The 72,089-nt window shown below is 38.8% G+C and overlaps 2 protein-coding genes across 2 annotated transcripts; both read right to left on the bottom strand.

The window, feature by feature from the left end:
* Nucleotides 1–51,608: 51,608 nt before the first annotated feature.
* Nucleotides 51,609–53,343, bottom strand: LOC127137026 (uncharacterized). Its single transcript, XM_051063522.1, has 2 exons — nt 51,799–53,343; nt 51,609–51,641 (listed from the first exon to the last, which is right to left on the bottom strand). The coding sequence occupies exons 1-2, from the start codon at nt 53,341–53,343 to the stop codon at nt 51,609–51,611; spliced, it is 1,578 nt and encodes a 525-aa protein (XP_050919479.1).
* Nucleotides 53,344–53,391: 48 nt separating this feature from the next.
* On the bottom strand, nt 53,392–54,567 carry LOC127137025 (uncharacterized). Its single transcript, XM_051063521.1, has one exon. It carries the CDS (start codon nt 54,565–54,567, stop codon nt 53,392–53,394), a length of 1,176 nt encoding a protein of 391 aa, XP_050919478.1.
* Nucleotides 54,568–72,089: the final 17,522 nt, after the last annotated feature.

Genomic DNA, 72,089 nt, shown 5'->3' with positions numbered 1-72,089 from the left:
ATTGCTTCTACGTCGGAGTTCATCTGTGCAACGGCTTTGCCCCCAGTTGGAATGACTGATGCTCATTCCCCGGCAGAGATCTTGGTGGTAATGGCTTTCTCTCTTGAGATATAGTACCGGATGTTTGATCCTCTATCGTTGGACTTGTTTGTGTTAAAAATGTCTGTTTGTCAGCATTCATCATACATAAACCACGCACGTGTGCATATAATTTTCAAACATTCAGATATTCATGTTGCATTCTTTGCCATATATCTTTGTTTGTTATCCCTTGCTAGTTGGTAATACATTCCCCCAAGCAGATGTCTGTGTATGATCTCCATATAGAGGCAACCCCTTAAGCAGATAAGGTTTATCCTTCCTTCCATATTCACCACTGAGTTATGTCCTCGTGGATAACGGTTGTTTCTGCTTCCTCCAAACATATATATTGGGATGGAATTCCCCATTGAGTTATATCCTCATAGGGACAAGTCTTGTTCCGTCGTGCTTATCTAGTTTGATCCTAGATTAGCCTCTTATGATTGTTTCTTGCACTCCTCTGTGGTATAGATGAATAGTGGCTCAGTAACCAGTAATTATCCATCTTTGCCCCGGCGGAGTCTGTGGTTTTCTCCCTTTATACCGGTAGTTGTAAACCCTATTTCATCCCCTGGTAGAGTTAACCTTTTGTTCATCCTAATCGATGACGGTCACTTTTCTGTGGTTTTTCTACCCAGTATCCTGTAGATGTAATCCCCTCCTTGGCGGTTATCTTTATCCAATATTCGGTTTTGATTTTCCTTCACCCCTTTCCTTTTTGAGCATATCTCTCAATAACCGGTGATATATCTCTTGGATAATTGCTCTGATAAAGCAATTTATCTCCATCGAGTCATCTCTCATTTACCCTTTGTTGATAATGATTGTTTCTCCCCTGGATTTGTCATCATTGTGTACCTAGTTCTCGGTATCGCGATGACCTCTTTGTTCGGTTGATTTATCCTTTATTAACCCAATAACCGGTTGTGGATAATCTTTCATGCGAGTATATTATCTATGTTCTGACGGTAATAGATAATGTATCTCATGCACTCTATGGTCGAAGTCCGTTTCTCTTCCCCAGTCGAGTAAGATTCGTATCCCTTTTATTGGAATCGAATGTCCATCCTATAATTGAGTTTTGCTTTTAGCCCTCTTTTGGATGATGAGTGTCTTGGGAATATTCCCCAATTCACACTTTGGTCGGTCACCTATTATATGCCAAGTAACCGGTATCCCTGGTGTTCCTTCCCCCCTGCTCCCTATTATGACTTTTGTCCTTTGTGGAGTCAGATTTTCCTGAGCTGAAGCGTACCTTTTTAGGTCTTCCTCAGATAATTTTGGATATTTTATATCTCTCACCCTTATGCCGGTCTTAGATATTCTTTCTCCCGAGCATGTTGTTCCCTCACCCTTATACCGGTGTTCGGATCACATGTCTCTTTGAGCTTATTACCCAGTAACCGGTAATACCTCATCCCGTTGCTTCCCTAGAGGAGTTTTGTTTGGGTGTTTTCCCAGTGAGGTCCCTTAGTGGATTCTCCCAGCCCGAGTCCGAATTTTTATCCGAAGTATCCGTTACGGATAAGTTTTTGTTGTATTGGCATATTCCAAAATACATGCATCTTTAAGTCAGCTCGAGTCTTTCCATTGATTTATTTCATGGATTCCCTTCGTCTCTCTCAGCAAGTTTCAAGTTGTGACCTGCTCACGCATTTTTATCCCTTTGCTCCCTAGTAAAGTCCCTAAAGTCTCTATCCCATTTATGAGTGTGTTACTCCAGTGGATTTTTCAATTGCTCCTGATTTCTTTCTTTCTTTGTGGACACATTCCCCCCATAGAGTATTACCGTTTGCATACATACATTCGCATCATGAGGTCTATTAGGGACCAAAATTCGTCTCTTTGTTATTATTTAAGCCCATTCTACCTCGTCGAGACGAAGATTTTAACCTTCACTTCTCCGACTAGAATGACCTTAAATAGGGGCATCTGTAAGACCCTAATTTTGGCCCTAAGATCTCTCATGGAATCATAACATTTCATTTGCAAAGCCTCAAGGATCATAAGCATCTTGGTTCCCCTTGCCTTTGGGTGGGACCTCTTGTGAGTGGTTTGAGATCACCAAGCATGCTTGAATTGTATTATTGCTTTTCTCATTTTGTTTACTAACCAAAAGCACAAAAATATGTCACTAATATCTTTTTTTTATAGCTTGAGCAATCACAAGATCTAAAAGCTTTTAGGTGATCTTTTGTGCAATGATATGGCCAAGAGAAGATGAAGGCAATCATGGCAATGGTTCCCAAAGCTCTCATCCATCAAATATGCCTCCTTAGCATCTCAATTCATCATTTTGACCAAAGCAAGTCAAAGGGTTTGAGGCTTGTGTCCCAAGGAACCCTAATTCATCTGATCATCCATAATGCCTTGCTCATGAAGCAACCTCAGCCCATGAAGCAACCTCAGCCCATTCCAAGACATTATAGGTCATGTTAACTGAAACCCTAATTTTGGGTCAACCTCCCAAGAACATAACTCATTCATTTTTTATGATTTTGAGGTGGGATAAAATGTATTGGAAATCTTAAGATGTCTACTTAAAATGTTATGTTGAACAAAATTTCAAAATCACAAAAGAAATACATGTGATAATGCAAAACATTATAGGTCACTTTGGACCAAATGCATTGAAAGGCAAAAATGTCCACCTTCAAGTGCCCATAACTTCTTCATCAAAAATCCAAATGATGCGAAATCTAAGTCCATTTTGATTGTCTTGAAATGATATACAACTTTGTTGTTGGAGGTTTTTCCATTTGAGGCCTGCATCATCAAAACAGAAGGGCTTGAAGTTAGTTCAATTTGACAAAATTCTCAAAGGCATGTTTTACACTATGAACTTCATGGCCTGTTTTCATAAATTTCCACACTTCAAATGAGTTTTTGCTCAACATAACATTTGTTCCTTATGTCAAGTCCTTTCCAACCATTACCCACATGCTTATGTTTGGATTTTCTAACTGGTATTTTCGAAGAGGTGAAGTTTTAGGCACAATTATGGAATTCGTGATGAAGCTTCATGCACAAGCAAGTACCATTCAAAATGCACGTCCATTTCACTTCAGAATGAGCTCAGCTTGCATTTTCATTTGATCTTGGGCCTCACATGCGTCGGTATAGGCCCATGCATGGAGGACCCAACTTCATGCACACGCATTTGATCACCCTTGCCTTGCCTTTCCATCTATAAATAGAAGCACCATCTCATTCAATTGGCATCCTGGAATCAATCTAAAATGCTGCAAAAATCATTCCAAACCATACTCTAAAGGAATTTTGCTTTTTCACTTGAAACTTTCAGATCCAATTCTCAACTTCCTTGGTTGATTATTGGACTCTAATTCCTTAGCCTTGCCTCATTTCCATCTCCAGAACAAGCTACAAGCAAGTGTGTTGAAGGATCGTGTTCCACCGATCTATATTTAGAAGGTTGATGTTCAAACTTATTTTCTTCGAAACTCTTCATTTATAGCTTGTTTCTTATGTCCTTTTGCTTGGCTGAACTCCTCTCAACAGAGGCAACTTGTTGGTGCTTTTAATTTTACAAATCCATGAAGTTCAGCATGAACACCGTATTTTTCTCCTTCTGATTTCTATTACTATGGGGATCTAGAAGAGAAACTAGTGGTATAAGGGTGATGTAAACCCTAAACCCTAAACCCTAAAATCATAACTCTTTCATTTTAATTCCAAAAAATATGGGACCAATTGCATTATTTCTCTTTTTAATTCTAGTTTCTAAAAATGATTTTTAATTTTTTTTAATTTTATCATTTGATATTTTTTGTGAATTTTCTCTTTTCTGGTTATTTTTAATATATTTTAAATAGGTTTTGATACTCAAAAAATACAAAAAATATTTTCTCAACCCATTTGAATGATGATGGATCAATGAAAAATATTCTCATAAATTTATTAATTGATTTGAGATTTATTTGAGATTTTAGTTCAATTAGGTTATTTTTTATTCATTTTTGATTGTTTAAAGATAGTTTCTGACTTTTAAAAATGCTGAAATTTTTTGTCAAACTTTGTGACCTTGTTGAACTTAGGATAAATCACTTGGACTTTTCAAAGTTGATTTGAAGTGATTTTGAAGTTTGACCTTTCTTTAATATTTTAATTCAAGTTTATTTTAAATATTAAAAATGCCCAAAAATATTTTGTTCATTTCTTGACTTCCAATCTTCATCTCACTTCTGTTTTTGATTGTTTGACCATGATTCTCAATGTCATTGGTCAACACTTGTTGATTGGTACATTCCTTTTCATTTAATGCACTTTATTCTTCTCATTTCCATTATCCATCTTCTTCTTCTTCTTCTTCTTTTCTTTTTGATCAATGAGTTAAAGGTTGATAAGTTAGCATTGATTAGGGAGGCTTAATCTTCCTTGATTCAAATCTAATTCATCTTGATCAAATGATCAAGTGAATGGTTTTGCATTAAGGATAGGTTGCTTCCTAAATCATGCAAAAGACTTAAACCAATACAAGATCAATTCTCCTTTTCTTTTGGCATGGCAAGTTGTTGGAACTTGGTTCACTAATCAAGACTTCTAACTTGTGTTGTTGCCTACATTATTATTGACCGGCCTCAGATAGTTGTGACTTCTACATAAGTCCAATTACGATTGCTTAACATAGCGCTAAATTTTCCTTATGGCACACTAACTACTAACACTAATCATTAACCATTAACATTTACTTTTTGCTCTTTATTTTTATGCAATTTACTATTCTTGCACATATTATCCATTTGCTTTTTCTTTTGCTCACTTGAGCACATGTTTATGTTAATGCAATTTACCTTTTTGCTCACTTGAGCACATAATTGTGTATATACTATTGTGCTTGTATTTTGTTTTGATTATTGTTAACCACAATACAAAGAATTGGACAAAAATGGACTTAGACTTTAGGACTTTCCCTATGCTAATTTGGAGTTTGAAGAGCAACTAGGCCTCATGCCTTTAGAGTGCTTAAAATGTCAAAGAGCAACTAGGCCTCATGCCTTTAGAATGCTTAAAGCTTGAAGATGACCTTGAAAGGACCAACTTCTAAACTCTTCTTGTCCATTCCTTGTTTGTTTTGCTAGAATCTTTTGATATGTGTGTTCTTGTGCTAGGGATTCCTCCTTGATTCAAATTGAGGAACCATTTCCATGAGATTCTAAGAGAGAGAGATCCAAGATACATTTGGGAGCTTTTCAAGAGGCCATTTGATTGATGTTTGCTTGAGTTTATGCTTATGTGATTGCTTATTCCAAAGGATGGGAGATACTTGGATCATCAATATGATCTCAAGAGAGGAACTCCATTTTTGGTCTTGTTCCTTATCCCTTCTCTCTTGTATGTTTAGGACTCTAGCCTTTCTTCTTCTTCCCTCCACTCTAACCCAAGCCAAAACTTTTGTGCAAACATTTAACACTTCTTTTCAAATGCTAGAAACCTAAGCCTTATGCTTTTGATTTTCAAACCTCCTTTTCATAGCACTTATTTTGAATTGAACTTCTAAGTCAACTTTGGCCATATTTTGTACATACTTTTCATTGGTAAATACCACTCATTCAAATACCTTTTTATGGTTTCAATGGCCGCTTTCTTAATCAAACTTTTTCATAACCTTTAGATATTAGGTTTGAGTTATCCTTGAGGTAGATGTAATACTCACCTATATCCTTAGTGATGGACAATGAGTCTTCCATGCTTATTATAGGGTTAACCCCTCACTAGCATGTTGAAGTTATCCTCACATGGTGGATTTGTGGTTTTAGGTTGAGTTTTCTCCCTTGGATAACAAAAGACCTTAAGGCTTTTGGACCAATCAATTCACCAACTTGTTTTGAGATTTTTAACCCGAACTACGGGGTTTTGATCCTAATCTTTTTTAAGATGGTACGTAGGCAATGGGTTTATCCATCCAAACACAAAATGTAAATAAACTTGTATATTCTCTTCTCATCTCTTCAATCATGTTTGCACAAATAAATTTTCACAAAGTATCAACCTTACAACAAATGTGAAAAGGGCTCCCTAGGAGTACCTAGGATGTTTTGGATGCTTAAAACCTTCCCATTGCATAACCAACCCCCTTACCCAGATCTCTGACATTTTTCCTAGTTTTTGATTCGATAAAAATTTTAGGTTTTTGTTCGCTTTCTAACCATTCCTTTGGATAAATAGAAGTGCGGTGGCGACTCGACTTGTATGGTTTACCTTGGATTTAGTCAATATCTCTAATGGTAACGAATACCCCGCTACACAAGTCACGAGCATGGAGTCTCAGTTAAGAACCACCCAAAGGGAGTGTACTAGGGTTAAACCTGCCAATCATGTTATACAAGAGGTTCCCATAGTCATCATCCCATCTTTCGGATATTTATCGGATAAACGACTACTCGTATTCCAAAAATATCCTCAAGAGAGACTCTTATGAGTGTAGTATCGTGTAACAATCGTATCAAATCTTACACTTGAACGACCTTCGCACTACGTCCTAAAAAATAGGCCAAGATGGGCTTGGTAAACTAAGGTCCTTGGCTTCTAAGGTCTATATTGGAAAGAGTAATGCCTAACCACGACTACTCGTGTGAAATTATTGATCCCAACATAATCTCCACCAAGTGAATGGTCTTGCAAGTCAACTTGCTAAAGAATAACTCGCACAAGTCAACAAGACTATGCCATTCTCCTATCCTAAGTGCACTCGAGTTCGGGTATAGAACTCATCTCACAAAGATCACCAAGCATACAAGCAATTAATATATCAAGCAATTCATACATTACATACAATACAGTAATCCCAAATTGCACAAAAAATATGTCACAAATAATATAAACATACAATACAACAAATATGAAAAGTAGGCAAAAACCCACTAGGAAAAGCTCCCCAGCAGAGTCGCCACTTTTCTGTAGCGGGGTATTCGTTACCTTTAGATTTATTGACTAAATCAAAAGTAAATCATACAATTCGAGTTGCCACCGCACTTCTATTTATCCAAAGGAAAGGTTAGAAAGCGAACAAAAACCGAGAAGTTTTATCAAATAAAAAACTAATAAAAATGTCAGAGATCGGGGTAAGGGGGTTGGTTATGCAATGGGAAGGTTTTAAGCACCCAAAACATCCTAGGTACTCCTAGGGAGCCCTTTTCACAATTGTTGTAAGGTAGGTTGGTATTTGTGAAAAATTGTTTGTGCAAACATGATTGGGGAGATGAGAGAAGAATGTACAAATTATTTACAATTTTTGTGTTTGAATGGATAAACCCATTGCCTACGTACCATCTTAAAAAAACATTAGGATCAAAACCACAAATCCACCATGTGAGGATAGCTTCAACATGCTAGTGAGGGGTTAACCCTATAATAAGCATGGAAGACTCATTGTCCATCACTAAGGATATAGGTGATAATTATATCAAACTCAAGGATAACTCAAACCTAATAGCTATGGTTTATAAAAAAACTTTGGTAAGGAGTGGCCATTGAAACCACAAAAAAACAATTTAGTGAGTTGTATTTACCAATGAAAAGTATTTATAAAATATGGTCAAAGTTGACTTAAGAATTCAATTCAAAATAAGTATTATGAAAAGAAGTTTGGAAAATCAAAAGCATAATGCTTAGGTTTCTATTGTTGAAAACAAATGTTAATGTTTGCACAAAAAGTTTTGGCTTGGGTTAGAGTGGAGGGAAGAAGAAGAATGGCTAAGTCCTAATCATACAAGAGATGAAGGAAGAGAAGTAAAACCACAAATGGAGTTCCTCTCTTGAGATCATAGTGATGATCCATGTAGCTCCCATCCCTTGGAATAAGCAAGCAAATAAGCAAGTAACTCAAGCAATCAATCACACAATCAAACAAGCTCCTAGAAATCTTCCAATGGCTTTTGTATCTCTTACTTTGGATGTTCATGACAATGGTTCTTCAATTAGGCTCAAGTTGGAATCCCTAGCACAAGAACACACACATCAAAATGTTCTATAATGCAAACAAAGAATGGACAAAAGTGAGTTTAGAGATTAGGTCCTTTCAAAAGTCTTCAACATTAAGCATTCTAAAGGCATGAGGCCTAGTTGCTCTTTGACATTTATAGAAATCTAAAGGCATGAGGCCTAGTTTCTCTTTGACTCCATTTTTGCATAGGGAATGTACTAAAGTCTAAGTCCTTTTGTCCATTTGCATTTGGTTCACAACCATTAACACAAAACACAAGCACAATAGTATATACACAATTATGTGCTCAAGTGAGCAAAAGGCAAATTGCATTAACATAAACATGAGCTCAAATGAGCAAAGGGGAAAAGCAAATGAATAATATGTACAAGAATATTAAATTGCATTAATGTAAAGTGCAAGAATTAAAAAGTTAATGGTCAATAGTTAGAGTTAGTGTGCCATAAGGCAATTTAGCGCTATGTTAAGCAATCGTAAGTGGACTAATGTAGTAGTCACGCCTATCTGAGACCGGTCAATAAAATATAGGCAACAAACACAAGGTAGAGATCTTGATTAGTGGATCAAGCTCCTACAACTTGCCATGCCAAAAAGAAAAATGAGAAATGATGTTGATTCTAAGTGTTGGCAGCAATTTTGGTAAAACAAAGAGTGTTCACAAGATGTCATGTGTGATGTCTTAACATAAGATATCCTTTGTACCTATTGGAGTTCAAGAACATGTGCATGCATGATTGTTTCTGAATGCCACATACAATGACAAGGCTTCTGATATTGGATGTACCTGCTGGAGCTTAAATGAAAGACATGTTCATGCAGGATTGTTTCAGATGACATATACAATGTCATGGCATCTGATATGGCTGTACCTGCTGGAAGTTGTAAAAGGAGTTATTGGATTATGCAGGATTTTTCCAGGATGTCAGACCCGATGTCATGACATCCTGTACACAGAACATTCAGTATGAATGTCTGGTGATTTGTGATTGCACAATTAATGGCAATCTTTGGATGATTGAAGATATGGCTAGCTGGCGCATTCAATCATGGATTACAACCAGATTTACTTATTTTCTAAGGAGATCTATACAGCTGTTATAAAAAGATTTGATTGGAAAATAGATTTAGGGTTTTCAAGATGTCCAAGCCCAGCTGAGTGCTTCTATAAAAAGGGACTTAGAAAACCTGTTTGAACACACAACCAATACTGAGCGAAATATAGAGAGAGAGCTAGGGTTTGTGTTTGTTTAGTCGTAAGACTTGTAGGTCATTCAAGTCATCCATTGATGATTGAATTGGACTGATTTGTTGTTGTAATTTGTCACTCTAAAGCTGTTAAGCAAGAGTTTGTGTGTCTTCTTGATCAAAGCTGTGAAGCAAGATCAAGAGTGTGTCTTCTTGATTTAAACTGTGAAGTAAAATCAAGAGTGTGTAATTGAAAAGTATTTTCTTTTCACAAGGGATTGTTGTTTAAAATCACTGGTGTGTGATTGTAAGGGAAGTGAGTGGGTTCTAATATCTAAGAGTGCTTAGGTAGAAGTTGCACGGGTAGAGATTAGGTGATAAAGACTGTAACTTGTTGAAGTGTACGGAGAGTCTTTGAACTAATTCTATTTTAGTCAATTTCCTTCCTGACTTGGTAGCCCCCAAACGTAGGTGAGTTGCACCGAACTGGGTTAACAATTGCTTGTGTTATTTGCTTTACCATTCTGTTTATCTTATCCATTGTGTGTTAGAAGATATCAGTGTCGTAACATTACCTTCGACATCTTATATCTGATACCAGAATTTCAATTGGTATCAGAGCAGGCATCCTGCTCTGGTTCTGGGTGAGATCTAGGGGCAATACTTTCTGGTATAATGGAGAGAGATGGAGGATCTGTTCATAGGCCACCAATTTTGGATGGTTCTAACTATGACTATTGGAAACCTAGAATGGTAGCGTTTTTGAAATCCCTTGATAACAAGGCTTGGAAAGATGTGTTAACAGGTTGGGTACATCCTGTCATTACTAAAGAAGGAGAAGCCACCACTAAGAAGCCTGAAGAACAATGGTCCAAGGAGGAGGATGATCTTGCTCTTGGAAACTCTAAAGCCTTGAATGCAATATTCAATGGGGTAGACAAAAATATTTTCAGGCTGGTAAACAACTGTGAAGTGGCCAAAGAAGCTTGGGACATTCTCAAGAACACTCATGAAGGCACCTCTAGGGTAAAGATGTCTAGACTCCAGCTGCTCACCTCCAAGTCTGAAAACTTAAGGATGAAAGAAGATGAAAATATTCATGAATTCTACATGAGTATCCTTGAAATTGCCAATGCCTCTGGAGCCTTGGGTGAGAAGATGTCAGATGAAAAGTTAGTAAGAAAAATACTCAGATCACTCCCCAAGAGATTTGCTATGAAAGTAACAGCCATAGAAGAATCTCAAGACATCTCAAATATGAGAGTTGATGAGCTAATTGGATCCCTCCAAACATTTGAGATGGGAATATGTGATGGAGCTGAAAAGAAAGCCAAGAGCATAACATTTATGTCAAACACTGAAGAGGAAGATGAGGAAGGTGGTCAAGATATTGATGAAGACCTGGAAAATGAGATAGCAATGTTGGGAAGACAGTTCAACAGACTGATAAAAAGGGTAGATGTGAGAGCAAAGGGAAATGTCAAGAACATCACATCTGATATCAGTAAATCCAATAGCTTTGGTAAGAAACCAAAGTCTGAAGGAAAGCCCAAAGAAGTTCAATGCTATGAGTGTAATGGGTATGGTCATATTAAAACTGAATGTGGGACCTACCTCAAGAAACAAAAGAGGAGTCTTGTGGCCTCTTGGTCTGATGGAAGTGAAACAGAAGAAGCCACAAACCATGTGACTGCATTGACAGGAAGATGGGGGTCTGAGGAAGAGTCAATTGATGATGAAAGAACCCTTAAAGAGTTGTGCCACAGAAAGGCAGGAGCGTGCGGACAAGTTAAAAGCCAGAAGAAAGTGATAGCTCAGCTGGAAAATGAAAAGGAAGAGCTTGTGGAAACCATCTCAAAATTAAAGGTGGAAGCTGTATTCTTGAATTCCAAACTAGATGAGATGACTAAGTATGTAAGAATGCTTAACAATGGATCTGCCATCTTAGACAAGGTTCTCCAGACTGGCCAAATAATAGGAAACAAATCTGATATTGGATTCAAGGCTAAGTACAGTTACACTGGTTGCAAACCTAAATCCAAACCTAATTGCAGCCATGTAAAAAGCAAACCTGAGATGTCACATCAGATGTCACAATAACTAAAAGGGAAGCATCAAAGATGGAAATGCCAATACTGTGGAAAAATTGGCCACCTGAAGCCCTTTTGCTATAAGCTATGTGGCTATCCTGCCCTGTTCAGTCTCAATACCAATCAGGGTCCAAGCATCACAAGACTGTCAACAAAAGGCAATGGACTCATAAGACAAAGGTCACAAGTCTCATAGCTCACACTTCCCTCAGAGTTTCTGCCAAAGAAGATTGGTACTTTGACAGTGGTTGCTCTAGACATATGACTGGGAACAAAAATCTGCTAACTGAACTTCATCCTCATGCCATGAGTTATGTTACCTTTGGTGATGGAGCAAAGGGGGAAATCAAGGGAATGGGTAGGCTGGATTGCCCTGGAGTTCCTGACCTTGATGATGTCCTACTTGTTAAGGGATTAACTGCTAACCTTATAAGCATCAGTCAACTATGTGATTAAGGTCTGAATGTAAACTTCACCAAAACTGAATGTCTGATTACTAACAAAGAAAACAAAGTAATCATGAGGGGAGTTAGGTCCAAAGACAACTGCTACATGTGGAGCTCTCAAGAAACTGGATACTCCTCAATGTGTACCTTAGCCAAAAAAGAAGAGGTGAAGATATGGCATCAAAGATTGGGCCATCTGCAACTTAAAGGTATGAAAAGGATCATATTTGTTGATGCAGTTAGAGGAATTCCCAACTTAAAGATTGATGAGGGAAAAATCTGTGGAGAATGTCTGATTGGAAAACAAACAAGGATGTCACACCAGAGGCTTAGACATGACACAACTACCAAAGTCCTGGAGTTACTTCATATGGACTTGATGGGTCCCATGCAAGTAGAAAGCCTTGGTGGGAAGAAATATGCATATGTAGTGGTAGATGACTTCTCCAGATACACCTGGATCAATTTCATAAGAGAAAAATCTGATGTATTTGAAGTCTTTAAGGAGCTTTGTTTGAAACTTCAAAGGGAAAAAGAAAGTCCTATTGTCAAAATTAGAAGTGATCATGGGAAGGAGTTTGAGAACAGCAAATTTGCTGAATTCTGCTCTTTAGAAGGAATTCATCATGAGTTCTCATCCCCCATCACTCCCCAGCAAAATGGTGTGGTGGAAAGAAAAAATAGGACTCTTCAAGAATCAGCCAGAGCTATGATTCATGCTAAGAAATTGCCCTATCATTTTTGGGCTGAAGCCATGAACACAGCCTGCTATGTTCACAACAGAGTGACACTGAAGAAAGGAACTCCCACAACCCTTTATGAAGTTTGGAAAGGAAGAAAACCCACAGTCAAATACTTCCATGTATTTGGTAGCAAATGTTATATCCTGGCTGATCGTGAGCAAAGAAGGAAGATGGATCCCAAAAGTGATGAAGGAATATTTCTGGGCTATTCATCAAACAGTAGAGCCTACAGGGTCTTTAATTCCAGAACTAATGTATTGATGGAATCCATTAATGTTGTGGTTGATGACCAACAGACGGATGTCACAGACGATGTTGAGACATCTCTGAATGAGTCTCCAATTGACCACTCAGACAGAAATAAGGAAGAAGAACCTCCTCAAGCTGAACCTGAAGATGACAAAATAAACAAGGGACCCTCTATCAGAATTCAGAAGGATAATCCCAAAGATCTTATAATAGGAGATCCAGATAAAGGAGTCACTACTAGATCAAGGGAAGTAATCTCACATGGCTGTTTTGTATCAAAAATTGAACCCAGAAATATCAAGGAAGCCTTGACAGATGAGTTCTAGATCAATGCAATGCAAGAGGAGCTAGGCCAATTCAAGAGGAATGAAGTATGGGAACTGGTTCCTAGACCTGAAGGGGTAAATGTCATAGGAACAAAGTGGGTTTATAAGAATAAATCTGATGAACAAGGGGTTGTTACTAAAAACAAAGCTAGATTAGTAGCTCAAGGATATACTCAAGTTGAAGGAGTGGACTTTGATGAAACATTTGCTCCTGTAGCTCGCCTTGAGTCCATTAGACTATTACTTGGAGTGGCATGTATTCTGAAATTCAAGCTGTTTCAAATGGATGTGAAAAGTGCCTTCCTGAATGGCTACTTAAATGAAGAAGTATATGTTGAACAAAAAGGATTCACAGATCCAAATCTTCCACAACATGTGTACAGATTAAAGAAAGCCCTCTATGGGTTGAAGCAAGCTCCCAGGGCTTGGTATGAGAGACTCACAGTGTTCCTCACTGACAATGGATACAAAAAGGGAGGTATTGACAAAACTCTGTTTGTGAAGAATGAAGGAGGAAAGCTCATGGTGGCACAAATATATGTAGATGACATTGTTTTTGGTGAGATGTCAGAACAGATGGTTGAACATTTTGTTAGACAAATGCAATCTGAGTTTGAGATGAGCCTTGTTGGAGAACTGACCTACTTTCTTGGGCTACAAGTCAAACAGATGGAAGACTCTATCTTTCTATCTCAGAGTAAGTATGCCAAGAACATTGTGAAGAAGTTTGGAATGGAAAATGCAAGCCATAAAAGGACACCTGCTCCTACTCATGTGAAAATCTCCAAAGACGAAAATGGTGTCAGTGTAGATGAGAGTCTATACAGAAGCATGATAGGAAGTCTCCTATATCTCACAGCAAGCAGACCTGACATTGCATTTGCTGTAGGCGTTTGTGCTAGGTATCAAGCTGAACCAAAAGTCACTCACATAAACCAAGTGAAGAGAATATTGAAATATGTCAATGGCACCAGTGACTATGGGATATTGTATACTCATGGATCTGGATCCATGTTGACTGGGTTCTGTGATGCTGACTGGGTTGGAAGTGCTGATAATAGGAAAAGCACATCGGGGGGATGGTTCTTTTTGGGGAACAATCTGATTTCATGGTTTAGCAAGAAACAAAATTGTGTATCTCTATCCACTGCTGAAGCTGAATACATAGCAGCTGGGAGTAGTTGTTCTCAACTGATATGGATGAAGCAGATGTTGTCTGAACACAATGTCACACAAGAAGTCATGACATTATACTGTGATAACCTGAGTGCCATAAATATTTCCAAAAATCCTATTCAACATAGCAGGACAAAGCACATTGACATTCGTCATCACTTTATCAGAGAACTAGTAGAAGATAAGATCATAACTCTGAAGCATGTTACTACTAAAACGCAATTAGTTGACAATTTCACTAAAGCTTTGGATGCCAATAAATTTGAATGTTTATGGGGGAAGTTGGGGATCTGTGTTCATGAGAACCTATAGTAAGCAAAGGAGTGTGTGGTTATCCTAGAGGATATTTCTGCCTAGGAAAACTGTGGTGTGGCAAGGAAGCTATTCGGATGCTGATGTTTGAAAGATTGAAGTTATAAGGTCACCTTTGGTCAATTTTGACTAAAAAGGGGGAGAAGTGCTTGATATGGAAGCTATTATGGAAGTTGGATGTGGCTGGACAGAAGGACAACTATTATTTAAAGAAGTGTGCAGGTGCTACAACAGAATGTTGTTCTGTTTACAGATGTCAAACAGGATGTCTGATACGGTGCACAGGTGTTGATGTTGAAGCAGATGTCAGTATGACATTCTGGCTGGTACAGGTGCTGGAGTTACAGTAGCTGTTATTTGATGAATGCACAGATTTAGGGGGAGAAGAAGTACCTTTTGCATTGTGCATTTTGTGTGTCTTACTAGTTGCATCCATAACTAGTAACTCTGTTGTTTGTTGCACAGATTTAGGGGGAGGAGAAGTACCCTTGTGCATGTGTGTATTACTAGTAGCCATAACTAGTAATTGTTTTGCTTCTGCTGCTGTTTAAACTTCTGATAAGTTGTTTAACTGCTGATAATTTGCCTTGTGAACAAAAAGGACATATATATGTTTTAGCCAAAATTTGCCAAAGGGGGAGTTTGTTGATTCTAAGTGTTGGCATCAATTTTGGTAAAATAAAGAGTGTTCACAAGATGTCATGTGTGATGTCTTAACATAAGATATCCTTTCTACCTCCTGGAGTTCAAGAACATGTGCATGCAGGATTGTTTCAGAATGCCACATACAATGACAAGGCTTCTGATATTGGATGTACCTGCTGGAGCTTAAATGAAAGACATGTTCATGCAGGATTGTTTCAGATGACATATACAATGTCATGGCATCTGATATGGTTGTACCTGCTGGAAGTTATAAAAGGAATTATTGGATTATGCAGGATTTTTCCAGGATGTCAGACCCGATGTCATGACATCCTGTACACAGAACATTCAGTATGAATGTCTAGTGTTTTGTGATTGCTTAATTAATGGAAATCTTTGGATGATTAAAGATATGGCTAGCTGGCGCATTCAATCATGGATTACAACCAGATTTACTTATTTTCCAAGGAGAACTATACAACTGTTATAAAAAGAATTGATTGGAAAATAGATTTAGGGTTTTCAAGATGTCCAAGCCCAACTGAGAGCTTCTATAAAAAGGGACTTAGAAAACCTGTTTGAACACACAACCAATACTGAGCGAAATATAGAGGGAGAGCTAGGGTTTGTGTCTGTTTAGTCGTAAGACTTGTAGGTCATTCAAGTCATCCATTGATGATTGAATTGGACTGGTTTGTGGTTGTAATTTGTCACTCTAAAGCTGTTAAGCAAGAGTGTGTGTCTTCTTGATCAAAGCTGTGAAGCAAGATCAAGAGTGTGTCTTCTTGATTTAAACTGTGAAGTAAAATCAAGAGTGTGTAATTGAAAAGTATTTTCTTTTCACAAGGGATTGTTGTTTTAAATCACTGGTGTGTGATTGTAAGGGAAGTGAGTGGGTTCTCATATCTAAGAGTGCTTAGGTACAAGTTGCACGGGTAGAGATTAGGTGATAAAGACTGTAACTTGTTGAAGTGTACGGGGAGTCTTTGAACTAATTCTATTTTAGTGAATTTCCTTCCTGGCTTGGTAGCCCCCAGACGTAGGTGAGTTGCACCGAACTTGGTTAACAATTGCTTGTGTTATTTGCTTTACCATTCTGTTTATCTTATCCATTGTGTGTTAGCAGATATCAGTGTCGTAACATTACCTTCGACATCTTATATCTGATACCAGAATTTCAAATGATCTTGTATTGATTTAGGTTTTTTGCTTGATTAAGAAGCAACATATCCTTAATGCAAAGCCATTCACTTGATCTATGATCAAGATGAATTAGATTTGAATCAAGGAAGGTTAAACCTCCCATACATCAAGGCTAACCACCAATCTTTAACTCATTGATCAAAAAGAAAAAGATGAAGAAGAAGATGGATAAGAATGTACATTAATGGAAACTCAAATGAAGTAATATACATACATTGACCAAAGGTAGATGGAATCAAGGTCAAACAAATAGTAAACAGAAGCAAATTGAAACTTAGAAGTCAAGAAACAAATAAAATATTTTTGGTATTTGTCAAAATTAAAATAATACTTGAAGTAAAATGAACAATTAAAGGTCAAACTTCAAATCCATTTCAAATCAACTTTGAAAAGTCCAAATGGATCATCCTAAGTTCAACAAGGTCAAACAAAGTTTGACAAAAAATTTCAGCATTTTTTTTTAAACCAGAAACTATTTTTAATCAATTAAAATGCATAAAAAATAACCTAATTGAATTAAAATCTCAAATAAATCTCAAATCAATTAATAAATTGATGAGAATATTTTTCATAGATCCATTATCATTCAAAGAGGTTAAGAAAATATTTTTGTATTTTTTGAATATTGAAAACTATTTAAAATGAATTAAAAGTAACCAGAAAAGAGAAAATTCATAAAAAATATCAAATGACAAAATAAAAAATATTAAAAATCATTTTTAGAAACTAGAAATTAAAAGAGAAATAATGCAATTGGTCCCATATTTTTTGGAATTAAAATGAGAGAGATATGATTTTTTGAAATTAGTTGGAATAAACAAAAATTAAAAGAAATTCAGAAAATAGCAAATAATCTGGCACGTTGGATCCAGTCTCATTAATTGAGCTGGAACATCCAAGGGATGTGACATGCGGGCGCACCAAACACCTTGGTCAACTGTGATACACAAGGCCATTAAAGAAGTCATGAAAATGGAAGGTGGAGATTAGATCTGGAGATCAGGTCCAAGGGCTCACGTTTGACCTGGAAAACGGACGGTGGTATACACCACCGTCTTCTCCGGCGAGACCAGGGATTCCATCGAGAGTTGTAGACAAAAAATCTTAACCAAACAAGGCGATCTATACATCAATGGAAAGCTGGGGTGATGTACATCACCCCTGTACCATTTATTTTCACTCTAGACCTCCATGGGAAGAGAAACCAGAGATGGAAAATGATGGTGTTCAACTCGAACTCAATGGATTTTCGAAATTAAAAGCATAGTTCAATTGCCTCTGATGAGAGGACTTCAGCCAAACCAATAAACGTAAGAAACAAGCTACAATTAGTGAGTTTTGAAGAAGAAAAGTTTGAACATCCACCTCTGAAATCTGGATCTATGGAGCACAATTCCTCTTAGCTATTGATTGCAGTGTGATCTAGAGATGAATATGAAGCAAGGCCAAGGAATTTTGAGTCTGATAATCAACCAATGAAGTTGAAAATCAGATCTGAAATTTTGAATTAAAAGAGTGAATTCCTTTAGGTATGGTTATGGAATGAGTTTTGCAGCATAACAGGCGCCTTCAGGTTGTCGAATAATGAAGCAAAGCACTCTTATTTATAGCAAATGGAAGCTGCAAGCATGCGAGTTGTGTGTGCATGAATGAAGAGGGCCTCCATGCATGGGTCTGTACAGGCGCATGGAGGGCCCAAATCCGATTGGTTTGGCAAGCTTAACATCAGCATATTGATTTTGGACGTGCATATATGATGTAATTGGCTTATGCATGAAGTTTGAATCAAGTTTCCATAAATGCACCAAAATATTCCCCTCTTCGAAAATGCCACTTCCAAAAATAAAACATGGCCTTGTGGGTAATGGTTGGAAAGAACTTGACATGAGGATTAATTGTTATGTTGAACAAAACTTCATTTGGAATTGGGAAATTAGTGAAAATTGGTCATAAAAATCAAGGTGCAAAACATGTGTATGTGAAAATTTCCATAAATAACTAACTTCAAGCTCTTCTGTTTCAATGGTGCAAGCTTCAAATGGAATAACCTCCAACATCAAAGTTGTATATCTTTTCAAGGAAATCAATTTGGACTCAAATTTTGCATCATTTGGATTTTTGATGAGAAAGTTATGGGAACTTGAAGTCGGACTTTTTCACATTTCAATGCTTTTGGTCCAAAGTGACCTATAATGTTTTTCATTATCACATGTATTTATCTTTGGATTATGAAAATTTATTCAACATAACAAATGAATTATACATCTTAAACTTTCAAATGCATTTGATCCCACCTCAAAATCATAAAAAATGAGTGAGGTATGTCCTTGGGAAGTTGACCCAAAATTAGGGTTTCAATCAAAATGACCTATAATGTTTTGAAATGTATGATGACCTTCCAAGCTTCAAATCAATTTTTGATGAACATGAAAGTTGTTTGTATGATTCTTAAGAACATTTTTTATCTTGGGGTCATCTTCATTTGATAAACACATTATACGTTAGGTCTCAGTGGATTTTGAAATAGTTAGATGAATTAACTGATCAACTTCTCAAGTCCATACCTCAAATCTTGATGAATTGATGATTGAGGACACTCAAATAGGCTAATATATGCATACAATGATGATTGAAAGGACTTCCCTTGATTGTATTTGAGCATGGGTTGAGGTTGCTTCAATAGTAAGGCACAGTTGATGCACAGATGAATTAGGGTTTCCTTGGGAAACAATCCTCAAGCCCTTTGGTTTGCTTTGATAAAATTGACAAATTGAGATACTTGGGAGGCATATATGATGATTGAGAGCTTTGTGAACCATTTTCATGCTTGCTTTTACCTTCACCTGGCCATTTTTTGAGTATAGGGTCTATCTAGGAGCCTTGGATCTTATGATTGCTCAAACTACAAAACGCAGATGTTAGTGACATATTTTTGTGCTTTTGGTTAGTAAACAAAATAAGAAAAGAAATAATATACAATTCAAGAATGCTTGGTGGTCTCAAACCAACTCACAAAAGTCCCACCCTAGGGTTAAGGAGCCAAAATGCTATGATCCTTGAGGCAAATGCAAAATGCAATGATATTATGCCATGACGGATCTTAGGGTCAAAATTAGGGTCTTACAGATACATCGGATAAAATAATCTGGACTCAGACGAGGATGTCCACAAAGGACTCAGCTGAGAAAGAAATAACGAGATATTACCGGTTATTGGGTAATAAACTCAAAAAGAGACATGTTATCAAAACACCGGTTACTGGGTTAGAGAACAACACGCTCGGGGGGAAAGAATATCTAAGACCGGTATAAGGGTGAAAGATATCAATCATCCGAAGCATCTGAGGAGGATCCAAAAGGCATATCTCAACTCAGGAAAATCTGACTCCATAGGGAACAAAAAGTCATAATAGGGAGCGGGAGGAAGTAACACCAACGATACCGGTTACTGGGTATATAATAGGTGACCAACCATGCGTGAATTGAAAACATATCCAAGACACTCATCATCCGAAAGGAGGGCTAAAAAAGTAAACTCGACTTACAGAATGGACATTCGATTCCACAAGGAAATACGAATCTTACTCGACTGGGAAAGAAAAAGACTTTGACTGAAGAGCGCATGAGATATATTATTTACTACCGTTATATGGGTAAAAACATAGATAACATACTCGCATGGAAGATTATCCGCAACCGGTTACTGGGTTAATAAAGGATAAATCGACCGAAAAGAAAGGACATCAGGGTCCGGTTACTGGGTACAAAATGATGACAATTCAGAAGGAGAAACAATCATCACCAAACGAGGGTAAATGAAAGATGACTTGCTAGGGATAAATTGCCTGACAAAAGTAATTATCTAAGAGATATATCACCGGTTACTGGGTGGTATACTCAAAAAAATGAAGGAATATCAATACCGATTACTGGGTAAAGATAACTAACAAAGAGGGGATTACATCTACCGGTTACTAGGTAGAAAACCACAAAAATAGGACTTATAACTACCGGTTACTGGGTAGAAGGCCACAAAATCTGCTGGGGAAAGGATGAACAATTACTGGTTATTGAGCAATTGAACAACTGAACCACAGGGAACTGTAGGGGATAAGAAGAAAGGAATCAGTCTAGGAACAAACTAGAAAAACACAATCAAACAAGACTCAACCCGATGAGGATATAACTCTGGGGAGTAATTCCATCCCGATACACAACTGGGGAGGAAACTGAAACAATAATCATCCACGAGGACACAACTCAGTGGGGAAGAAAGATGAAAGATAGACACTTTCTGCCTATGGGGCTGACTCTATATGGAGAGATCATACACAAACATCTGCTTGGGGAAGAACATTTCACCAATAGTAGGAGATAATAAGCAAAGATATATGGCAAAGAATGCATCATGGATATATAAATGCTATGATTATGCATGTATATGCATGATTTGTGTATAATTAATGCTAACAAACAGACATATATGACACAAACAAGTCCAAGAATCACGAACGGACACTCAGCAAACGTATCGACAAGAAAGGCGAAGCCTACTGGAGAACTTAGCTTGGGAATAACCCGAGAAGGATGAAAATAAATCATCGGGGATATCAAACCCTATCCCAAATCTATACTCGTTGAGGATACAAAGAAGGTGTATTCAGGAGCAGCGAAAGAAAATAATCAAACAGAGAACTCAACTTTGATGGGGGATTATCTCTTGCATAAGAGTAAACAAGGGAAAGAACTTTAACCATAGTTGGGCTTAGGCAAAGTCAAAGCTTCCAACTGCAGGAGATAACACTCTGCACAGGAGAATCTTTGAATGATCCTTTCTTTTCCAAATTTTTGCACAGGAAAAGAAGGCAAAAATTTGGAAAAGAAGGGATCATTCAATACATTCCCGGTAGTTTGTTTGTGTATACATACTTGAATGAGCGAGAATCTTTGACAGATGACAGTCATAGAACAAAGTCTTGTCAGGATGCAGTTACTTGCCAAATCCCTAATTTTTGCCTAGATTGCACCAGGGTGAGGTACTCAATCTAGCGGGATATGTATTCATTTTTTATGTCTCTAACTTTTGCCTGGATCGCCCTTTCGGGTTTTCGACCCACCGAGACGCTCATTTTTGCCTAAGCCGCCCTTTTGGGTTTTCAACTCAGCGAGCTATTCTGTTTTTTTTTGTTTTTTTTAGGCGAAGTATTTCTTGACTGCATCTGAATTCACAGGACGAGTGAGATCCTCCCCATCCATAGTTGTGAGCAACAAAGCACCTCCTGAAAAGGCTCTCTTAACAACGTATGGACCTTCATAGTTTAGAGTCTACTTGCCCCTGGAATTGGGCGCGAAAGACAAGACTCTCTTGAGTACGAGGTCACCTTCTCAGAACACACGAGGCTTGACCTTCTTATTAAAGGTTTTCTTCATCCTTTGTTGATATAACTGACCATGGCACATGGCAGTTAATCTCTTCTCTTCAATCAAATTCAGTTGGTCATAACGACTCTGAACCCATTCAGCCTCAGTCAACTTGGCTTCCATCAAGACTCTCATTGATGGGATCTCGACCTCTACGGGGAGCACAACCTCCATGCCATATACAAGGGAGAAAGGGGTTGCCCCTATTGAAGCGCGGACGGATGTACGATAGCCATGCAAAGCAAATGGAAACATCTCATGCCAATCTTTATACATAACAACCATCTTCTGAATAATCTTCTTGATGTTCTTGTTAGCAGCTTTAACATCCCCATTCATCTTGGGTCTATTGGGAGAAGAATTATGATGTGCAATCTTGAACTCGCTACACAACTCTTTCATCATCTTATTGTTCAAGTTAGATCCATTATCAGTAATGATCTTGTCTGGCACACCATATCGGCATATGAGTTGGTTCTTGATAAACCTCACAACCACCTGCCTGGTCACATTTGCATACGATTCCGCTTCAACCCATTGGTGAAGTAATCAATGGCTACGAGAATAAAACGATGATCGTTTGACGCTTTAGGCTCAATCATGCCAATCATGTCAATTCCCCACATGGAAAAAGGCCATGGTGAGGAAATAACATTCAGAAGTGTCGGGGGAACATGAATCTTGTCCTCATAAATCTGACACTTGTGGCATTTCTTTATGTATTTGTAGCAGTCAGACTCCATTGTCAGCCAATAGTATCCTGTTCTCAACATCTTTTTTGCCATGGGATGTCCATTGGAATGAGTACCAAATGAACCCTCATGGACTTCAGCCATCAACGGGTCTGCTTCGTGTCTATCCACACATCCGAGTATAACCATGTCAATATTTCTCTTGTAAAGCACATCACCATTAAGGTAGAAACTGCCAGATAATCTCCTCAAAGTCTTCTTATCTTTAACAGATGCCCCAGGCGGGTAAGTCTAACTTTGGAGAAAGCACTTGATATCATAATACCATGGCTTATCATCTTTCACCTCCTCAACTGCAAACACATGAGTTGGTCTATCCAAGCGCATCATGGTAATCTTTGGGACTTAATTCTAATAATTGACGGCAATCATTGAAGCAAGCGTAGCGAGAGCATCCGCCATCCGATTCTCATCTCGAGGAATATGATGGAAGTCAACTTTAGTAAAGAAAGTTGAAATCCTCCTCGCATAATCTCTATATGGGATGAGGCCAAGCTGATTCGTCTCCCATTCACCCTTAATCTGATTAACAACATGGGCCAAATTGCCATAAACATCAAGATGTTTGATCCTAAGATCAACACATTCTTCCAAACCCATAATACAGGCCTCATACTCCGTCATATTATTCGTGCATTTGAAAGTTACCCTTGCTATAAAAGGAAAATGTGTTCCTTGAGGAGTAATAATCACTACCCCAATACCATTTCCATACTAATTGACAGCGCGATCGAACATCATACCCCATCGAGAGCCAGACTCTGGCCCTTCGTCGAGCATAGGCTCATCATGATCTTTCATTTTCAAATATTGAATCTCCTCATCAGGGAAGTCGTATTGCACAGGCTGATAAATCTTCAATTGGTTGATGTGTCAAATGGTCAGCCAAGATACTACCTTTAATAGCTTTTTGAGCTCGATACTCAATATCATACTCAGATAACAACATCTGTGAATGGGCAATTCTCCCAGTTATAGCATGCTTCTCAAAGATATACTTGATCGGATCCATTTTGGATATCAACCAAGTTGTATGATTCAACATATACTAGCGTAAACGCTTAGCAGCCCAAGCCAAAGCACATCATATCTTCTCAACCATTGAGTACCGAGACTCACAGTCGGTGAACTTCTTACTCAAGTAGTATATTGCACATTCTTTCTTTCCTGATTCATCTTGCTGACCAAGGACACAACCCATGGAATCATCAAGCACGGTCAAGTACATAACCAATGGTCTCCCTTCAACATGCAGAGACAGAATCATAGGCTCGGACAAATACTCTTTGATACGGTCAAAGGCCTTTTGGCAATACTCTGACCAATCATGACGTTGATCTTTTCGGAGGAGCTTGACTATAGGCGCACATATGGGAGTCATGTGGGATATAAATCTTGAAATGTAATTCAAGTGGCAAAGAAAGCCTCGGACTTGCTTCTCAATTTTAGGCGTAGGCATCTCTTGTGTTGCTTTGACCTAGGCAGGATCAACTTCAATACCTCTCTCGCTGACAATAAAGCCCAATAACTTGCCGGAACGGACTCCAAATGTACACTTGTTTGGATTCAAGCGGAGTTTGTACTTCCTCAAACGCTGGAAAAGCTTCAACAAGTGTTCTACATGTTCAACTTCCGTTTTCGACTTTTCAATCATGTCGTCGACATACACCTCGATCTCCTTGTGCATCATGTCATAAAACAAGGTAGTCATAGCACGTTGATATGTGGCTCCGGCGTTCTTCAAATCGAAGGGCATCACTCGATAATAGAATGTTCCCCAAGGTGTGATGAATGTTGTCTTCTCCATATCCTCGGGGTGCCATTTTAATCTGATTATAACCGGAAAATCCGTCCATAAATGAAAATAAATTGAATTTAGTTGTATTATCTACCAACATATCAATTTGTGGTAGAGGAAAATCATCTTTTGGGCTAGCTTTATTCAAGTCACGGTAACCCACGCACATTCTGACTTTTCCGTCTTTTTTAGGTACAAGCATAATATTGGCCACCCATTGAGGATATGTAGATGTCACCAGAAACCCCGCATCAATTTGCTTCTGAACTTCTTCTTTAATCTTCACTGCCATGTCAGGATGAGTTCTTCTGAGCTTTTGCTTCACAGGCACACACTCAGGCTTCAACGACAAGAAATGCTGCACGATATCAGTATCTAGACCAGGCATGTCTTCATACGACCAGGCAAAGACGTCGACATATTCTCGTAGCAACTCAATCAACCCATTCTTAGTAGACTCTTCAAGGAGTGCCCCAATCTTCACTTCACGAATGTAGTCTTCAGACCCCACGTTGATTGTTTCCAGATTCTCAAGATGTGACTGAATGATCTTCTCCTCGTACTCAAGCAGATGGGTAATCTCATCAGGAATCTCTTCAACATCATCTTCTTCTGTCTCAAATACAGGGAACTCAAAGTTGGGAGATGGTGTTGGATCATTATGTTCAATGGGTTTGATCAACCTGCATAATGATTTTGAGTATAAAAGAGATTTCAGAATTCAAACAAGGCAAATCATTATGCAGATGAAAAAATTGATTTTATTCTCTTTTTTAGGGTTTTATGGTGATCGCCAATTTCATGCAAAAAAGCAAAAAATGAAAAATAATTTGGGAAGCAAACATTTAACATGTCATTTTTGAATGAATATCATTGTATTAACAAATTATGCCAACAATGTCTTCACTTCTCCCTTTGGCATGGGAGAAGGGTTTTTAAACAGGAATGAACATATTACGTTGACTTATGGATAACTGTTGGAACATCAATAGCGACCCAATTATTGCAGATCCCATCAGGTATGACAAAGTTGCCAAGATCTTCCTCTTCTTCTTCTTTAATGATGGAAGCAACTTTGTAATCTCCATCGGTGTGGATGAAACCTCCACTTTGAAATAGCCCAAGATCATTAGAAGCACCGGAAGAATAACCTATACCATCCTGGTATTTATTATCTTCCATCTTTATCATTTTCCCCAAACCATTAGTTGCGCCACACTCGACGGCCAACTTCGCATCATTGTAGGAGACAAATGAAGAAAGTCCTTTCCTATAAGGCTCAGTAATAGATAAGGCTTGGAATGGAGTTCCAACCTCATCCTCAGTGTCGATGTAGGAAAAGGAAGATAAATGGTTGACCAAGAGAGCCTTCTCTCCCCCTATCACCACCAACTTCTTGTTCTTGACGAACTTCAACTTTTGGTGTAGGGTGGATGTCACGGCACCTGCCTCGTGAATCCATGGTCTACCAAGTAAACAGCTTTACGACGGATGTATGTCCATAACTTGGAAAGTGATCTGGAAATCACTAGGTCCAATTTTGATCGGGAGGTTTAACTCACCGATCACGGTCTTGCGTGATCCATCAAAAGCTTTTACTGCCACTCCACTTTGCCTCATGGGAGGCCCTTGATACGAAAGTTTGGTGAGAGAGACTTCGGCAATACATTAAGTGATGACCTTGTGTCCACCAACACATTGGACAGGGCATCGTCTTTGCAGTTCATAGAGACACGTAAGGCCAAATTGTGGTCTTTTCCCTCCTCGGGATGATCATCATCGCAGAAGCTCAAATTGTTGCAGGCAGTTATATTTGCAACAATGCTATCAAATTGTTCAATTGTGACATCGTGATCCACATATGCCACGTCCGGCACCCTTTGCAACGCTTCACGGTGTGGCTCTGAATTCATCAACAAAGATAGGACAAATATCTTTGATGGAGTTTGAAGCAACTGCTCCACAACATTGTACTCGCTCCTCTTGATGAGCCTCGACATCTCATCACCATCCTCTCTCAATATGCCAGACTGGCTAACTAGGATAGGATCTTTATTAGTTTTGACAACAACAGGGTCAACACCCTTCACATCAGGAATGGAATGATTTGAAGAAGAGGTCCCCACGGGACCGGCAGAACTAAGAACATTCCTCTTCACAATGTTTTCATGGGATTTCGGCTGAGCCGAGAAAACACGACCACTACGGGTCACTCCACTAACATCGGGTATGCTTACAACAGAGGTTGAGGGCAACGACACCTCCTTCCCATCTTCAAGCATAACAACATTGTAATGGTACGGGACCGCTTTATCTGACACATAAGGGACAGGGCCCGGTGGCTTTATCACAAGAGTTGGCACCACCTTCCTTTTGCTGCCATCATACTTGATGACAACAGGATCAGGAATATTGAACACAGGGGGTAATAACATCAACTTCATCCTCATCACGATTTTGAAGTATCTCGATCATCCCTTGGTCTAGCATCTCCTGGATGTCCCTTCTTATCTTGTGGCATCCTCTTTCATTAACAGTGCACACATGGCACCTATCGTGATCGTGCTTATAGTAACTGTACTCACACAATAGTCTATGCATTTCCACCAGGGACTTTCTTATATCATTCACATAAAGGACCTTATACTTGCCAGGGCAACCCTGGACCATGTTGACAGTCGCCTTCCCATGCTCGGGCAATGGGTTCTTCTTAACATTAGGGTTTGTATCCTCAAAGGATAGTATCCCACTCCTCACAAGGTCTTGCACCTTCGTCTTCAATGGAAAGCAGTTATCCACATCATGTCCGGGCGCACCAGAATGATACACACAATGAAGTTCAGGCTTGTACCACCATTGAGGATTGGCTGGCACAACAGGAGGATCACGTGGAGTTACCAACTTCCTATCAATCAAGGAAGGATACAGTTCATCTTAAGTCATAGGAATCGGGTCAAAAGTCACTCTCTTCCTCTCATAATTGCTGGTGCTGTTATTATTATTGTTGCTACGAGGCTAGTAAGCCTGTTGTTGACGAGATTGTTGTTGTGGTTTTTGAGCTTCTCTAAAAACAGGTGCTATCTGAGCCACTTGGTGTTGGTTGACGAATGGTCGAACTTCCTTCCTCCTCACAGAGGGCCTTCTTTTACTATGGGAAGAGACAACATGAGTCTCCCCTTCATTCTTTCTGGAAAATCCTCCATATTTCTTTGCCGAAGAATTATCATCACGGGACAGACGTCCTTCACGGACTCCCTTTTCTAGTCTCATCCCCATATTTACCATTTAGGTAAATTCCGAGGGAGTACTAGCAATCATACGCTCATAATAGAAAGAGCTCAAAGTCTTCAAAAATATCTTTGTCATCTCCTTCTCCTCTAGTGGTGGCACTATCTGAGTTGCCAATTCCCTCCATCTCTGGGCATACTCCTTGAAGGTTTCCTTATCTTTTTGGGACATCGCCCTCAGTTGATCTCTGTCCGCAGCCCTATCCACGTTGTACTTGTACTGCCTTACGAAAGCCTCACCGAGCTCATTGAAAATGCGCACAAAGCCACAGTCAAGACCCATATACCATTTCAAGGCAGCGCCCGATAGGCTGTCTTGAAAATAATGGATGAGCAGTTGGTCATTGTCGGTATGCGTAGACATTTTTCTTGCATACATGACCAAATGGCTGAGCGGATAACTATTCCCATTGTATTATTCAAAGTCAGGGACCTTGAACTTCACCAGAATCTTTACATTTGGGACCAAACTGAGCTCAGAGGCGCTCTTCCCAAACAAGTCCTTCCCTCAAAGGGCCTTCATTTCGTTCCTCAAGTCAGAGAACTGGTCTCTCATCTCGTCTAATTTGTCATACACATCAGGGTTCTCAAAGGCCTTGGAATGGTAGATAGTCTCGTCAACACAGACTTGAGGAATGGGAGCTGGAACAAGAACAGAATTAACCACCGGGGGTGGCACCATAGGGACTGGGCTAGATGTCGGTTGAGCTTGCACTTGCGGATGATATCCTTTGGGCATGAAATTATGGGGCATTCCCCAAGGGTAACCGGAAGGCATAACATTGATTGATCCCATAGCAGGGGCTGGTATAGACGTATGAGCTACTTCAGGTGCTTGATAGGACGCAAATGCTTGCACATTTATAGCTTGCTTTTGAGCTTGGAGCAGAGACTCCACTAGAGCAGATAACCGGTTGACTTCTTCTTTGAGTTCTCTATTCTCGTTCTCTAGTTGTTCGGCCATTGCCTTGACGTTTGCGCGAGTGCGGTATGGATGTGTCAGCTTGTCTTCAAAATAAATGAAGAACAAAGAATTAGACCACTGTATCAAGAGCTCGGAACCAAAACCTGCTTATGCATATGATGCATGCAATGCTCGTGCATATGCTTTTGTTTTTTATCGGAGGAACTTTATAAGAATCTATTTGCAAATATTTTGAAAATATTGAACTTTTTGATACATGTGGAATACTCATAGCAATATAATATTTGGAACTTTTTACACCAAAGAAGTAGTACAGTCTCGGTAACCAAATACAATACAAGAGAAAAGGAGAATAAACATCCTATGGAGCCCTAGAAGCAGTCGTCTAAAGCCTTCGAGATCGGAAGATAATTCGCACGAAGCTTCATCACCTCTCTCTCATAAGTTGCTTCCATGTTGACCTTGTCCTTGGCGAGCTGATCATATCTCTTCTTCCAAAACCTAGACGAATGAGGCAGGAGAGAAGTAACCACATCAATGGGCTCATCAACAACCTGATGCTCTAGAAACTCGATCAATGCATCCTTCTCTTTGAGTTGCTGAAGAAGCTCCTCACACTCACGAACCCAAGCACACGAACGGTCTTTGTCTCTCAACTCCTCTACTCCTTTATTAGGGAGGGTTGAAGGCGCAACCATAACCATAGGGGTAGGTCTCGGATACTCATACGACATGCGGTACTCGAGGGCTCTCTTCCTTACCCAATAGGTGTAAGGCTCCAAAGCAACACAGTTCCTCGGACCAAGCTCATTCCTCCCTTTCCTATGAAATTTGCACCAGGCGTGGACCATCCTATCCTTCAGGTTTTGGGGATCTTTACCCTTTTAAAAGAATAAACCTTCCAACGAAATGTTGTTAGGTTTATCCTTTAAGGGGAACCCAAGCTGACGACGAGCAAAAGCAGGGTTGTAGTTAATTCCACCACATGTACCAAGAAGACGTACATTGGAGAACTCACCACAGGAATCAATAATCTTAATGCCATCATAAACATGATTATACCAAGAGATATCATCATTAGTGAGATACATAAGTCTCATGGACCATCGTAGACATCCCTTGTTCTTCTTGAAGGCAAGTGTCTGAGGCAAGTGCGAAATAAACCACTTGTACAACAGAGGCAAACAGCATACAATGGAACCACCACCCTTTACATTCCTCATATGCAAAGAGAAATAAGTGTCACCCAACAGAGTCGGAACGGGATTAAGAGAAGAGAAAATCCTAATAGTGTTCACATCCACGAAGTTGTCGATGTTGGGAAATAACACTAGCCCATAGATGAGGAGTGAAAATATGGCTTCAAAAGCTTCCTTACTCATGGCATTCCCAAACAAGGTAGCTTTGGAAATCAGAAAATCAGACGGGAGACCTTGAATCCCACCCTTGGTAGTCATATTGGCAACAATGTCGGATACCTCCACGTGAAGCATGTCAGCAATCTCTTGAGAAGACGGAATCTTCTCCAAACCACTGAACAACAATCGGTCAAGAATAGGTATACACACATGATAAGCGTACTCCTCCAATGTAGGCAAAAGCTGGAAATCCGGAAAAGTGAAGCACCGATACAGAGGATCGTAGAACTACACCAACACACTCATCAGACCCTCATCCACCTTGGTAGAGAGAATAGCTAGAAGCTTCCCATGGCGAGCTTTGAACTCCAAGGGCTCTAATACATAAGATGTTAGACGCCTTAACTCTCTCATGTCGGGTTATTTGAAACTGTACTTCTTCGTATTCCTTCTTTACTTATCCATGTCTAAAAATTTGCAAATAGACCTTTTAAGTTCCTTGCAAAAATCTTGTTGTCGATGACATGAATGTGGATGAGTGCATGGGTGCAACAAACACACTCAAGGATCAAGCAAGTCACACCACATAAAGGTCACGGGATGGCTCAAGTCATCATCAATATCAATCATCTATCTTGGTGGATTAGATTTTACACCATATCAACACCCAAGATCCATTGATTTTGAGGATACACGAGAACGGATCGACCGCGAATCACGAGTTTGTTATGAGTCACGAGCATGGAGTCTCAGTTAAGAACCACCCAATGGGTGTGTACTACGGTTAAACCTGACAATTATGTTCTAAAAAGGTTCCCATAGTCATCATCCCATCTTTCAGATATTATCCAATAAAACGACTACTCGTCCTCCAAAAATATTCTCAAGAGGGACTCTTATGAGTGTAGTATCGCCTAACAATCGTATCAAGTCTTACACTTGAACGACCTTCGCACTACGTCCTAAAATAGGCCAAGATGGGCTAGGTATCTAAGGTCCTTGGTTTCTAGTGTTCATATTGGAAAGAGTAATGTCTAACCACGACTACCCGTGTGACATTAGTGATCCCAATAAGACCTCCACCAAGTGAATGGACTTGCAAGTTAACTTGTTAAGGACTAACTCCACACAAGTCAACAAGACTATGCCATTCTCTTATCATAAGTGCACTCGAGTCCGGGTATAGAACTCATCTCACAAGAAACCACCAAGCATACGAGCAATTAATATATCAAGCAATTCATACATTAAAAACAATACATTCATCCCAAATTTGCACAAAAAGTATTCCACAAATAAATATAAACATAGAACTCATACAAGCAAAAAGTAGGCTAGACCCACGGGGCTTGGGTCCCCAGCAGAGTCGCCACTTTTATATAGCGGGGTTTTCGTTACCTTTAGGTTTATTGACTAAAACCAAAAGTCAACATACAATTTGAGTCACCACCACACTTTTATTTATCCAAAGGAAAGGCTAAAAAGCGAACAAAAGCCAAGTAAGAAGTTTTTCAAATCAAAACCTAATAAAAATGTCAGAGATCTAGGTAAGGGGGTTGGTTATGAAATGGGAAGGTTTTACGCACCCAAAACATCCTTAGTACTCTAAGGGAACACTTTTTGCAAATATGTGTTGTAGGTTGGTATTTGTGAAATTATTTGTGCAAAATATTGGAGGGATGAGAAGAGAATAGATTATATTTATAGATTTTATTGTTTGAATGGATGAACCCATTGCCTACGTACCATCACAAAGGAGGATCAAAACCTCGTAGTTCGTGGTAGAAATTTCAAAGATTGGTGAATTGATTTTAATCAAAAGCCTTAAGGTCTTTTGTCATCAAAGGGAGAAAACTCAACCTAAACCAACAATCCACCATGGGAGGAAGGCTTCAACATGCTAGTAAGGGATTAACCCTATAATAAGCATGGAAGGCTTATAATCCAACACTAAGGATGAGGTGAGATTTACATCAACCACTATGATAACTCAAACCTATGACTAATGTTTTTGAAAAGAGTTTAAGAAATGGCCATTGGAACCACAAAACAACTTGAAATGGGTTATATTTACAAATTGAATTTATTTACAAAATGAGGTCAAAGTTGGATTAAAGTTTATTTACAATGAGTATTTATGAAAATGGTTTTGAAAAGTCAAAGGCCTAAGGCCTGGGTTTCTAATTTGAAATAAAGTCAAAGTTTTGAAAATGATTTTTGGCTTGGTTAGAGGGTAGAGGGGAGAGAAGGGCTATTCCTAAAGCAAACAAAGATAATAGGGGAGAGATAACCCTTGGAGTTCCTTTTCTTGGGGTCATAGAGATGACTCAAGATGCTCCTTTCCTTTGGATTTAGCACAAAAAGTAAGTAATCAATAATTTGAATTCAAGCTCCTAGGATCTCCATTTGGCTTGGCTCTTTACTTGGCTACTCATGGCAATGGTTCTCTTTTCCAATCTTAAGATGAGATTCCTATCACACCAAAAGCACACATTAAAAGGATCACAACATAATAAAAGGAGTGTACAAAGAATAAGTTTGAGGAGAATTCCTTTGAGGTCAACTTTGAACTTTAGCATTCTAATGGCATGAGGCCTAGTTGCTCTTCAACATATTTTGCATTCTAAAGGCATGAGGCCTAGTTGCTCTTGAACTCCTTTAAGCATGCGCCTGAGTAAAACGTCCACATCCCTGGTAATCAATATGTACGCTCCTAATTAAAACATTTCAAACTAATCTAATGGTTCTGGACCACACCACATCATTGCCGGAGCAAAACGCCGGTCGTCTTCTCAGGTGACCTTGGTCAGACTAGTCCATTCATCACCGCGTCATAAGTGAAAAAAAAGGACATGATCTTGAAGATAAAATGGCGTAGATCACAAATATCACCTCAATTTAAACTAACTTCAAATATATAGAGAGAGATATGGAGTTGAATTTTGAGACATGTCAACTGAGTTGCCTCGATTTAACCTTAAAGCAACTCAATCTTCTTGCCTCCATTGGTAGGACTTCAGACAACCAAAGATCCAAGAGAATTGATGAGAATTGAGAGAGAATCGAAGAGAAGAAAAATTTGGAAAATCACCTTCAATGCTGTGTAGAAGTGGATCTCTCTTGCTTCATTTCGTGCTTGATCTTGCTTATGAAGCTTGTGGAGGTGGCTTAAGAACAATGTAAGGCTTTGGATCCTGGTGTTTTTGAATCTCCAAACAGTGACATTCAAACTCAAATTTCAAATGAAATTTCTCAGGTTTTCCTTTGAATTGAGAGGGTTTGAAGAGTTGGGGGAAAAGATGGCGCGCAAGGTCCTTTGAAATGAAGCATCAGACCTCTATTTATAGCAAAATGAAGTGTTATTTGCACACTTGAAAATTTGTCCAAATTTGGAAATGCAATGCACATGCTTGCATGGGCGTGTATAGGCCCATGAAGCAATCCAATTAGGTCCATAATCAACTGAAATGAGGTCTGCATGAAGCTTGAATGGCAAGGCAAAGTTATTTAAACATTTGAAGCTTGAATCTTGCCAACTGATACAACTCTAGTTACACCATGCGCATACCCATCAAACTTAGTCCAAAATGAATGAATTAGGACTATTTGGAAAGCTTAGATCAAGAGGAACAACTATTATGTTGAAAACGTTTCCATTTGGAACTTGTATCGTGGTGAATTTTGAGGTGGAAGTTTGGAAATTTCAACATGTTGAGAAAATTTCTAAGTGTCAAGTCACATATTCAATTATTCCACCTTGCTTAACTTTTTATGTGATCTCCAAATGAGAAAAGTGTATTCATCAAAGTTGTATCTCTTTCATAAACGTTCAAAATGGTCACCAATTTGACATTATTTGGATTTAGAATGAGTGAGTTGTGGGTTTTTGAAGTTGAGGAAAATCACTTGTTCAATGATATTGGTCCAAAATGACCTATAACGTATCCTCATATCATATGCTCATAAAAGTTGATTTAGCTTTCACTCCAAACATAAAAGTTGAAATAGACATCTTAAGTTTGATTTTTCAACTTGGAAATCTTTCATCTCATAAAAAATGAACGTGTTATGGCCTTGGGAAGTTGACTTTCAAATTAGGGTTTAAACAAAATGAGCTATAATGTTTCAACATAGAAAATGACTTTCGAAGCAAAGTTAGCTCTAGAACTCAACATGAAAGTTGTTTGGAATGTCATTTAGAGTAACGTTTCTCTTGGATTGACTTTCATATGTGTAGCAGGGTATTCGTTAGCTTTAGATTTATTGACTAAATTAAAAGTAAACCATACAAGTCGAGTCACCACCGCACTTCTATTTATCCAAAGGAATGGTTAGAAAGCGAACAAAAACCTAATAGTTTTATCGAATCAAAAACTAGTAAAAATGTCAGAGATCAGGGTAAGGGGGTTGGTTATGTAATGGGAAGGTGTTAAGCACCCAAAACATCCTCGGTACTCATAGGGAGCCCTTTTCACATTTGTTGTAAGCTTGGTATTTTGTGAAAAAAATTGTTTGTGCAAACATGATTGAAGAGATGAGAGAAGAATATACAAGTTATTTATAATTTGTGTTTGAATGGATAAACCCATTGCTTACTTACCATCTTAAAAAAGATTAGGATCAAAACCTCGTAGTTCGGGGTAAAAATCTCAAAAGAAGTTGGTGAATTGATTGGTCCAAAAGCCTTAAGGTCTTTTGTAATCCAAGGGAGAAAACACAACCTAAAACCACGAATCCACCATGTAATGATAGCTTCAACATGCTAGTGAGGGGTTAACCCTATAATAAGCATGGAAGGCTCATTGTCCATCACTAAGGATATAGGTGAGCATTACATCTACCTCAAGGATAACTCAAACCTAATAGCTAAAGGTTATGAAAAGTTTTTGATAAGAAAGTGGCCATTGAAACCACAAAAAGTATTTGAATGTGTTATATTTACCAATGAAAAGTATTTATAAAAATATGGTCAAAGTTGACTTAAAGATTCAATTCAAAATAAGTGTTATGAAAAGAATGTTTTGAAAATCAAAAGCATAATGCTTAGGTTTCTAATGTTTGAAAACAAATCTTAAATGTTTGCACAAAAGTTTTGGCTTGGGTTAGAGTGGAGGGATAAAGAAGAATGGCTAAAGTCCTAATCATACAAGAGATGAAGGATAAGAAACAAGACCACAAATGGAGTTCCTCTCTTGAGATCATATTGATGATCCAAGTAGCTCCCATCCTTTGGAATAAGCAAGCAAATAAGTGTAAGCTCAAACAATCAATCAAGCAAGCAAAGCTCTTAGAAGATCCCTAATGGCTCTTAGATTTCTCTCTTTAGAAGCTCATGACAATGGTTCTTCACTTAGGCTCAATGTTGGAATCCCTAGCACAAGAACACACACATCAGAAAGTTCTATCAAACAAACAAAGAATGAACAAGAAGGAGTTTAGAAATTGGTTCTTTCAAAGTTCTCTTCAACATTTATAGCGCTCTAAAGGCCCAATGGCTAGTTTCTCTTTGACTTTTATAGCACTCTAAAGGCCCAATGCCTAGTTGCTCTTTGACTCCAAATCTGCATAGGGATTGTCCTAAAGTCTAAGTCCTTTTTTGTCCATTTTGGGATTTGGTTCACAACAATCAAACAAAACACAAGCACAAAAGTATATACACAATCATGTGCTCAAGTGAGCAAAAGGCAAATTGCATTAACATAAACATGTGCTCAAATGAGAAAAGGAAAAAGCAAATGATAATAAATTGCATAAATGTAAAGTGCAAGAATTAAATGTTAATGGTTAATGGTTAGTTGTTAGAGTTAGTGTGCCATAAGGCAATTTAGCGCTATGTTAAGCAATCGTAATTGGACTTATGTAGAAGTCACAACTATCTGAGGCCAATCAATGATAATGTAGGTAACAACATAAGTTAGATTTTTTGATTAGTGAATCAAACTCCTACAACTTGTCATGCCAAAAAATAAGATGAGAAAATGATCTTGTATTGATTTAGGTTCTTTGCTTGATTAGGAAGCAACCTATCCTTAATGCAAAGCCATTCACTTGATCCATGATCAAGATTAATTAGATTTGAATCAAGGAAGGTTAAACCTCCTATGCATCAAGGCTAACCACCAATCTTTAACTCATTGATCAAAAAAGAAAAAGAAGAAGAAGAAGAAGAAGAATGTTAAAGTGCATTAATGGAAATGAAATGAAATAAGCAACAATCATTGACCAAAGATAGAGAAGATCAAGGTCAAACAATAGTAAACAGAAGCAAAATGAAGATTAGGAGTCAAGAAACAAATAAAATATTTTAGGTATTTTTCAAAAGTAAAATAATATTTGAATTAAAATAATAAAGAAAGGTCAAACTTCAAACTCACTTCAAATCAACTTTGAAAAGTCCAAGTGAATTATCCCAAGTTCAACAAGGTCAAACAAAGTTTGACAAAAAATTTCAGCATTTTTAGGAGTCAGAAACTATTTTTAATCAATTAAAAATGCATAAAAATAACCTAATTGAATTAAAATCTCAAATAAATCTCAAATTAATTAATAAATTGATGAGAATATTTTTCATAGATCAATCATCATTCAAAGAGGTTGGAAAAATATTTTTGTATTTTTTGAATATCAAAAACTATTTTAAATGAATTAAAAATAACCAGAAAAGAGAAAATTCCTAAAAAATATCAAATGATAAAATAAAAAATATTAAAAATCATTTTTAAAAACTAGAAACTAAAAGGAGAAAAATGCAATTGGTCTCACACTTTTTGGACCAATAATGAAGGAGATATGAATTTTTAAAATGAAATGGAATTAAAAGAAATAAAAGGAAATTAAAATCAGAAATTAAAATGATGGACAAAACGTGGAGCGTCTGATGTGATCGCATTAATTGACGTGGATCATCATGCGGCCAGGAAGCGCACACTCACCATACACACCAGTCAACTGAATAACACATGGCCTATGGAAAAGTCATAACAATGAGTGGATGGGATTTGATCTGGAAACGCACACGCACGGTCCAGATTAAATCTGGAGATTGGACGGTGACCTGCGCCACCATCTTCTCCAGCCAGCTTCCGGCGAGGCTCGAGTTTACAGAGAAACAAATATGCATGAAAAGCCACGATCCAGGTACCAATTGAAAGTTGGGGTGATGTACATCACCCCTGTACCAACCAAATCCACTCTAGGTTTCTACATTGAGAGAAATCAGAGGTGGAATTTATGTGGTGTTCAACTGAACTTATTGGATTTTAAAAATTTAAAGCTCAAACCAACTGCCTCTATGAAGAGGACTTCAGATCACACAACAACAGCAAGAACCAAGCAGTATATGAGTAGATTCGAAGGAAATGAAAATTGAAGTAAACCTCTGATTTGCAGAACTTGAGAGCACAATTCCTTGGAGTTAATGCTTGCAGTTTGTTCTAGGGAATGAGGTAGCAAGGCTTAGGAACTTTTAGATCTAAGAAACAATCAATGCAATTGAATTTTAGATCTGAAAATTGAGAGAAAAACTAGTGAGTTCCTTTGGAGTGTGGTTGATGGATTAGTCGTGCAGCATTTAGGGTGCCTTTAGGTTGCTGAAATGAGAGGCATGAGCATTGTATCTATAACAAAAGCATGGCTGAAATGCATGATCAAAATGCTTGCATGAATGGAAAGGGCCTCCATGCATGGGCCTGTACAGGCGCATGGAGGGCCCAATTCCACTTGGATTTGGCAGCTAATCATCAGCATATGCAAACTGGACGTGCATATTATATAGTATTGGCTCATGCAATGCAAATTAATTGATTTTCCAAAATTGTACCAATGTGTTCATGCCTTCGAAAATGTCATGTCCATAATTGAAACACAACCTGATGAGTAATGGTTGGAAATCTTTTTGCATGAGGATCATTTGTCATGTTGATCAAAACTTAATTTGACAATTGGAAATTAATGAAAAATGATCATGAAGTGTAGGGTGCAAAACATGTACATGTGAGTATTTCAAAAATATCCAAACTTTAAGCACCTCTGTTTCAATGATGCAAGCTCCAAATGACAAAATATTCAACATCAAAGTTGTAGATCTTTTATAGAAAATCATTTTGGACTTAAATTTTGCATCATTTGGATTTGTTATTAAGAAGTTATGGGCACTTGAAGTTGGACTTTTTCACATTTCAATGCTTTTGGTCCAAAGTGACCTATAATGTTTTGCATTATCACATGTATTTATTTTGGGATTTTGAAACTTTTCTCAACATAACATTTGAGGTATACATCTTAAGCTTTCCAATTCATTTTATCCCACCTCAAAATCACGAAAAATGAGTGAGTTATGTCCTTGGGAAGTTGACCCAAAATTAGGGTTTCAGTCAAAATGACCTATAATGTCTTGAAGTGGATGATGACCTTCCAAGCTTCAAATTAATTTTTGATGAACATGAAAATTGTTCATATGGTTTTTAAGAACATTTTTTCTCTTTGGTTCATCTCCATTTGACAAATACATCAAAAGTTAGGTCTCAGTGTACTTCAAAATAGTCAGATGAATTGACTAATCAACTTCTCAAGTCTACACCTCATATCTTGATGAATTGATGATTGAGGACACTCAAATAAGTTCAAATATGCATGAATTATGGAATTAAAGAACTTCCCTTGATTGCATTTGATCATAGGTTGAGGTTGCTTCATGAGCAAGGCACAATTGGTACACAGATGAATTAGGGTTTCCTTGGGAAACAAACCTCAAACCCTTTTGTTTGATTTGATCAAAATGATGAATTGTGATACTTGGGAGGCATATTTGATGGATGAGAGCTTTAGGGAACCATTTCCATGCTTTCTTTCATCTCTTCTTGGCCATATCAATGCACATAGGATCTCCTAGAAGCTTTGGATCTTGTGACTGCTTAAGCTACAAACAAAAGTTGTTAGTGACATATTTTTGTGCTTTTGGTTAGTGAATAAAGTGAGAAAAGAAATAATATACAATTCAAGCATGCTTGATGTCGTACCTCAAGAAAAATGAGAGAACGACCTTTTCCGAAGCGCGATCGCACGCTCGCAATGATGGACTGGACAGAGTCGCCACCGAACTTTATTTATTCCTAAAAAGGAAAGGGGAAATATCGATAAAACCCAAGAAAAAACGACAATGATTATGGTCGTCGCAACCAAATATCAGGGTTCGGGAGCCGATTACGCGAGGGGAAGGTATTAGCACCCCTCACGTCCGTTGTACTCAACGGGAACCATTAGGTTAGTTGTGTGCGTTAATGTTAGTTTGAAATGTTAGGCTTTTCAAGTTATTAAGTGGGAAAGAATAGAAGAGAGGAGAATATTTTGGGATTTTTGACGAAGGACTAAACCTATGTTTTTTATTAGTGGGCCTGACAAGATTTACAAATCCTGCTCCTACGTATCTCAAAAGAGAAATCAAGGCTTACGTAGTTCTGGGTAGAAAATGTTTGTTTGTTGGTCGATTTTAGCGAAAGCTGCTTTGTGTCAAATCGACGAAAACATTGTTGAACTACCCAAAACAGGTGGAAAAACATTGCCTTGCATTGTTTTGAAACAAAGTACCTTTCGTTTTGAGAAAAGGTTTAAGAGTCAATCGCACGACGGCGAGAAAAAGAATTGATTGGTTTGAGGTGTTTTAAATAATGGTGAGAACTTGGATGAGCGAGATATACATCTCGAATCCTAGTCTTAGGAGTGCGCGGTATACACCACGTTCCATTTCCATCTTATTTGAAAAAAGTGTTTAATAAAGATTAGGTGTTTTGGAGTTTGAAAGACGAGCACTTATGAATTGCAAGCTCTTACAGCTTGGGTCTAGTACTCGGGACTACGTCTGGACATTCCACCCAGGCAGTCTGTTTCTTTCCAATATTGCTAAGAAAATGATTCGAATATTTACGAATGTTTTGGAGGGAAGACGAATATTTATTGCTTGCAAGCTCTTACAGCTTGAGCCTAATATTCGGGATTACGACTGGATATTCCCTCCAGGATAATCTTTTTCTTCCAACTTTGTTAAGAAGATGGTTTTGAATATTAGAGTATTAAAAGGAAGACAAATATTTATGGCTTGCAAGCTCTTACAGCTTGAGCCTAATATTCGGGATTATGACTGGATATTCCCTCCAGGATAATCTTTTTCTTCACGCTTTATTTAGAAAACAATTTGAATATTAGAGTGTTAAAGAGAAGACGAATATTAACGGCTTGCAAGCTCTTACAGCTTGAGCCTAATATTCCGGATTATGACTAGATATTCCCTCCAGGATAATCTTTTTCTTCCAATTTTATGAAAATGGTTTAAAAATTAAATAAAAAGAGATTAATGTTCAAATGTTCGAAATTATTGAAAATTAAGTTGGTATTGCTTAAAAGCTCATTGTAAGAAGGCCCAAGAGTAAGCCATGTGAGGTTGATGGCGATGCTTAAAAGCAATCGACTTACAAGGGTAAAGAAATGGGCTCGACATTGAATCGAGAATTAGGTGATTTATTTTTTTGGTTTTTTGTCAATGAAATTGAAATGGTTTATCATAATTGTAAAGTACCACACACATGAAATCAATATTTTGTACAAATGAACGGACAAACACAAACATAATAGTTCGCATAAATCCCAAAAAAATGAACAAATAATTTTTCCCTAGTTATATTAAATAATGAGGAAAATATGCTCATTAACTAGATTGTGAAACTATATAATTAAATATGAGTTATTAATAATAATGGTAATAAAGATCTAATTGATGGAATAAAAAAAATAAAATAAAACTTCACCTAAATCAAACAAAATTTGATTTATTATTATTTTTCACTTTTTAAAAAAAAAACTAACCTAAACACTAACTTCCCAAGGCGTATGGGCCTTGAAAGCTCCTAAGGCCCACTAGAGCAGAATCTAGACGGGTCAACAGAACCTTAGACCAGATCCAACACCCTTTCTATATTCCGCAGGAGAACACGTGAGGAAACAAAAATTCTCCAATACGAACAGTCACATGGGGTAACCAAAAACAGGTCATTAATGCAGAGGGAGAAACGAAACGGTAGTCAACCTCGAGCAGTGGCCAAGAGCTTCGTTATCAACAAACTCTCAGGGAATAAACCAGACCCTCTAGAGAAAAGAAACAACCAAAGTCCTAAAACACCTTAACTAAACACCTTAACTTCTCCCTCTCTGCACAAAATGTTTACTTCTTCTACTCTAAAAAAAGAGGCTCACAAAAAACCAAAGTTCTACTTCTCTTCTTCAAAAGCAAAGCAAATTTCAGTATTAAAGGAATACATGCACTCAATATATACCGATTTCATGAACCCTAATCACAAACCGAACCTAAACACCAAGCATAACAAATCATTTGCAGAGACGTAAATCACGCATGAAAAAAAAAAGAAAAAAAAAGTGAGCTACGCATACATTCAGCGGTATCAGCATAAATCCAAGTACGACATAATGAAGAAGAGAGAAGAAAAGAACTACCAGATCGAGATTCTTCGGAAGCAAATGTATATGTTTTTATACGCTTCCTATTTCTTCGAGTCCTCTACTTCTACTCCAAGTTCTTCATTATCGTTCTCTTTTGTTTACAGTGATGTTGTTACGCCTGTGAGGAGGTGATGCAATTTAGCTCAAAACACATTCAGGTTCTAATGACGAATCTGAGCGGCATGGTTGCAAGAGCTTTTGGTGTAAGGGTTTTTGATGTTCCTTCAGAATTTCGTTCCGCCTCTCTTAGGGTTTTTTCTTTCCTTTTGAACAGTAGCCGCTCCCTTTTAGGGTTTATGTGAATAGTGGTCCTTCTTTTATATGCCACTAATCTCTTTCCTCTGATGTGCAGCGGAGGCTCTCGTACGGAGGATGTTGGGGAAATTTTGTCCTCTTTCAACAGGTGGTCCCTCCTCTACTCCTTATTACTCTTTTACTGCTTTGTAAAAAAAAATTAATCACTTCTTACAAATTTACTCGACACACTTGAATAAGAATAGGATATGTGTTATTGGAATCATGGGAATGGGATTGTATTAATTTCATGACTGTGTTGTTGAAGCTTGCAGGAGGACATGTCGGGCTTAACCAATGGAAGGGTGAGCAGAGAAAGGTTGTAGCCAACCATTGACATCAACGGTATTGAACCAAATGTGTCTGGAAACAGAAAGAGCATGGTGGTAGGAAGGGAAAAGAGAGGCGAAAACCATTTCTTTGGCGTATTGGGTGTTTCCACAGATACGTAATCATTTTCATTAACCTAATCCCAATTCCATTCTGCAGACACTAATCTCTTCTTAGTGTTTTGTTCGATTGTGTAGTAGTCGAATTCAATTGCAAAACGGATCTATCTGTTGTTTTTTCATCCGGTAGATCAGTTTCATTATTAATCCCATTGATGTTTGGTGTACAAAGCTTGTCTGCAAGGCCATCCAACTTACCATGATACTTCATCATGTCCTGTATCTTTAACATAACTGGAACTTTGTAATCACTTGTTTTTGCGCCTTGGATAAATTGAAATGCTGCTTTGGAAACCAATACCGCAACCTGATGTGAACCACATGCAACATCTCCTTTTGATTTTTTCTTTGGTTTTGGGGTATTGACTGTCGTGATTTGGTTTGATCTTTGCAGGGTCACAGTTGTGTTGCTTTGGACGTTGCATTGCGTTTCAATTTGCACAAAGATTCAGAGAGTTAACCATAAATCTGAAGGGGTGCGAAATTGAGCGTTCAATGGTGATTATGAAGAATGTCTAGAAGAGGTTCAATGGTTGGGCTCATGTATTTGTACAGAGTTGTGGGTGAGTTTTAATTTCTGGATGTGAGTTCTGCGTTTTCCTTGTTCATGCCGTTTATTCCAATCTGCACTTTGTTCATGCTGCTACAAGTTCCTTTTGCGTTTTGGTATCTTAGTTTGCCTTTTGGTTTTTATACTGCAATGGTGTTTAAGGGACTGACAGTCGTATGATAACACTGGCCATTGGTGTAGGGTCCTGCTGTCACTACTGTGATGACGTTTTGGGCGTGACAAGGCATAGCTCCAGTTCAAGGATGTTAAGTTCCAGCAAATTAGATACATGATAATAAGGCCAGCACCAACAATGATCTTATCGTTGGATGGAGAGAAGCTAATGCCAGCAGTTGGTGTCCAATTGTATCCCACAGATGTACTGTCCTATCATCACCAGCTGTCACAAAAAGGTGACGACTAACCCGAGAATAATCAAGAACTCTCAACATCTATTGATTGGGATCTTTGAGTTCAGTCGTCCTTTGCCTAGAGGCAAGGTTATGAAGTATAAGGTCTCCATTGAGGCTAATAGAAGCCAAATTATATAAGTATTCACATAACACATTTGGTAGCAAATTCGAGTAGGACTCCACAAAAACCTCTGTAAATTCTAATAAGTGAAAAGCCAATGTATGCTTGTCTTCATGATCCAACACCAAACTCCCATTCCTCTTTAGTTCTTCTATATTTTTTTACCAGATTTCCTAATAATGGAACATATCCTGGCATGTGCATACTGCAAATAAACAACAGTATTTTCCTTATCATTAAGCATCTGATCAAAGTTGAAAGTGTAATTTGTTAATCTATTGATCTTCCAGTCAGCATACTTAACAGCTCCATATCCAATTTCCTCTGATGTTTTCTCACTCTCTTCCTCTCTGAAACTTGACTGGAAAACTCTTGAAGTAAGATTTGTTTGGAGAGAAATAATCATAGTAGTAACCATTGCAAGTATTGATAAAAGGATCATGAGCATCATTTTGTTTTCACATCGCCCATGGAACACCAGTACTAAGTCATATAGCTATATGTGATGTCCACTGAATATATGCTTAACCAAGAGCGCCGAGTTCATGCTCCATAGGTCAATGTTTATTGTCAATCAGAGGTAGATTATTGGACCATTCTGGAATGCACTTGAGTTAAACTCAGAAACTTCCAAAGCTCCATCCAGCACAAACATAAGGCCCAATCCTGAGGTGAACGCAAGACTTGCTTGTTGCACCAGCTTTGTGATTTTTACCAAGCCATAGTTTGTCTCAAAAATAGTATTTGTCAAGTGAAGGTTCATGCCCACTCCAAAACACATAATTTTGAATCACATCCTATCCTCCTTCTTTAGCCGTTAATCATGGTGACTTGATAATCAATGAAACACCTACTTCATGTTGAGCAATAAGTAAAGTCGCAAGTATCACAAACAACAACACATTGAGCTTGAAACCCACAAAGGATAATGAACCTTGAATACGTTATATTTTTTTTCAACACTTCATTCTAAGCTTCAATGTATATAAATAGAGAGAAAGTAGGGATTAGGATCCTTGGGATTCTTGGGGACGGGCTGGATTTGGTCCAAATGCCAATTTTTTGTAAATTTGTAATTTATATGACTTGTAATGATTGTAATATTTGGTGTGAATGAAAAATGGGTGACCTTGTGGCAAAACAAAAATTGTTCTCTTGTACCTTAGAACTTCCCGATATTCATGTGATGGGGTAATTTATCCACATGCCATATAAATGGATGATTATGATTGAATGAATGAATGAATACACGGAATTTCTTGAATATGAAATGGAAAATTTTCCAATGTGAATGAAGAAAATATGAATGTAAATTTGGAATGTGAAAAACGTAAAAAAAAATATGAAATAGTAAACATGAACATGTATGAAGGTGAATGAAGAAAGAATGCAAACGAGTGATTGATGGGGAAAAATTTTCAGTGCCAAAATCGGGGTATGACAGTTGCCCCTATTTAAACATCCTCCGCCAGAGGAAAATGAAACAACATTTTTCATTGGATTGCAGTGGGGGATGGTTAAATACCATGGAGACCCAGATTTTGATCCTGAAAATGAAAATGCTATGATATGATATGCATGGATGCAGGATTCTTTATTTTTATTTTATTTTATCTGTTAGGGACACGGTGAATCCTTAACAGGAGATGCTACTTGACAGACCAATCTGTGGGGAATACTGATGGTCCACAGGGAGACAGACAAATGGTAAAAACAACTCGCTGGGGATAACAATCCTGTTGGAGAGTCAGACACACACTGGAGAGTACTCAAAGTGAAACTCGATGAATGACACTTAGAACACAAGAGATTTCGGCAGTAAGTTCACACATGACTTACTAAACCCGAATAAGAAAAATTTTCTACAACAGGTTCATACATGACCTGGCAACATTGGAACAAAAGGTTCAGCAACAGGTTCATACATGACCTGACAATACTGGAATAATCAAAGAAAAAGATTCTTCAAAATAGGTTCAGACATGACCTGGTAATACTGGAATAAAAGCTCAACAGCAACGGGTTCATACATGACCTGACAATGCTGGGGGATACCAAGACGTTCTGACAGCAGGTTCAAACATGACCTAACAAACTCAGAAAAATTCAAAAAGATTATATCAACAGGTTCATACATGACCTGATGACAAACTTGAATACCTTGAGAAAATTTCCACGACAAGTTCATACATGACTTGACGGCACTGGAATAATCAAAGAAAAAGATTCTTCCAAAACAGGTTCATACATGACCTAGTAGTATTGGAATAAAGGCTCAATAGCAACGGGTTCATACATGACCTCACAATGTTGCGGCAATCAAAGAATTTTCTGACAGCAGGTTCAGACATGACCTAACAAACTCAGAAAAATTCGAAAAGAGTATATCAACAGGTTCATACATGACCTGATGACAAACTTGAACCTTTTGAGAAAACTTCCACAACAAGTTCATACATGACTTGACAACATTGGAACAAAAGGTTCAGCAACAGGTTCATACATGACCTGGTAATACTGAAATAAAAGCTGAACAACAGGTTCATACATGACCTGACAAAACAGGAACGTTCAAAGAATTTTCAACAACAGGTTCATACATGACCTGACTACACTTGACTATTCAAAGAGTATTCAATTAACAGGTTCATACATGACCTGACATCGCTTGGGAAAAAATCAAAGGGAGTTTTATCAATGGGTTCATACATGACCTGAGAATATTGGAAAACATACAAAGGAACATCATTGGAGCTTTCTAACACGAAGAACCTCCAAGCTTCTGGAAATTCCTCAAGATGATAAGTCATACATGACTTTCACGGAACCATCAGGAAAGACAGGGTAATTAAACTCTCTGTACGTGCCAACAACAATTGGACTTTTGACCGTAAGTAATGGACTACAACCAACTTTGCCAGCAACAACTGGACTTTTACCAAAAGCAATGGACTACAACTAACTTTGCCAGCAACAACTGGACTTTGACCAAAAGCAATGGATTACAACCAGCTTGCCAGCAACAACTGGACTTTGACCAAAAGCAATGGATTACAACCAGCTTGCCAGCAACAACTGGACTTTGACCAAAAGCAATGGATTACAACCAGCTTGCCAGCAACAACTGGACTTTGACCAGAAGCAATGGATTACAACCAAACTTCAGATATCAATTACAAATGTACTTACAAACAGACTGGTAGTGATGCCAACGACGATACTAGCGACAACTGGTCTTTGGGTCATGGTTTGGATTTTACTTATATGCATGATGTATGAATGATCATGAAATGCAAATGCTGACAATATACAGACTGATAATTAAGGAAAGCTTTAGGGAGGTACTGAATCCTCAACACCAATAACTCAACCAAAAGAGTGAGTAAATGCATCAAAGGAGGATCTATCAAGCCGAACAGTTACAACTGGCCCAATAATCCTTCCAGAGAATGATAAATTTGTGCTCTCTAGAGATAGATGTTGATCATCCAAGGGGAGTCTTGCAACTTGAGACTTGCGGGGAAAGACGAAAGATTTCCTTTTAATATTTCCACATGTCAAAGCAAAATTATGTTTCTCAATATGTTGAAAAATTCTTTGAGTTCAAAATTCATTATTAACAAATAAATGACATTTTGCATAACAAAGAAAGTCAGAGAAAAACAGCAAATGATAGAATTTGATAGGCAAACTTGTATTTATTCAAGAATGGTAGCACACAAATGGCGTAGCTCCATGGAATATTACAAATTTGAAAATGGCAATAGGGAAAGGTTTACATTGAATCACAATGACTACTACTATCCCTAATAACAATGACTCCACGAGACCTCGCTTCTGAAGGGAGTAAGTAGATTGATCTTTCATTTTTAGCTCTTTTGTGTTGATCAGTGACGAACCGATGCAGTCTATGCCTTTTGTCCCTAATTTTTGCCTGGATCGCCCTTTCGGGTTTTCAATCCACCGGGACGCTCCTTTTTGCCTAAGTCGCCCTTTTAGGTTTTCGACTTAGCGAGCTACCATGTTTTTTTATCCCTAACTTTTGCCTGGACCGCCCTTTCGGGTTTTCAGTCCACCGGGATTTGTCAGGCATAGTATCTTTTGACTGCATCAGAGTTCACAGGGTGACTGAGCTCTTCGCCATCCATAGTTGTGAGAAATAGAGCACCTCCAGAGTATGCTCTCTTTACAACGTATGGGCCTTCATAGTTGGGAGTCCACTTCCCACGTGAATCTTTGTGTACTGGCAAGATCTTCTTGAGCACGAGATCTCCTTCCTTGAACTCTCGAGGACGGACCTTTTTGTCAAATTCCTTCTTGATTCGTTGCTGGTACAATTGTCCATGGCACAGAGCGGTCATACGCTTCTCATCAATGAGATTAAGTTGATCATAGTTGTTTTGGATCCATTCAGCTTCGTCCAACTTGGCTTCCATCAATATTCTCATTGAAGGTATCTTTACTTCGACTGGGACAACTGCATCCATCCCATACACTAAGGAGAATGGGGTTGCCCCTGTTGAAGTGCGGACTGAGGTCCGGTATCCATGCAAAGCAAAGGGTAGCATCTCGTGCCAATCCTTATAAGTCTTCACCATCTTTTGCAGGATCTTCTTGATATTTTTGTTGGCAGCTTCAACAACACCATTCATCTTTGGACGGTATGAAGAGGAATTATGGTGGTCAATCTTGAAACTCTCACATAATTCTATCATTGTCTTGTTGTTCAAGTTTGAACCATTGTCGGTGATGATCTTGCTTGGGATTCCATAGAGGCAGATAATCTCCTTCTTGATAAAGCGAGCAACCACATGTCTCTTCAAATTGGTATAGGAAGCAGCCTCTACCCATTTAGTAAAGTAATCGATGGCAACCAGGATGAAGCGGTGACCATTGGAAGCCTTAGGCTCTATAGCACCAATCATGTCGATGCCCCACATTGAGAAAGGCCAAGGCGACGTCAAAATATTCAAAAGTGTTGGTGGTACATGCACCTTATCAGCATAAATTTGGCATTTATGACATTTTCTTGCATAGCTGAAACAATCAGACTCCATGGTCAACCAATAATAGCCAGCTCTCAAAATCTTCTTGGCCATGGCATGCCCATTAGCATGGGTTCCAAAGGATCCTTCATGAATCTCCTTAATTAACATGTCTGCTTCGTGTCTATCCACGCATCTGAGCAGAACCATGTCATGGTTTCTCTTGTAAAGCACATCATTGCTCAAAAAGAATTTGGATGATAACCTCCTCAGAGTTTTCTTATCTAACAATGTAGCATCTTCTGGATACTCTTGACTTAAAAGATATCGCTTGATGTCATGAAACCATGGTTTACCATCAGTTTCTTCTTCAATCAATTGACAGTAGGCAGGCTCATCTCTTCGCTCGATTCGAATAAGTGGAGCTTCGTTATGGAATCTGACTTGGTACATTGATGCTAATGTTGCCAAAGCGTCAGCCACTTGATTCTCTACTCTTGGGATGTGATGGAAAGTGATATCATCGAAGTATTCTATCATCTTCACAACATGAACGCGATAGGGATCAGCTTCGCATCGCGAGTTTCCCATTCTCCTTTGACTTGGTAGATCACTAAGGCTGAATCTCCATACACCTCAAGGATCTTGATGCGGAGATCAATTGCGGCTTCAAGACCAAGGATACAAGCTTCATATTCTGCGACATTATTCGTACAATCAAAGCACAACCTTGCTGTGAAAGGGGTAAAACCACCATTTGGATTCATCAAAACAACTCCCACACCATGACCACTGTAATTAGAGGAACCATCGAACGCGAGCTTCCATCGAGATCCTGGTTCTGGTCCTTCATCTAGGCCTGGGATCTCACGATCCTTTATCACCATTATATCCTCATCGGGGAAATCAAACTTCAATGGCTGATAGTCTTCAACTGGTTGGTGAGCAAGATACTCTGCTAACACACTTCCCTTAATTGCCTTCTAGGTTACGTACTGGATGTCATACTCTGACAAAAGCATCTGCCAACGGGCAAGTCTTCCCGTTAAGGCAGGTTTCTCAAAGATATACTTTATTGGATCCATCTTCGAGATCAACAAAGTAGTATGGAAAATCATGTACTGCCTCAAACGACGAGCGGCCCATGCTAGCGCACAACAAGTTTTCTCCAAAAGTGAATATCGACTTTCACAATCAATAAACTTTTTACTTAGATAGTAAATAGCATGTTCTTTCCGACCAGTTTCGTCATGTTGCCCCAGCACGCATCCCATTGATCCTTCAAGCACAGTCATATACATGATTAATGGCTTTCCTGGGACGGGTGGAATCAAAATAGGAGGCTCTTGCAAGTATTGACGGATTTTCTCAAAAGCACTTTGACAATCGGAATTCCATTCAACAACTTGATCTTTTCTAAGCAATTTGAAGATAGGCTCACACGTGGCCGTCATGTGTGAGATAAACCTTGAGATGTAATTCAAACGTTCAAGGAAACCTCTGACTTCTCGCTCGGTGCGTGGAGCAGGCATTTCTTGTATAGCTTGGACCTTGTCAGGGTCTACCTCAATTCCTCGTTGACTAACGATGAAACCAAGCAACTTCCCTGAACGGACACCAAATGTGCATTTTGCAGGGTTTAACCGTAATCTAAACTTTCTAAGGCGTTCAAACAGCTTCTTCAAATGGCTCATATGATCTTCTTCATTCTGAGATTTAGCGATCATATCGTCAACATAAACCTCTATCTCCTTATGCATCATATCATGGAAAAGAGTGACCATAGCTCTTTGGTAAGTTGCCCCAACATTTTTGAGACCGAAAGGCATTACCTTGTAGCAAAAAGTGCCCCAACGGGTAATAAAACTGGTCTTCTCCATGTCATCTGGAGCCATCTTGATTTGATTGTATCCCGAAAAACCGTCCATAAAGGAGAAGACAGTAAATCTTGCAGTGTTATCTACCAGAGTATCAATGTGTGGTAGGGGGAAATCGTCTTTTGGACTAGCTCTGTTCAGATCCCTATAGTCAACGCACATCCTCACCTTTCCATCCTTTTTGGGCACAGGTATAATATTAGCTACCCATTGTGGGTACTTCGCCACTGCGAGAAAACCAGTGTCAAATTGTCGTTTGACTTCTTCACGAATCTTTAGAGCCATATATGGTCTTGTTCTTCGGAGCTTTTATTTTACTGGCGGGCATTCTGGCTGAAGCGGGAGCTTGTGCTCAACGATGTCGGTGTCTAGACCTGGCATATCCTGGTATGACCATGCAAATACATCCACATATTCTTGTAGCAGCTTGACCAATCTCTCCTTGATGCTTGCTTCAAGCGTGGTGCCGATTTTGACTTCTTTCTTCTCTTCCTCTGTGCCAAGGTTGATCGTTTCCACCGGTTCTTCATGTGGCTGAAGGGCTTTGGACTCGTGCTCGAGCAGCCTTGCCAGTTCTTCGGGGATGTAACAATCTTCTTCACCCTCTTCTTCCGCTTGGTAGATAGGGGAGTCAAAGTTATGAGAGGTAGTAAAGTCATTGGATTCAACGGGGTTATCGTTTATTCTGCATGTTTGAATGATTGATTTCTTTTAGAAAAGTAAAAATAGAAAATGCATAAATGAAATATATTTTTTTTTGTTTTTGAAAAGATTGCCATTTTCTTATGAGAAAGCCAAATAAATGAATAAAAAGAATTTAACAAAATGCCTTTCATTCATTGATAATGATTATTTGAAAATGAAAAAGGGGCCCATACAACATGATCCATTAGCCTTGGGCAGAGCTAAGGATTTGAAAGGAAGAATACAACAATCATTACTTTGACAAAGGAAAAATTTCGGGGATCTCAACCGCCTTCCAGTTGTTCAAAGCTGTCTCACACCGGTAAACCAAACATGGCTCATCTTCATTTGCGGTGCTATCTTCAATTGCATTGACTTGATCTCCATGGATGAATCCTGTGCTGAGGAATACTTCCTGGATGCTTCGGGTGTTGTCCTTTGTAGGGACTCGGGCTCCTTTCGCAGCGGAAGGCACATATCCCAAACCAAAGCGATCATGCTTCTCACGAATATCAATAAGTTGACCCCAACCTTCAGGGTTTCCTCCTTCGATGCTAGACTTTGCGCTTTTCAGAGAAGCGAAAGATGAACAAGCTTTCCCAACAGGGTCCTTCATTTCCACAAAAGTGGCATTGGCTATTTCAAGAGCTTGGAAAGAAGTTTCCAAAGCGTCCTCATCAGCCTCAATATATCTGAAGGATGAAAGGTGACTGACCACAAAGTCTTCTTCTCCAGAAATGATGATTAGTTGATTGTCCACTACAAACTTCATTTTCTGATGTAAGGTGGAGGTAACTGCCCCTGCAGCATGAATCCAGGGACGCCCCAATAAGCAGCTATATGCTGGATTAATATCCATGACTTGGAAATTAATCGGGAATACATGAGGGCCAATCAATATGGGCAATTCAACCTCTCCAATCACTGTTCTCCTGGAACCATCAAAAGCTTTCACTACCAAGGCACTAGGCTTCATAGCTGGTCCTTGATAAGATAATTTGGCGAGTGTTCTCTTTGGCATCACGTTCAGAGAAGATCCAGTATCAACCAAAACTCTCGCCAAAGCATCATCTTTGCATTTCACCGAGATATCGAGAGCACGGTTGTGATTTTGTCCATCCTCAGGTAATTCTTCTCCATTGAAGCTCAAAGTATTGCAGGCTGTGATATTTGCAACTACTCCATCAAATTGGTCTACTGTTATGCTTTGTGTTACATGAGCTTGAGCAAGCACCTTTAACAAAGCCTCCCTATGGGCTTGGGAGTTCAATAGCAGAGACAAAATAGAGATCTTAGATGGTGTTTGATGCAACTGGTCCACAACCTTGTAGTCACTTTTCTTGATTAACTTCAAGAATTCAACAGCATCTTCGGATTGGACCACTTCGGGTTCTTTAGTGGGAGCTGCAACCGTTGATTCCTTGTTTGGCCCTTGAGGAGTCACATTGAATTCGGGCGTATAGATTCGACCACTACGGGTCATTCTGCTCATTCCTGCAATATTGGTGACATCTTCACTTACAGCTTCTATCACTTCAGTGTCTGCACTTCCTTCAACAACCTTATCCACAACAGTAGTCTCATATTTCCAAGGCACGGCCTTGGTGCTCTCATATGGAAAAGGCGTGGGCATACATATTTCCACAGGCAACGGATGACTATTCTCAGGCGCCACCCTTCTGCTATAGTAAGGGATTTCAACTGGTTCAGGTAAATTGAAACAAGGTTCAATTACCAACACATCTTCATTCTTCACAGCACTGGATATTTGAAGCACTCTTTTATCCATCAAATCTTGAATGTTGTCCCGTACCACCTGACATTCCTTTGGGTATGTGGCACACTCTTCATAATTGTCATGATCAACATTAACCAGGCCAGCTTCCACCAATCGGGCATGGAATGCTGCGAAAGGAGTCTTTACATCATCCACCTTCTCAACCATAATAGCAGTAGATGCATCTTCAATGGCGTTCACCGCAGGATCTCCATGGGGAGGAAGAGGATTGCTCTTCACATTTGGTCCCATGTCCTTAAAAGACAAGATCTTGCTCTCAATCAATTCCCGGACCCTATGCTTTAGAGCGTAGCAACCCTCTAGGTCATGCCCGGGGGCACCCTCATGAAAAGGACAGTGTGCATTAGGGTTGTACCATGGAGGAAGACGGTCAGGTGGAGGTCCCATAGGTCTAGGAACCACCAAACCCTTTTGCAACAAGGAGGGATAAAGCTCAGTGTACGACATTGGGATTGGATTGAAGGTCGCCTTCTCCCCTTGCCTTCTGTTTTGGTTTTGAGCATTTTGCCTCGGCGCTTGAGCTCTCGGTTGTTGATAAACAGGAGCTGCTGGTGCTTGTTGATAAGCTGGAGGAGCCGCAGCACGTTGTTGAACTGGAGCTGGTCGATCGATTGGAGGCGCTTGATAAGCCTGAGCAGGCTGTTGATTGAACGCAGGTGTCACGGCAGCCACATATGGTTGCGGAGCATACTGGACGGGATACATGGGTTGTTGATAGGGAATTGGTTGTTGAACATATTGCTGAGGTGGATATTATTGTGGTCTCCTTCTTGGAGGAACTCTTCCTTGACCAGCAATCACAGCATTTGTTTCCCCTTCCTTCTTTCTAGGAAACCCTCCAGAGAACTTCTTTTGATTGGCATTTGAAGTTCCAGCTACAGCCGCCAGTTTGCCATTCCTTACACCATATTCAACACGAGCTCCTATAGCAACAAGCTCGGAGAATCCCAAAGAAGCACTTCCAACCATCTTCTCATAGAATTGAGGTTGGACAGTGTCGATAAACAGTTCGGCCAATTCTTTCTCAGCAAGAGGTGGTTCAACCTGAGAAGCCAGTTCCCTCCATCTTTGAGCATACTCCTTGAAGGACTCCTTATCATGTTGAAACATGCTCTGCAACTGTCTTCTGTCAGGCGCCATGTCCATATTATACTTGTAATGTTTTATGAATGCGTCTGACAGGTCTTGGAAACACCTGATCCTGTTCTGATCCAGACTTAGATACCATTTGGAAGGAGCCCCACTCAAGCTGTCTTGAAAGCAGTGGATCATCAGCTTGTCGTCCTCCACGTGTGCAGCCATTTTGCGGTAATACATGATGAGATGGCTCTTTGGACAAGTATGCCCCTTGTATTTGTCGAAATCTGGAGTTTTGAATTTGGCTGGAAACACCAACCCGGACACCAGGCACATTTCTTTGGCAGCAGATCCAAAGACGTGGTCTCCTTCTAGATCTCGGAACTTCTTCTCAAGGAGCTGCATGTTCTCCTTTACCTCCCTGAAGTCCTCAAACCTTACTTCGTCACCAGCAACAGTTGAGTCAACAGTCTGATACATGTGGTTTTGATCTTCGTAATGAGGAACATGCCTAGCATAGGCGGCTGGTGGAACCACAGTATGGATGACTGGACGTGCGTCGGTGTAAACTGGTAATGGCACAGCTTGTTGGACAGATTGCCCCATTTCGTGCGCCACCTCCGCTCGGGGGACGAAGTCATAGGGTAGCCCATATGAAGGAAGGGTTGAGGGTAACGTCCTCTGGGGTGGGACTTCCACTGCTGGGCCCGTGGTCTCTGAAATAACGGTCGCTTGTGGAACCTCAAACCTGAAGGTTAAAGCTTGCAGCATCTCTCGCATTTGGGACATGCCTCCTTTGATTTCGTCTAGTTCAGCTCTAACTCGAGCGCTCTCTTGTTCTTGTTCAGCCATTCTCTGTCTTGCTCTGGCGCGAGTATTATACTGGTGTTGAAAATTCAGCGTGAAACTCTGGTGGAAGAAAAGGCGGAGTGAGACTCTTTTTTTTTTTGAAAATGCATGAATGCATGTATGGATGCATTTGTTTGCAAAACTCTTAGTTATCTTTATTATTTATTCCAGCAATGTTAGAATATAAGAACAACATGTAATAATTGAGACCCAAAATTACAACTTCCATTAATCAAAATCAAGTTCGAATACAAAAGGATTTAACTTCAAGTACACATGATTCGAATACAAAAAGATTTAAACACCAACAATTCAAATTCAAGTACAAGTAAACTTAAGTTTTGTCTCAGCTCTCATGATCGTAGCCAGATCTGTGGTGAGCTCATTCATCATTTTCTTGATAAACTTGACGAAATTGAAAACTTGAGGAGGCGTGTTTTCTGGACACATGCACCAATCTGCTTCCTGGAGTTTTTCTGGGAGTTCCAACATGTTGAGGTTAACAAACCTAGCCAAGTTGTGGAACTTGCCATTCCATTCAACATAGAGCTCTTGGAGTTTCTGAATGACCTTTTGATCTTCATCTAAGGTTGCTCTAGCCTCTCTATACAACCTTTTCCAGTACACACAGTCATTCTTTAAGAGTAAGTAGGCTGCATCTCCTTCTTGGCTCTCCAAAATTGTAAACCTCCTAGTAGCTTCTTCCAATTGGTGCCTAAGATGGTGACAATTTCTTTCGGCTTCTTCCTTTTGGAGTATTTCACGAGACAACCTTTCCTCGCATTTCTTCAGAGCGTCCCTCAAGTCACGAATCTGTGCGTCAAAGTCGAGCTTAATTTCTTTTTTATCCATAAGGGATTTATCCAACAGCCTCCCTAACTCACAGATCCTATATTCAGCTTTCTTTAGCTCTTCCTTCCTGGTTCGGATCACTGATGTGGAACCCAATAGGATATGATCAAGATCATCTTTCTGGTCTTCCAATAGCCTGGCTCTCTTGTTGCTATCCTCAAGTTCTTGGGCTTTTCCCTTACGTTCCTCTTTCAAATTCTGATTTTCCAGGATAACTCGGTTCATCTGAATTCGTAATTCAGTATTTTCCAATTCGAGCTCCTTAACCTTAGTAGCGAGTTTCTCCATGTCCTCAGGGAGTATAGGCTCGGGCTCAGGAGTTTTAGGAAAAGCTGGAACCTTTAAGATAAATGGCAACTGGATTTCCTCAACTCTTTCTTTCACCCATTGAGTGTAAGGTTCTTTGGCGAGAATGTTTCTTTTTCCAAACTCTTTACCCTTTCTTTCAACCTTTAACCAAGCCTTTCGTACTGCTCTTACATCAGGATTGCTGGCTTGGATGTCAGAGAGCACAAATGGCTGTAAGTCCTTTGCGTCAGGAGGACCATCCATGGAGTAACCGTGTTGTAATCGAGATAACATAGGGTTATAGTTGATGCAACCCTTGGTACCCAACAACGGTACATTAGGAATTCCCCACAACTGACTATAATGTCTGGGGTTTCCCACTCTCGGATATACCATCTGATGGAACTTGCGGTGAGAGAAGCTAATTTTTTAGGAGACTTAAGTTCTTTTGCCACAAAAAGACCTTCTTCGGGCATGTGTTGCATGAACCAAGTGTAAAGCAAAGGAGCACAGCACAACAAAGTTCCACCCCTCTTTTCGTGTCGAGTGTGAAGGGCATAGTAAATGTCAGCTAAGAGAAATGGTACCGGATTTCCAGAGAGAAAGACTTCTATGGCTACTTGATCCACAAATTTTTCAACATTTGGGAAGAGCACAATCCCATGGATCAATAAAGCCAACACAGCATAGAATGCATTCCAATTTCCACTTTTCTTGAACTTTAGAGCTAAATTTTCCAAAAACATCGCGGCAAAACCTTCGCAACCCCCCTTTTCAACCCAATTGTCTCGAACAGTCGGGACATTGATACTTAGGGCTGAAGCTATCTTCTTTGGACCCATATCTTCTTCGAGCTTTGGAAATGGATTAAAATCTTTCAATTTGAGACCCACAATTCTCTCAACTTCTTCCAAAGTAGGAGCTAGCTGGAAATCAGTGAATGTGAAACAACGCAGAGGTGGATCATAATATTGTGCCAGAGAGCCGATAATTCCATAGTCAACTTTCTTATTTAGAAGGCTCAAAATTTTCCCATAGTTTTTTCCGAACTCATCACGTCTGCTGAGAGTCAAATCAGAGATCAAACCCTTCAGACTGTCCAACTTAGGTTCCTTGTACTTAAGCGTGAAAGTGTGTCTCATTGAAGTTGTCGTTTTCAAGTTCTCCATTCCTGAAATAAATAAGAGATAACTAAAGAGCTTGCTTTTTTATGATGTTGATGCAATGTATGAATGTAATTCATTTTTTTTGTATAGGTTCAATAGGCTTAAGGCATGGATAAGTCTGATTGCTTTGTATCGAACATGGTTCTCACCAGGTATGGTCTAAGTTTTTTTTTAAAAGAGTTCCTAGAGTCATGGATCCATTAGACTGTTTGCTACCTGCGGAAACATACTTGCCGGGCATCAACTCCATCTAAAGAATTTACTCTAAGTGAGGTTCTCGCATCGATCCAACGAGAAATACATCTCGCAGACCCACACTACGCAACCATCTTTCCTAGTTGGACAAAGAACTAAGGTTCTACAAATGGTTCTCAGAGTCATGGATCCTAAAGAAAATATCGAAGCTTACGGCAACTTACTTGCCGAGCGACAACATCCTCTCAAGAATCTACTCTAAGTAAGGTTCTCGTACCGACCCAACGAGAAATACATCTCGCGGACCCGCACTACTCAACCTCGTCCTATCTTATGTTTTTACTCGAGACTCGGGTAAAAAGTCTTTCCCACAAGGTTTGCAATCAGAGTATCCAAGTACCAAACCATAATCGAACCAATACAACAAATTCATATCAATATGACACTAGAGATAGTAAAAACAATAAAGAAAAGCCACATAGGTAAACAAACAAAGGCACACAAACGACCTAACTAGGTTTGACTCACTTAGGGATCAACATTCCCCAGTAGAGTCGCCATCTATCGTACCTCAAGAAAAATGAGAGAACGACCTTTTGCGAAGCGCGATCGCACGCTCGCAATGATGGACTGAACAGAGTCGCCACCAAACTTTATTTATTCCTAAAAAGGAAAGGGGAAATATCGATAAAACCCAAGAAAAAACGACAATGATTATGGTCGTCGCAACCAAATATCAGGGTTCGGGAGTCGATTACGCGAGGGGAAGGTATTAGCACCCCTCACGTCCGTTGTACTCAACGGGAACCATTAGGTTAGTTGTGTGTGTTAATGTTAGTTTGAAATGTTAGGCTTTTCAAGTTATTAAGTGGGAAAGAATAGAAGAGAGGAGAATATTTTTGGATTTTTGACGAAGGACTAAACCTAAGTTTTTTATTAGTGGGCCTGACAAGATTTACAAATCCTGCTCCTACGTATCTCAAAAGAGAAATCAAGGCTTACGTAGTTCTGGGTAGAAAATGTTTGTTTGTTGGTCGATTTTAGCGAAAGCTGCTTTGTGTCAAATCGACGAAAACATTGTTGGACTACCCAAAACAGGTGGAAAAACATTGCCTTGCATTGTTTTGAAACAAAGTACCTTTCGTTTTGAGAAAAGGTTTAAGAGTCAATCGCACGGCGGCGAGAAAAAGAATTGATTGGTTTGAGGTGTTTTAAATAATGGCGAGAACTTGGATGAGCGAGATATACATCTCGAATCCTAGTCTCAGGAGTGCGCGGTATACACCACGTTCCATTTCCATCTTATTTGAAAAAAGTGTTTAATAAAGATTAGGTGTTTTGGAGTTTGAAAGACGAGCACTTATGAATTGCAAGCTCTTACAGCTTGGGTCTAGTACTCGGGACTACGTCTGGACATTCCACCCAGGCAGTCTGTTTCTTTCCAATATTGCTAAGAAAATGATTCGAATATTTACGAATGCTTTGGAGGGAAGACGAATATTTATTGCTTGCAAGCTCTTACAGCTTGAGCCTAATATTCGGGATTACGACTGGATATTCCCTCCAGGATAATCTTTTTCTTCCAACTTTGTTAAGAAGATGGTTTTGAATATTAGAGTATTAAAAGGAAGGCAAATATTTATGGCTTGCAAGCTCTTACAGCTTGAGCCTAATATTCGGGATTATGACTGGATATTCCCTCCAGGATAATCTTTTTCTTCACGCTTTATTTAGAAAACGATTTGAATATTAGACTGTTAAAGAGAAGACGAATATTAACGGCTTGCAAGCTCTTACAGCTTGAGCCTAATATTCGGGATTATGACTGGATATTCCCTCCAAGATAATCTTTTTCTTCCAATTTTATGAAAATGGTTTAAAAATTAAATAAAAAGAGATTAATGTTCAAATGTTCGAAATTATTGAAAATTAAGTTGGTATTGCTTAAAAGCTCATTGTAAGAAGGCCCAAGAGTAAGCCATGTGAGGTTGATGGCGATGCTTAAAAGCAATCGACTTACAAGGGTATAGAAATGGGCTCGACATTGAATCGAGAATTAGGTGATTTATTTTTTTGGTTTTTTGTCAATGAAATTGAAATGGTTTATCATAATTGTAAAGTACCACACACATGAAATCAATATTTTGTACAAATGAACGGACAAACACAAACATAATAGTTCGCATAAATCCCAAAAAAATGAACAAATAATTTTTCCCTAGTTATATTAAATAATGAGGAAAATATGCTCATTAACTAGATTGTGAAACTATATAATTAAATATGAGTTATTAATAATAATGGTAATAAAGATCTAATTGATGGAATAAAAAAAATAAAATAAAACTTCACCTAAATCAAACAAAATTTGATTTATTATTATTTTTCTCTTTTTTAAAAAAAAACTAACCTAAACACTAACTTCCCAAGGCGTATGGGCCTTGAAAGCTCCTAAGGCCCACTAGAGCAGAATCTAGACGGGTCAACAGAACCTTAGACCAGATCCAACACCCTTTCTACATTCCGCAGGAGAACACGTGAGGAAACAAAAATTCTCCAATACGAACGGTCACTTGGGGTAACCAAAAACAGGTCATTAATGCAGAGGGAGAAACGAAACGGTAGTCAACCTCGAGCAGTGGCCAAGAGCTTCGTTATCAACAAACTCTCAGGGAATAAACCAGACCCTCTAGAGAAAAGAAAGAACCAAAGTCCCAAAACACCTTAACTAAACACCTTAACTTCTCCCTCTCTGCACAAAATGTTTACTTCTTCTACTCTAAAAAAAGAGGCTCACAAAAAACCAAAGTTCTACTTCTCTTCTTCAAAAGCAAAGCAAATTTCAGTATTAAAGGAATACATACACTCAATATATACCGATTTCATGAACCCTAATCACAAACCGAACCTAAACACCAAGCATAACAAATCATTTGCAGAGACGTAAATCACGCACGAAAAAAAAAAGTGAACTACGCATACATTCGGCGGTATCAACATAAATCCAAGTACGACATAATGAAGAAGAGAGAATAAAAGAACTACCAGATCGAGATTCTTCGGAAGCAAATGTATATGTTTTTATACTCTTCCTATTTCTTCGATTCCTCTACTTCTACTCCAAGTTCTTCATGATCGTTCTCTTTTGTTTACAGTGATGTTGTTACGTCTGTGAGGAGGTGATGCAATTTAGCTCAAAACACATTCAGGTTCTAATGAAGAATCTGAGCGGCATGGTTGCAAGAGCTTTTGGTGTAAGGGTTTTTGATGTTCCTTTAGAATTTCATTCCGCCTCTCTTAGGGTTTTTTCTTTCCTTTTGAACAGTAGCTGCTCCCTTCTAGGGTTTATGTGAATAGTGGTCCTTATTTTATATGCCACTAATCTCTTTCCTCTAATGTGCAGCGGAGGCTCTCGTACGGAGGATATTGGGGAAATTTTGTCCTCTTTCAACAGGTGGTCCCTCCTCTACTCCTTATTACTCTTTTACTGCTTTGTAAAAAAAAATTAATCACTTCTTACAAATTTACTCGATACACTTGAATAAGAATAGGATATGTGTTATTGGAATCATGGGAATGGGATTGTATTAATTTCATGACTGTGTTGTTGAAGCTTGCAGGAGGACATGTCGGGCTTAACGAATGGAAGGGTGAGCAGAGAAAGCTTGTAGCCAACCATTGACATCAACGGTATTGAACCAAATGTGTCTGGCAACAGAAAGAGCATGGTGGTAGGAAGGGAAAAGAGAGGCGAAAACCATTTCTTTGGCGTATTGGGTGTTTCCACAGATAAGTAATCATTTTCATTAACCTAATCCCAATTCCATTCTGCAGACACTAATCTCTTCTTAGTGTTTTGTTCGATTGTGTAGTAGTCGAATTCAATTGCAAATCGGATCTATCTGTTGTTTTTTCATCCGGTAGATCAGTTTCATTATTAATCCCATTGATGTTTGGTGTACAAAGCTTGTCTGCAAGGCCATCCAACTTACCATGATACTTCATCATGTCCTGTATCTTTAACATAACTGGCACTTTGTAATCACTTGGTTTTGCGCCTTGGATAAATTGAAATGCTGCTTTGGAAACCAAAACCGCAACCTGATGTGAACCACATGCAACATCTCCTTTTGATTTTTTCTTTGGTTTTGGGGTATTGACTGTCGTGATTTGGTTTGATCTTTGCAGGGTCACAGTTGTGTTGCTTTGGACGTTGCACTGCGTTTCAATTTGCACAAAGATTCAGAGAGTTAACCATAAATCTGAAGGGGTGCGAAATTGAGCGTTCAATGGTGATTATGAAGAATGTCCAGAAGAGGTTCAATGATTGGGCTCATGTATTTGTACAGAGTTGTGGGTGAGTTTTAATTTCTGGATGTGAGTTCTGCGTTTTCCTTGTTCATGCCGTTTATTCCAATCTGCACTTTGTTCATGCTGCTACAAGTTCCTTTTGCGTTTTGGTATCTTAGTTTGCCTTTTGGTTTTTATACTGCAGTGGTGTTTAAGGGACTGACAGTCGTATGATAACACTGGCCATTGGTGTAGGGTCCTGCTGCCACTACTGTGATGACGTTTTGGGCGTGACAAGGCATAGCTCCAACTCAAGGATGTTAAGTTCCAGCAAATTGGATACATGATAATAAGGCCAGCACCAACAATGATCTTATCGTTGGATGGAGAGAAGCTAATGTCAGCAGTTGGTGTCCAATTGTATCCCACAGATGTACTGTCCTGTCATCACCAGCTGTCACAAAAAGGTGACGACTAACCCGAGAATAATCAAGAACTCTCAACATCTATTGATTGGGATCTTTGAGTTCAGTCGTCCTTTGCCTAGAGGCAAGGTTATGAAGTATAAGGTCTCCATTGAGGCTAATAGAAGCCAAATTATATAAGTATTCACATAACACATTTGGTAGCATATTCGAGTAGGACTCCACAAAAACCTCTGTAAATTCTAATAAGTGAAAAGCCAATGTACGCTCGTCTTCATGATCCAATACCAAACTCCCATTCCTCTTTAGTTCTTCTATATTTTTTTACCAGATTTCCTGATAATGGAACATATCCTGGCATGTGCATATTGCAAATAAACAACAGTATTTTCCTTATCATTAAGCATCTGATCAAAGTTGAAAGTGTAATTTGTTAATCTATTGATCTTCCAGTCAGCATACTTAACAGCTCCATATCCAATTGCCTCTGATGTTTTCTCACTCTCTTCCTCTTTGAAACTTGACTTGAAAACTCTTGAAGTAAAATTTGTTTGGAGAGAAATAATCACAGTAGTAACCATTGCAAGTATTGATAAAAGGATCATGAGCATCATTTTGTTTGCACATCGCCCATGGAACACCAGTACTAAGTCATACAACTATATGTGATGTCCACTGAATATATGCTTAACCAAGAGCGCCGAGTTCATGCTCCATAGGTTAATGTTTATTGTCAATCAGAGGTAGAATTATTGGACCATTCTGGAATGCACTTGAGTTAAACTCAGAAACTTCCAAAGCTCCATCCAGCACAAACATAAGGCCCAATCCTGAGGTGAACGCAAGACTTGCTTGTTGCACCAGCTTTGTGAACTTTACCAAGCCATAGTTTGTCTCAAAAATAGTATTTGTCAAGTGAAGGTTCATGCCCACTCCAAAACACATAATTTTGAATCACATCCTATCCTCCTTCTTTAGCCGTTAATCATGGTGACTTGATAATCAATGAAACACCTACTTCATGTTGATCAATAAGTAAAGTCGCAAGTATCACAAACAACAACACATTGAGCTTGAAACCCACAAAGGATAATGAACCTTGAATACGTTATGTTTTTTTTTCAACACTTCATCCTAAGCTTCAATGTATATAAATAGAGAGAAAGTAGGGATTAGGATCCTTGGGATTCTTGGGGATGGGCTGGATTTGGTCCAAATGCCAATTTTTTGTAAATTTGTAATTTATATGACTTGTAATGATTGTAATATTTGGTGTGAATGAAAAATGGGTGACCTTGTGGCAAAATAAAATTTTTCTCTTGTACCTTAGAACTTCCCGATATTCATGTGATGGGATACTTTATCCACATGCCATGTAAATGGATGATTATGATTGAATGGATGAATGAATACACGGAATTTCTTGAATATGAAATGGAAAATTTTCCAATGTGAATGAAGAAAATATGAATGTAAATTTGGAATGTGAAAAACGTAAAAAAAAATATGAAATAGTAAACATGAACATGTATGAAGGTGAATGAAGAAAGAATGCAAACGAGTGATTGATGGGGAAAAATTTTCAGTGCCAAAATCGGGGTATGACACTTGGTGATCTCAAACTAACTCTAAAAAAAAATCCCACCCAAAGGTAAGGAGCCAAGATGCTTATGATCCTTGAGGCAAGATGCAAAATGCAATGTTATGATGCCATGAGGGATCTTAGGGTCAAAATTAGGGTCTTACAGATGCCCCTATTTAAGGTCATTCTACCAGGAGAAGTGAAGGATTAACTCTTCGTCTCGACGAGGTAGAATGGGTGTAAATAATAACAAAGAGACGAATTTTGGTCCCTGAGAGACCTCATGATGCAAATGTGTGTATGCAAAAGGTAATACTCTATGGAGATATGTGTCCACAAAGAGAAAAGAAATCAGGAGAAACTGACAATCCATATGAGTAATACACTCAATAGAACAGAGACTCTGGGGACTCTAATGGGGATAAGAAAGGGAATAAAATGCGTGAGCGGGTCACGGCTTAGAATTTGCTGAGAGACACGAGAGGAATTCAATGAAAATAAATCAATGGAAGGAGTCGAGTTGACTCCAGGATGCATGTATTGGGAAGATATGCCAATACAGCAAAACTATCCATAAAGGATACTTCGGATAAAAATCCGGACTCAAATTGGGAAAATCCACTAAGGGACTTCACTGGGAAATGTCCAACAGGACTCATCTGAGGAAACAACAGGATGAGGTATTACCGGTTACTAGGTAATAAGCTTAAGGAGACCTGTGATCAAAACACCGGTATGAGGGTGAGAGAACAACATGCTCGGGGAGAATGAACATCTAAGACCGGTATGAGGGTGATAGATATCAAACATCCAAAAACATATGAGGAAGACCTAAAAAGGTATATTTCGACTCAGGAAATTTGACTCCACGGGGGACAAAAAAGTCATAATAGGGAGCAGAAAAGGGAGGAATACCAGGGATACCGGTTACTGGGCATATAATAGGTGACCAACCAAGCGTGAATTGGGGAATATTTCCAAGACACTCAACATCCGAAAGGAGGGCTGAAAAGCAAACTCGATTATAGGATAGACATTCGATTCCATAAGGAAATACGAATCTTACTCGATTGGGGAAAAACAAAAGACTTCGACCAAAGAGCGCATGAGATATATTATCTATTAGCGTCAGAACATAGACAACATACTCGCATGGAAGATTATCCACAACCGGTTACTGGGTTAATGAAGGATAAATCGACCAAAAGGAAAGGACATCGGGATACCGAATACTAGGTATAAAATGATGACCAATCAAAGGGAGAAACGATCGTTACCAGCCAAGGGTAAATGAAAGATGACTCGCCAGGGATACATTGACAAAGGCAATGATCCGGGAGATATATCACCGGTTACTGGGAGATATACTCAAAAAGTTAAGGAATATCAATACCGAATATTGGATAAAGATAACCAACAAAGAGGGGATTACATCTACCGGATACTGGGTAGAAAACCACGAAAGAGCAACAGTCATCGATTAGGATGAACAAAACAAGGTTAACTCTGCAAGGGGATAAAATGGGGTTTACAACTACATGTATGCGGGTAGAAAACCACAGAAACAGGACTTACAACTACCGGTTACTGGATAGAAGGCCACAGACTCCGTCGGGGAATAGATGGACAATTACTGGTTACTGAGAAATCATTCATCCAGACTGCGGGGAACTGCAGGGGAATTCAAAAGAGCAGTCAGTCTAGGAACAAACTAAAGAGACACAATGAAACAAGACTCAACCCAATGAGGATATATCTCAGGGGAAAAATCCATCCCAATATATGTTTTGGGAGGAAACTAAAATAACAATCATCCACGATGTAGCGGTGTATTCGTCACTTTATGATTTATTGATTAAACCAAAAGCAAAGCATACAAAGAAATCGAGTCGCCACCGCACTTTTATTTATCCAAAGGAATGGCTAAAAAGAGAACAAAAGCCTAAGAAGTTTTACACATAGAAAACTAACGAAAGATCAGAGATCGGGGTAAGGGGTAAATTACGCAATGGGAAGGTGTTAGGCACCCAAAACGTCCTAGGTACTCCTAGGGAGTTCTTTTCACACTTGTTGTATAAAATTTTATTTGTTTATGACATATTGTGCAAACATGATTGGGAAGATGAGAAAAGAATATACAATTTATTATTTTTGTGTTTGAACGGATGAACCCGTTGCCTACGTACCTTCCATGAAAGGTAAGGATCAAAACGCCGTAGTTCGGCTAAAAGACTTCCAAAATATGTGTGGGTTCATTTTAAAACAAAAGCCCTAAGGTCTTTCATTATCCACGGGAGAAAACTCAACCTTATACAAACAACAAGTCCACCACGTGAGAACAGCTTCAACTTTCTAGTGAGGGGTTAACCCTATAATAAGCAAGGAAGTCTTACAATTCAATCACTAAGGACAAGAAGGTGAGATTAATATCAACCAACTAGGATAAATGAAACCTATGGCTAATGTATGAAAACATATCAACAATGGACAAAGCCACAAAACAATTGAATGGGTGAGATTAACCAATTTGGATTTATTCACAAAAAAGTGGTCAAAGTATGATTAGAATTCAATTCAAAGAAGTATTATGAAATGGAGTTTGAAAAATCAAAGGCCTAAGCCTAGGTTTCTAATTTGAAAACGAGATGAAAATGTTTGCACAATATTTGTCAAAGTTCTTGAATTAACAATGTGAAAAGGGAGTTTTGAAAACACACACAAAAAATGGAGGGGTGAGGAGGTAAAACTTCTTAGGTGTTCACCTCTTGAAATCATATGGAAGATGATTCAAGTGATTCCTTAGGAATAAGCAACAAAGCAAGTAAGCAAATGCAAAGCAAGGTGATACCGGATGCCAATCAATAGACTTATACCAATCTCACAAACAAAGGTGGATACCGGATACCAATCAATGGATTTACACCAATCTCCTAAAACAAAACAATGATACCGGATGCCAACCAATGGACTTATACCAATCTCACAAACAAAGGTGGATACTGGATACCAATCAATGGATTTACACCAATCTCCTAAAACAAAACAATGATGCCAGATGCCAATCAATGGACTTACACTAGTCTCACACCATATCATTGGAACAATTGCCAAGTAATGGACTTATGCTTGTCTCCTCCATGGACAAAGCAAAAATGCTATAAAGCAAAGCTTATGAAATGACATACAAATGATGATGACAAATGCACTAAGGCACACTCAAACAGATATGCACAGATGAATCAAGTAAGCAGACAATTCAATTCAGTTAGCACACACTATATACAAGCAATTAGGCTCAAGCAAGGTCAGACTTTACAGTCAACTGGAATGGGGTAAGCTGCGCTCTTAACCTTAACATTGAGAGTTAAGGTGAAGCAGATGAAAAGGAAATGAGGAGTGTGCCTCATAGCTCTTATCCCTGGTCAGGGAGAGCTTCAGATGATAGAATGTGTGGGAGTTCAGAAAGTTGGAACTCTCTCCACAAGAGAATGACTCTATAGATCTTGGGTTAGTATCCACAACGCATCAACATGTAATGTGAGCAAAGGGATGACACACTGAATAGTAGGAGATGGACTACACATCTCTTTTATCTACCAATTGCCTTATCAAAGGACTTTTCCTTCTTGGCACAAAGAGTAAACAATCACAAGCATTGCCTCTTAAGGAGGACTTCAGACAGGTGCCTGACCACATAACAGGCCAGGTCTTCCAGACTACATGAAGAAGAGAAATTATACCTAATTGGTTAAGCAACCAAGCAAAAGAAAGTTCAAAATGAACTTAAGCAACTAATGTACCTGAAAACAATCCAACTCAATCAGTATACAATTCAAAAAGAGTCAAACAGATAATCCAACAGTCAACTGACAATACACAATCAAACAAGCAAGGCTACAAAGTGCAAGGCACAAGCTCAACTCAAATGAGCTAAAAGCATCCTGCAAAACAAGTCATGGTTAGTCAATATCAATCAAATAAACCAACTCAAGCAATTTGAATCAATCCCCTCATGGCCAAGTACTTCTTAACCTGAAAACAAACTCAAACATGAGAAGCAAACCACTAGGTCAAAGCCTAGGGTCAAAGAAGGAGAAATAATCCAAAACAGAACATGAAAATTGACATGAATCAAATTCAACCAATTAAGAACATAATCCAGAAGGTCTCATGTCAATAGCATCAATCAAATTCATTTCACAAATCAACTAAGGCAAGGCATGCAAATTGGAAGCACATTGAAGCAACAGAATGAACAAATGCATATTAATTTCAAAATGACTCAATAAATCTCAAGAAAAATCATGGCTAAACAGAGCACATCAAATGATCAACACACCAAAAATCAAGGCATTTGGACAAGTATAAGCATGGCAATCCAATTCCATAAGGCAATGTAAGCACAACCAAGCTCAAAGGAAGCACAAATTGATACATCAACTTAAGGCAATCCTAAAACAGAGATGACAAATGATAAATGACTCAAACCAAAGCCACAATAAACTTCAATGTGTCTCGAGAATATGTGTAAAATTTCAAATCCATATGATAAAGCATAAGCATTTCCCAAATCATGGAAGTTCAACACTCATCAAAAGTCCAAACATGACTAACCAGCAAGAAAAATCTCAAACAAATCAGAAATGGATCCAAAAATTCCACAAAAATTCATGATCAATCTCAACATACAGAAGAAACATCATCCAAAAAATCACATCATTTGGCATTTATTTGGCATCGGAAAGAAAATCAACAAATCAAGAAAGCCAAGGTGTGACACACATTGTCACACCTATATTAATCAGATCATATCTCAACAACCAAAAGTGCAAAAAATGCAAACTCAACACCAAAACGTCAATTAGGATGTCTAGTTTAAGCTTGTCAAATTTCACACTCATTGGATCAACCATCATCATTTCACAAAGAAAATGGCAAGCAAGGTACAAGATAGCATATGCATACATAAACCCTAGGCAAATTTAAATTCCAACCGAGCACAAATTCTGGAAAAATACTCATAAAATAGTAGACATCATGAGGAACAAAGTGCAAAAAATCTCACATCATTTGGATGATTATTCATGGAGTTATGATTTTTCAAAATGAAAAAAAAAAACATGTATGAAGCATATATGAATATGGATGAAGGAAATGAAATAAAAGGCAATGGCATAATTTGGAAATGTCCCAAGCTGGGATCGAACCGTGCGCCAATTTGAATTAGGCGCCAGTTAAGTGAAACGCACCGTTTCACTTAACTGAGGTGGCACGGGCGAAGCATTCCTGGCCAATCAATTCGCCACATACGCACTGACCTGGACCAATGCATGAGCTATAACATGAAAATGCATGCACAAGCGCGCTATGAGGATCAAACTCAGCCTGGAAACGAAAACCCTAGGTGTTCATCAACATTCAAACGTGTTCTTCATCCTCAAGAACAAACATGTCCAGAAATTCACAATGCGCATATCAATGGACTCGTCTTCCAACATACATCATCATGCCATACCTAATTTGTTCTAAATCAACATGTATTAAAAGATTCAAGCAAATGAAGTTTCATCCATCAAACATTAAACTACAATAACTATGTCATTTCTCCACGAAAATCATGGATCTAAAGCTCAGCATACTCTATGTTCAAAGATCTACCATAAGCACACAATAATTTCATGAATGGAAGTATTCGAGTTCTGACCTTCAAGGAGCAACAAAAATGGAATTGCGCGATTCAGGTACTGGAAAGCTGAAAGAGATGTTCTCCAATGATGAGATAGATGAATGGATGAGGAAGAATAGCTCAATCGTGTTTGCTTTGTCCAGAAACTTCAACTGCCATTAATGGATGCAAGGTTCAATAGTCCTCGAATCAGCTCAATTCTTCTAGATCTGGCTTCCAAAACCTTCACTGATGCTTGTGGATGATGAACAAATCAAGAACAAGGCAATGTTTATGAAGAATTTGGATGAAAAAGTTGAGAGAAAATTGGAGAGAAATTTCTAGATCTGAGATTTGTGAATTGTGGTTAGTGTTTTCTGTTAGGGTTTCACTATATATACTCCCTATTAATCAAACTCTAAACATGTTTAACCAATGCTAATGAAAATTAAGGGAATTGGAGGTGTTTGGCAAATTTAGGATTTTGCACCTTATGCATGAGCATGGCATGAACAGTGCACGTGGCTCACTTGATTTCACTTAAATTTTCATTTTGGAGCTAAATGAATTGGTGTATTATTCAAATAATGTACCAATTTCAAATTATAATTTTTCCCTCAAAAGATTCAAGTGAAATGCAAGTAATAATATGATGAGAATTGATGAAATGTAATGCATGATTTGGATAGTAGAGTTCAAGAGAGGAATTTAGCAAAAAGAACCACTCCATTTGGCCATTTGGTTGAGAAGTTATGCACTTTTGAAGTTCAATCCACACTTGGCCATGTTTTGATCATATCTCTTCAACCACAAATGAGAAATTCATGTTCTTGGATATTTTGGAAATGGGAGAGAAAGATCTACAACTTTCATGTTCAACAAAAGTTCATTTGAAGCATTTTTGGTCATGTAATCTTGAGGAGAAGACCTTTCCATTTTTGGCAATTTTGAATTACAGGTCACTTACTATTTTTGGAAAGTTTTCATCTGACCTCAAATTCTTCATTGTTGATGTTTGAAATGTCAAATGAGACTTGTATGGACATGAATGAGGCCTCTCTAACCATCTCCCACCTTCAAATCCATGATTGAATGCACAGTTGACTTGTGTTGACTTTTCTAGGGTTTCAGTTGACCTGGCTATGCTCAGATGAAATTCAAGCCTCTACCACTTGAAATCTTGATTCAAAATGATGCCATGGTTCATATGAACTCTTATGAATGATCATGGTGCCCAAATTCTCAAGAATGGCCACCATTTATTGCTCAATGAATGCCTTTGACTGCCTTGACCTGGAATTGCTTCATCTGCAAGTAACAAGGTTATATGACAATATTTTTGTACTTTTGGTTAGTAAACAAATTAAAAGCAATGATATACAAATGCTAAACATGCTTGGTGATCAAGAGCCACTCTCAAAAGACAACCCACCCACAGAGGAGCAAGCATGGTGCACAATGATCCTTGAGGCAATGATATGATATGGTATGATGCCATGAGGGATCTTAGGGACAAAATTGGGGTCTTACACACGAGGACATAACTCAGTGGGAAATATGGGAGAAAGGGTAGACACTTTCTGCCTATGGGGCTGACTCTATCTGGAGAGATCAGACACAAACATCTGCTCGGGGAAATATATCACCAACTAGCAGGAGACAACAATCAAAAGATATATGCCAAAGAATGCAACATGAATATCTGAATGTTAGTAATATGCATGCCTATGCGTAGTTTATGTATGATGAATGCTGACAAACAGACATATCTAACACAAACAGGTCCAAGAATCAATGGACAAACATCCGGTACTACATCTCGAGAGAGAAAGCCAGACCCACTGGGAACATCCAAACTGATGGGGGCAACAGATACCAGGAAGCAAAGATCTTTGCAGGGAAAGGAGAACCAGTCACTCCAGCTGGGGAAAGGATCAACACATCTTCCTCAGAAGCTCTGATGCCACTCTGCAACCAGGCAGAGTCTTGGCTGGGGGATCTACACACGGATAAAATCCGTCGTAGAATCAACTCTACTGGGGAAATTATCGAAGAGGGAAATGAAACTCTATGGGGAACAACCACCAATCAGAAGGTTCCGATGCCACCACATTTCTTGCACTACTGAAGAAATCACATATGCCGAGGAGAAAGGGACACTACTCCGCTGGGGATGGAAAGATAAACATCTCTATCAACCACTTTGCTCGGGAGGAGACCACAAATAGGCTTTGATCAGACAATCCACTAAGGAAACACAGTTGTTGACCGAATCGGGGAGTACCCGTAGGCAAACTACTGGGGATATCCTACTAGTGACCATACTGGGGAGTAAAAGTGGGATCAACCCTGCCGAGGATGGTCGAGGAGAAAATTCTCTATAGATCAAAAGTAGACAAGTCCGCAGGGGAAGAGCCATAAATCAAACTTGATGATGACTCCGCTTATGCTGGGGAATTTCCGGCTTATTCTGGCGGAGAAATTTCTAACTCGAAGTGAGGGAGGACTAACTCCGGGGTCTAGAAGATTGAGATCGCATCCAAAACTCTAAACTCTCTGGGGATTTGGTGGGATGTATGACTTTCTTCTGCGCTCGCGGAGGATACAACCTGAAAGATAATGAAGAGGATACAAGTATGCTGGGAATATGAACAAATGTCTTACCCTTTTGGGAATCATACCATCCTTGGGAGAGCACTGAAGTCGTCCCAAGTATCCTTTTGTCATTGTGAATGTTCACTTTATTTAAAAACAATTTATGAAAATTTTATTTATTTAAAACAATGATATTTTTCAATTAAAACATGCAAAACATTTGTTTGAATAGAAACAAATAAGAGTGCAAAGAATTGGATAAAGGCTCAAATTTATTTGATGGAATGGTAGTCTAAAAATGGAAAGACTCCATGGATCTTTACAAATTTGAAATTGGTGATATATATTGGAAAAGGGCTACATTGAACGTAATGACCATTTCTCCACCAACTCTGGATCCGGTGTATTTGAAGCTTCAGTTGACGATGGCTGAGCGAGAATCTTTGACAGAGGACAGTTGTAGAACA

Source organism: Lathyrus oleraceus, chromosome 4 (genome assembly GCF_024323335.1).
Source record: "Lathyrus oleraceus cultivar Zhongwan6 chromosome 4, CAAS_Psat_ZW6_1.0, whole genome shotgun sequence".
Classification (NCBI taxonomy): domain Eukaryota; kingdom Viridiplantae; phylum Streptophyta; class Magnoliopsida; order Fabales; family Fabaceae; genus Lathyrus; species Lathyrus oleraceus.
Note: the sequence above shows the minus strand (reverse complement) of the source record. Positions and strands in the feature narration are given on the sequence as shown.

Coding starts and splice junctions, on each gene's coding strand:
- LOC127137026 (XM_051063522.1), bottom strand. CDS start 53,343: ATGTATCCCGTCCAGTATGCTCCGCAACCATATGTGGCTGCCGTGACA. Junction 51,642..51,798: donor CTATGAAGCCTAGTGCCTTG/GTAGTGAAAGCT, acceptor TTCATGCTGCAG/GGGCAGTTACCTCCACCTTA.
- LOC127137025 (XM_051063521.1), bottom strand. CDS start 54,567: ATGGCTGAACAAGAACAAGAGAGCGCTCGAGTTAGAGCTGAACTAGAC.